The sequence below is a fragment of the Hydra viridissima genome, unplaced genomic scaffold (assembly GCF_058129835.1).
Source record: "Hydra viridissima isolate aposymbiotic clone 2 unplaced genomic scaffold, HvirCarnegie_v1 scaffold_9, whole genome shotgun sequence".
NCBI lineage: Eukaryota > Metazoa > Cnidaria > Hydrozoa > Anthoathecata > Hydridae > Hydra > Hydra viridissima.
In genome coordinates, this window is record NW_028324308.1 from 11,399,732 (window position 1) to 11,471,820 (window position 72,089).

General features: G+C 30.5%; 4 protein-coding genes and 4 pseudogenes across 10 annotated transcripts; 1 reads left to right on the forward strand and 7 right to left on the reverse strand.

Annotated features, from left to right (window-relative positions):
* Positions 1-1,328: 1,328 nt before the first annotated feature.
* On the reverse strand, positions 1,329-9,937 carry LOC145192341 (uncharacterized). Of its 6 annotated transcripts, XR_016455429.1 has the most exons (8): positions 9,761-9,937; positions 9,496-9,679; positions 8,806-9,040; positions 8,409-8,501; positions 8,017-8,190; positions 7,710-7,750; positions 6,028-6,087; positions 3,283-3,345 (listed from the first exon to the last, which is right to left on the reverse strand). XR_016455429.1 is itself a non-coding variant. In XM_090097328.1 (7 exons), exons 2-7 carry the CDS (start codon positions 9,532-9,534, stop codon positions 3,181-3,183), a joined length of 747 nt encoding a protein of 248 aa, XP_089953454.1. In that variant the 5' UTR covers positions 9,535-9,679; positions 9,761-9,937; the 3' UTR covers positions 1,329-3,180. The 6 variants fall into 6 exon arrangements, 4 of the variants coding, with proteins under 4 accessions (XP_089953454.1, XP_089953453.1, XP_089953456.1 ...); XM_090097328.1 differs by lacking the exon at positions 6,028-6,087 and having other exon boundaries at positions 1,329-3,345; XM_090097327.1 differs by lacking the exon at positions 6,028-6,087 and having other exon boundaries at positions 1,329-3,345; positions 7,710-7,789.
* On the reverse strand, positions 3,718-5,652 carry LOC149884031 (uncharacterized; annotated as a pseudogene).
* A 623-nt stretch (positions 9,938-10,560) lies between the features above and the next one.
* LOC149884032 (uncharacterized) lies at positions 10,561-12,037 on the reverse strand (annotated as a pseudogene).
* A 6,950-nt stretch (positions 12,038-18,987) lies between these two features.
* On the reverse strand, positions 18,988-20,510 carry LOC149884033 (uncharacterized; annotated as a pseudogene). Its single transcript, XR_016455432.1, has one exon. The product of XR_016455432.1 is annotated as an uncharacterized LOC149884033 (transcript).
* Positions 20,511-30,414: 9,904 nt separating this feature from the next.
* LOC145195996 (uncharacterized) lies at positions 30,415-32,495 on the reverse strand (annotated as a pseudogene).
* A 9,411-nt stretch (positions 32,496-41,906) lies between these two features.
* Positions 41,907-46,886, reverse strand: LOC149884034 (uncharacterized). Its single transcript, XM_090097336.1, has 2 exons — positions 44,774-46,886; positions 41,907-42,231 (listed from the first exon to the last, which is right to left on the reverse strand). Exon 1 carries the CDS (start codon positions 46,666-46,668, stop codon positions 45,883-45,885), a length of 786 nt encoding a protein of 261 aa, XP_089953462.1. The 5' UTR covers positions 46,669-46,886; the 3' UTR covers positions 41,907-42,231; positions 44,774-45,882.
* A 4,357-nt stretch (positions 46,887-51,243) lies between these two features.
* On the forward strand, positions 51,244-52,696 carry LOC149884035 (uncharacterized). Its single transcript, XM_090098674.1, has 3 exons — positions 51,244-51,603; positions 51,707-52,048; positions 52,616-52,696. Exons 1-3 carry the CDS (start codon positions 51,244-51,246, stop codon positions 52,694-52,696), a joined length of 783 nt encoding a protein of 260 aa, XP_089954800.1.
* Positions 52,697-64,528: 11,832 nt separating this feature from the next.
* Positions 64,529-67,542, reverse strand: LOC149884036 (uncharacterized). The gene is made up of 2 exons (XM_090097276.1): positions 66,964-67,542; positions 64,529-66,774 (listed from the first exon to the last, which is right to left on the reverse strand). The coding sequence occupies exons 1-2, from the start codon at positions 67,305-67,307 to the stop codon at positions 65,136-65,138; spliced, it is 1,983 nt and encodes a 660-aa protein (XP_089953402.1). The 5' UTR covers positions 67,308-67,542; the 3' UTR covers positions 64,529-65,135.
* Positions 67,543-72,089: the final 4,547 nt, after the last annotated feature.

A 72,089-nucleotide genomic window follows, 5' to 3' on the forward strand; every position in this document is an offset into this window, starting at 1 on the left:
ACAAAGAAAAACTTGTCATTTAAATCTAAGTTGTTATCCAATTTCTGTGTGTTCTAGCTCAACTTTTTTTTTGTTTTTACGTTTTGCTGGAGTAATAGTGGGTTTTTTAATAACTATTTCACCACGTAATCTGTTTTCTTGCAAGCGCCTTCTAATGGTCATAACACTTATATGCCTATTTTAACTTTATTTAGCATCTAAATAAAGTTCTAGTGTAGTCACAAATGTTTTAAATTTCAATAGGACATATTCATGTATATTTGTCGAGTAAAATCGTCAATCACAGTCAGTGGATAAAAAATGCGCTATTGTTTTCATTTGAGCAAGACCGAAAAATCTTAGTGAGTATTGATGTGGAAGATTTTATAGCTGCATTAGATAACGTAAGATTAGCTAGTTGCAAAAAACAAGGGACTTTATGTCGATTAGAAAGTACTGATTACAAAGAAATCATTTTCTAACCAAGAAACTTGAAGTATCTTCTTATACCACAACTTGACTTATTTTTTAAATCACTAAGTGATGAATTATAAAATCACCGGTAGCTAAAATGTGGGCTTTTAAAACAGTTGAAAACAAACAAGATGTGAGTTGGTAAGATTTAATACCACATTCAGTGACAATAAAATGCGGTTTAATCTTAGAATTTTAAACTCGTTTCATTTTTGGCCATTTATATGAAATTTAAAACGAGTTTAAATTTAATCAACGTACGTTAAAAACTGTTTAAATAAAACAATAAAGGAAAATTGTTTCAACGTTGTTTTGAACGGATTAAAAATGAAAAATTGAAATAAAAATTTTCTTACAAATAACGAAAAAAAAAAAAAGTTATTATGCTGGATGTAAGACTATAGAAATATTCCTTCGCTTAGTTTGTTTTACTTTTCTTTACTATTTCTTTTAACTACTATTTATCTTAATGCAAGACTTTTACTTTGGAACAAAAAAAAAAACTCTCGTAAAATTTAGTTTAAAATCAATAGTGAATAAATTTAAAACTTATCACTTGATTAAAATACTCGAAAGTTCAACTTTTCAACCACAGGATAACGGCAATAAGCACGATTTATGCAGCCTTGTATTTAGTATTTACACATCTTAACAAAATAGTTTCATTATTAAGGTGGTTAATTGCTTAATAGGGTTTCTGAAACGAAAAAAACCGAATCCGAAAATTCGCGGTTTTCTTCTCATGTATTCGAATTCGATATCCATTAAATAATTTTTTTAAATTTAAAATTTCTCAAGCATTCAAAATTAAAATTTTTAAACCAATATTCATTATACGTAAACGATATTGTAGTTTCACATTAAAAGCGATAACCTTTAATTATGCGTAAACGCCCACATCTCTTTATGAAATTAAACATAATTTATATACAAACAATACTCTCTTGATGTTTACAATTGTCTCTCTCTATATACAATTCTTTACACGTAATGGCTTTACTGGTGCAATAATAAACCACATAAAAACGATTCATCAAATTATGCTAAGTCAAGTCGTGAAGATAATAATGGTGAGTAAGATAGTAATGGTGACCCAGTGGCGAAAAAACATAAAACATTACTTGATTTCATGACATGTTTTAGCCAATAAGAAATTGTGAGTAAACTAGCTGTTATCGATGGAATTTCAATAAGAGCAATTACGAGATCTAATTTTATACGAGAATCAATAGCCAAATCTGCCAAACATCTACCAAAAAATCAATCCGATGTCACGGGACTTATTCGTAAAAGTTATGAAAAAAAAAAAAAAAAAGGCTCAACTAACTACAATATAAATTGAAAAGCTGAAGAGTAATAGATTTTAGAGTAAAAGATAGAGTTAGAGATTTAGAATTACACTAGACGAGTGGAGAAGTAATCGGATGGCTATGCTAATATCAATATACATGATAAATAAAAAGAACCTTTATAATCTTGGATTAGTGAGAATTTTTGGATCTTGCTTTGTATCTGACTTTGTTGATATAGTTAAAACTCATTTAGAAAATTTTCACATTTTTTTGGAGAAAGATATTGTTGCGTAAACTTGTGATGGTGCCCCAATGATGATTAAGTATGATAAAGATAGCTTAGCAATTTACCAGTTATTTTTAACCATGGCTTACATTTAGCTGCTTGCGACATTTTTAAAAGAAAAAACAAATATTTGAACATAAACAAATTGATTTATGCAGTGATGATGATAATAATGCAATATTGAATGAAGATGATATTGAAGAGGAGATTGTTTTAAAGATGAAGCTAACGGTGTTGGTCCGTCAAAAGTTGAGTATAAAAATATATCGAAAATTAAAAAAAAAACATTGAAAACATACGTAAAAGTTTCAGTTTTTTAAAAAATCAATAGTTAAAAATCATATTTTGCAAGATAAGATTAAACTTGGGCGAGGAGAAAGACATTCTTTAGAGCTTAAACTAGAGTTAAAAAATAGATGGAACTCATTGATATGGTTGAGTGTTTTATAAAAGTTCGAGAATATATTACTGAATATCTCTTCTTGAGTGAAATAAAATGGATACGCTTGCAGAAGTAAATTTCAACCTTTTATGTGATTTAGTTAATGCTCTCAAATCAATAAAATTAGCTATAGAATGTCTTAGTAGACAAGATGAAATAAGTAAAACTTTGATGGAAAACTTGCAAAGAAGAATTGCTGAACGCACAAATAAGAATTAAATGAATCTACTGAAATCATTGAATGATTCATCGCAAAACATGAATTACATTTGGCAAACGAAAAATTGCAAAGAATTTTTTCCAATAATATTTACGAAAACAGAAATTAACAATGAAACTGTTTCTGTTGAAGAAAAAAAAATAACTATGGAAGAAGAACTGGAAAAAGTTATACAAAACTCAGCATCAAGAGAATCACAAATCAGGGATAGATAATTCCATATTAAGAATATAAAACAAGAATTTACATGATTTTACAATACTGGAAAACGAACCGAAAATTGGGAAAAACTATTTTATACTATTTGTTCAATCAAGTACTCATCCACCGATTTTGAGCGAGTGTTTTTGCATAATTCAAAAAAAAGAACTTTGTTTCTCCCTCATAAAAACTGAAAAGGGTTATATACAAACCTTTTGCTTTTTCAAGAGCATCGAGCAAATTTAAGTTATTTGCGATGTCTTTCATAATTAATTCTGGTCCGAATTTACCCAATTGAAAACTTGTCAATAAGAGTTGTGTTGGCTAAAACAAGTGTGATTCTTGATCTTGATAACGAGCCACCATATATCAGAGGGGAACCAGTTAATCGTAAGACTTTTATATCATTATCATCCCACAAATAGGTTTTTTGCTGCACACCTTTTATACCCTAAAGATAAAAACTAAGTGTTTTAAAATAGAATTCGGATCTTGCCAACCAAAAATGACCTTCATTTCCAGTTTCTATTTCTTTGAAAATTTCTCAAACATTCATTTCATTTTTATATTTGAATGAACTTTCACATCAATTTTTTTTTATTACATCTAAATTTTAATTTCTAAACATACTTTTGTATCTGCACTACTTTCTTTCAACACATTACTAGAATTATATCTTCGAATACTCCTAAACTTGTCATACATTTGTTTAGGTGAAGCATTGACTGAAGAAAGTTCTGTGATATTAGATTTAATATTAGGTAAAGTTACTGATCCATTTTTAGATTTAAATTGCTTCAGAACACTTATTTTATTTAGACCATTTCTTTTTTGGGGTAGAAAAAGCTGGAAAGAAATATTCTCTTAGAACTTGACCACCAACTATTACTGACTTTTCCTTTTCTCTGGTGTAATAATGCTCCTCTGCAGTTTTACTGTTATGCATCATTGTATCTGCAACTTCCTGTGTACATTACTTTCTCTTACGAGGGTTGAGGCTGTTCTTTGAACATCGTTAAAGTATTATCTTCGTTGAATGTTTTTACCGATTATTCCTGCTTTGCACCAGAAATGATGAAGTCTTGCACTGATATCTCCTAAGGCCATGGGTTTTCCCCTCCAGGACAGGAACAAGTTATCATCTTGTACGACCAACTTACTTCGAGCTGAATTGACAAATATTTTTAGCTGGACCATAAACCTCCACAGTTTTATGGTCCCAAACACTTATTTCCCAAAAGTCTTCTGTAAGTTTTTTTGCTTTTAGATATTCATTCATTTTCATATTGGCAACAACACTTGATCTGTGAGCATTTCCGAATGCTATGACTATATACAAATGATCTCTCATGCAGCAATATGTTGTTTGGGGAATAGGTAAAGTTGAGTTTGAATTTAGCTCTTTAAACAAAGCAATTGCTTTTTTAGCATGTTCGTGACTATGATACAACTCGACTTGGTCAGGTGTTATTAACATTACAAAGTTTGTTTCTTTTGTTTTCTGTTTATGCAGTTTTTCAACTAGAAGATGATTTTTCTCCACGCTTCGACCTTCAATTGCACTCTAACAATTTCTTCACTTTCCACATTTTCAATTTTTATGCTCTCTGCAAAAAGGTATTTACAAAAGTCCATAAAAAGAATACAAGTATTTTCTTGTAGAAATTGCTTTAGTTCTTCGATTGATACAGTAACTCATTAAATAATTGTCACGCAAATACTTTTTCGGATCTTTAAATATGTTTGCAATTGTATAAACTGCCCCAACAGCAACAAAAATACGGCGAACATCTTGCACGACTTTAATGTTTGATCTTGCTTTTCGTCCACGGTCAGGCCAAATCAGATAGTTGTAAAAGTTCATTAGATGCTTTTCAAAAGCTGGTGAACATGTTACTTTTTCTGTTTCTGAAGCTTCTAAACAAAATCTGAGTCAGAGTCAGAGCTAGAGACATTACTTAAGCTGCTAAGATCACTAGAATAATGCTCTGTTTCTTGCATATGATCTAAATGACTAATCTCACTAATTGGTTAGAAACTAATTGGATGTTCATAAGTGTTCTTAATGTTCATTTCTTTGTAAGGTTCAGAAAAAATTGCTGATTGTGAAGTTAAATTTTCAATACTGCTTACTTCAACCTGTTTTTCTAGATTTACAATTTTTTTATCTGGTGAATTTAAAACCTGTGTAGACCTCTTTTTTAGTACTAAACCGAAACTTTTTTTTGGAGATTTTTCAACATAAGTCGGCACCAGAGATTTGTCAAAATGACTTGTTTTTTTCAGTAAAGCATAATACTCACTGTCTTGCTTCATTGAATGTTTTTTTCCTCATAAATGTTCACCAAGATTTTTTGTTACGCTGTGACAATCTGGAAACGGACAGATCTTATGGTAATGAGAACTTTGGCACTCTTTAGGCTCATTTTTTTTCAATAGCTACTTTCTGTTGTTACCCAAGCTGTCCCAAAGCAGCCACAGAGCTTTCCTTTGTCCAGATATGATTTTTTCTGAGATGCATTGGCAGATTAATAAAATTTTCAAAGCATGTAGGATAGCGTTTTTTTCGCGAAAACTTTGTTAAAAAATAAATTATTAATAAGTAATTAAGCAAAAACAAAGTTCTTTAAATGAGTTTGGATATTGTTTAATACAAATTTTACAGAATACCATGGCACTATTTATCAGACAATGAATATAAAAATTTCTATGCTACTATAAAAATCTACATGCTACTAATAGCAAAATTAAAAATACAAAGAAATTCACCTCAACTTTTTTGAAAATGATTGTGTTTCTAATAAGCTAACATTTCTGAAAAAACCAAATATTTTAATTATAAAGAAAATTTTTGACTTTAAAATTTGGTTTTAAAAAGTTTTTCACAACTTATTTAATGATTTAAACCAGAAACATTTTCATTTAAAGTGTTTTCTTTTAAGTATTAAACTTTAAGTATTTAACTGTCTCATGTTAACACAACTCACTAAAAAAACATCAAGGTAAACTCTGACAATGACGATGATAAATAGTACTGAGTACAGTATTTATTTCAACAAATAGTAAACATTAAACATTAAATTTATTAACATTAATTAAACTTATTAAACATCTCAATAAGAATGAAACTTATTCTGAAGATTCTATTTGAGGCACATCTTTAAATAGCAATGGAACATTCACTGTATCACACCTAAAACAATAAGTTTTAAGAAACAAATCACATTTGTTTGTTTAGCATCATCCTTGAGATAAATAGTTTAAATGAATTAAATGCAAAATGCTTGAACGTTTTCAAATTTTTTTATATGTGGAAAGGTTAAGACTCAATGCAATACTAGAGATAAAAGGGAATTATCAAAAAATGGAGTAATTAGATTGGTCGGCTTGTTACCACACTTAAAAAAATTAGCATCATTGTACAATGAAGCATTCATGTTATCTAATTTAGAATCCCACCTAAAATAATGAACATTTTTTTTGTTAGACGAGATCTTGGGAAAAAGGTAAAAGATGCCTTAGACAGAAAACCGGAGATTTCTGTTCGAACATTAGCGAATAAATTTAAGACAAGTGCTTTCACTATACAAAGAGTAAAGAGAAATTGTGGTTATAAATATTAAAAAAAAAAAGTTCCTCGTCGTGAAGAAAAGCAAGAAAATGTCGCAATTCGATGTTCAAAGCTGCTCTATAAAAAATTATGTGCTAAAAAATCTTGTTTGATTATTGACGATGAAACTTATTGTGCTGCATATTTCCGATCTCTTCCAGGACACCAATATTATTCAGCAATTAATCGCAAGAAACTGAATTCCAAAAATTTGCTAAAAAATTCTTAGTTTGGCAAGCATTTTGTGAATGTGGTGAAAGAAGCTCTTGTTTTGTGACTATGGGAACGATTAACACCAAAATATACATAAAAGAATGCCTCAAGAAACGTCTTTTGCCGTTTTTAAGAACACACGCGGGTAACCCGTTATTTTGGCCCGATTTAGCATCATGTCACTACTCTGGGACAACTTTAAACTGGCTTAGAGAACATAAAGTAGATTTCGTTGAAAAACACTGCAATCCACCAAATTGTCCCGAACTACGTCCTATCGAAAGATATTGGGCTCTTGTCAAAAGAAAACTAAGGTTCAATGTAAAAGAGGCCAAAAACATTAAAGACTTCAAAAATAAATGGATGAGAGCTACCAAGAAAGTCCAGCCAAAGACTGTGCAAAAGCTGATGTCGAGTGTAAAACGCAAGTACGTGCGTTCTCACGTACAAAACCTCACAAACTTTCTTAAGTGAAATTTAAAAATATTAATATATGTACTTTCAAAATATACATAACATTCAATATCGAAATACAATAGTTAGATAAATATCCTTTATAATGTCCGCGCAGATTTTTTCTGGTACATGTCTTAAGCATGTTTATCTATTGCTATCATACTAGCATTTGACGAAGAAAAATGTTTTCTCTTTTTTATGTATTTACTTGGCAAAAGTGACAAACTTAATAGATCGGCAATGCAGATGCAAAAGCCGATCTATCTTTGCTTTGCCAATTAATTATTACGCTTTTTGTAACAGGATGCAAAAACTCAAAAGCAAAATTTTTCAACCAGACGTTGGAAAACTACTTTTATATATTCAGTACGGTACTCTTGTGTCGACCTGAATATATAAATGAGTTTTCAACAGTTTTCAAGTTTTAAAAATACATCCTGAACTCTAGTAATGGGAACAATAATAGTTAATAATAATTACAGTAAATAATAATTAAATAATTCAAACTGTTCCAGTACTACAATTCATATGTATACCTCATCAACTTGTTGAACCCCAAAGGCATTCTGCGCAACACCTAATGGAGATAATGAATTTGCAATAAAATGTTGATTCTCTAAAAAGGCATTTATAGGTTTAAAAATTTATTTTTAAAAGTACAGGGAAACAAAATATAACCCTAATAACAAAATAGATTTAGACAAAGCAAAGAAAAATACTTTTTCGATTTTTATGTCCAAACCTGTATTGATTTGGTGGAACTAAAACTTAACTAATATCAATAAGCAAAAAATACTTTCTCAAATTTTTCTTGAATTAAATGAAATAAAAAAAAGTTCTTACTTTGCTGATTTGCTGACGGTTTGTTCAAAGATTTACTCAGGGTTGTTGTATGTGCCGCAAAACTTGTTAATTGGGGTAAAACAATAGGAGAAACACTGTCTAAACACTCTGAACTAGATTGGCTCAGGGCTGATGTCAAGTTTTGTTGCATGAATCCAAACACTTTTGGTAAATCTATGACAACAACAAATAAAAAGTATATACATGTAGCATATTCTGCAAGTAAAATTACATCATTAAATATCTAAATAATTGTAAACTAATCAATAGCACTTTCCATAGTAAAGTTTATCTAAAAAAAATATAAACTTTCTCAAAACTGAGCTAGGCAAACATAAATAAACACATTTTTAAAAATATTTTTATCAAAAGTACAAAGAAGCTAAACTTACCATCATTCAATTTACATAATATTTGTTTCATTCGTTCACATTCTTTTTTAATTTCAGCATGTTCCTCTGCTTGCATAGTCATAGCAGCAATTTCTGTAGAGTATCAACATTCTAATATTTAGATATATTTAACAAATTAGTTATCATATTATTTTATTGGTTGAACAAATTTAAAAGGTTCGAATTGTTGTTTATCAGTTTTATCAAAATGAGGTGTATTATGAATGATTTTTATATATGTTAAATAATTTAAATTAAAAATCTTTTACATTGCCCAATAACTCTTGCTGTTATTGTTATTAATCAAATTAAGAAGCTAATCAATAATAAAACACAAGGAAAAAATAAAACAATTAACAAAAATATGTCAATTAATAATTATAACACCAAAGGTTACCATCGCGATATTTTTGTACAGTGGAAGCTAATTGATGGCACTGCAAACAACCTGAAGTCGTCATTGTTAATCTCAAAGTATTTGCAGGTTTTAAAACAGCTGGGACATTTTGTGACTGTGACAGCAATGGCATTTTATCTAGGTTTTCATTATCCACTTCATTTTCATTGTAGCTATTGTTTGAAAGAGCTGATAAAATCCTTTTGTCAAATGATTTTGTTGCATAATCTTCCCTCTAAGATTATTAATTAGAAAAGACAGTTTAAATTAGTGAATTAATGTTGATATTTCATTTGTTCATAGTATATTCTGTTTATAATCAAGACATTTGACACATAGGCGTACACATACAGAAACTGTTCAACTATTTAAAAATAAATATTTAGAGCCTAATGTTATAAATACTTAAGCCACAATAAAACAAGTTAAGAAAACTTATTTTTAATTTAATCTTATGTTTATGTAATCTTTATGCTTTTAAAATTTAAATATTATCAATAACACAAAATCCATAAAAGTTACAAATGAAATATTAACCTTTTTATTAGAAAAATAAAAAGACAAATAGATATATTGATAACAATTAAACCTTTTTTTTTGGGACATTTCAATACTTTGATCATTAAGCTACTAAAATTAAAAAAAAAAAAGTAATTTATTTGTATAAAATCATATTGCAACTATACTAACCTTCTGCTTCAATTTATTTTCAGAGTTGCAAACTTGCATTTTTAATTTCTTTGGTGCAGATTCTTTATTAAATAACACATGATTACTTTCATTTGATAAAGGAGGAGTCTCACTATGATCTGAATCAAAATTATCCTTTCTGTCCAAAATTTATTTTCTTCCTTGCTCAAATCAATTTGCTTATCTAACAAAAGTATTAGCATTAATTAGATACCAAAAAAATATATAGCAAATTGCCCTTAATACCTGAATCTAGTATTTTTACCACTAATTGAAAGAACACGTCCATCGTGTGAAGACCACCCTTCTGGAGGTATCTTTCTTTTTTCATCCATCCATTTGATCTTACCTATTCTTTTACTGTCAGTAAGCATTCGCTTATCACTAACAGCAATTGAAGGCTCAATTAAAGTTTGCTGTGTGTTAACCCAAAACACTAAAGCGTAACTCATCCTCAAGTCAAGAATTAGTATACTTTTATAACAATAACCATAAAATAAAAAAATTGTTGGAACACTAATTACACATGAAAAAACTAAAACAATTTTTTACAAAACTAACTAGCAATTTACTTAAAACAACCAGTTACATAATGAAACTTTCAATTTTGTGTTAGATTAATTTAAAAAATTTAATAAACTAAAATGATTTAGTTAATTTCATTTAACTTATTTTATAATCTGTTTTATAATTTAACATAATATAATTTAATATAATTTAATTTTAATATAATTTAAATAATTTAATATAATTTAATAAAATTCATTTCATTTATTAGTAATCCAAAAATTGCAGTTGTGAGAAATTCTAAAATTGTGAAATAGGTGTTTTCATTGGTTTCTCAACTTTTCAACACATGGTGTAGGGTTAGGGCCCATAACTAACCAGGGAGTGGCAGATGTTAAATCAACAACTACCTAGCACAGCACTGTGCAAAACAATATACATTATTGAATGCAAATAAATGATACCAATATTACTTATATTTTAATAACTATAACAGATTTAATAATTAAAGAAAATGATTATAGAGAAATTAATACATTATAAACAATACAATAATAATGAAAACAAAAAATTGAAATAGTTTTAACAAACATAGTTATAAATTCAACAAACCTCAAACTTTTAAATAATACTAACAAAAGCTAGAATATGATACATGATGCATAATAAAAACAAACATAATTAAAATTCAAATAAATAAAACAACATATTTATACAACCAGATTAAACCAAATGCAAAGAACTAATTAGTCAATTTCCCATTGATTTGGCAGAAAGCACACATATGATGTTACATGAAAAAATATATTTAAAGGATAAAAATAAACACTTTTGCTGAATTTCATTAGCAAGCATGGCAACAAAAGTATTACTGTTGGAACCAGTAGTTGTCATAATATGTCTAGATATAGCATTATGAGATAGAAATGCACATCTCCCTGTAGCGAGTTTAATCAAGAATACATAACATTCATTGTTAACAATAACAAATGAGCTAACAAGACACAGTATATTATCTCTTACAACTATGCAGTAATTAATTCTACTACAAATCCTAACATACTGCTGACTTAGCACCATTTGGCCATTGACAATTGCTCTTTCGAAAAAAGCTAACTGATCTGGAACTACATTAGACAAAATTGTCTCTAAAGCTCGTTTTTCAGCATTGGTTAGAAATTTATACTTTGGTGCACCAAAGAGTTTTACATTTTCTGTAATGCAAACAGTTTTTACTGGTGTATTTGATCTAGATAAACATTGATTAAAAAACTTCAAAACAGATTCTGGAACAGTATTTAAATGTTTGGCACCTATAATTGGCAAATTTCTGTATAGAGTAAAAGTACGACATATCTGAAGTGGTACACTTTGTGTACCTTTAAAAAGGTGCAATAAAAAACCATTGCTGTTTTCAAATGCCCCATAATGGACCCCACTCACGAACAGTAGAAGAAATATGCTGTAACAAATGAATATTGTAAGTCATATAATCAACGGCATATATAGTGCTAAAATCAGACACAAACATATGCGATTGATTTTCAGCTCGATCTAGGTCTGCATGACTATTACTTTCGCTTAACAATATGTAAATACTTTCCACGAGTAAAGAAAAATGGTTATAATAAACTTGTGGTAAAACACCATGCAAAACAAATAAAGAATAAAATAACAACCAGTTACGCCATTCTGAGGCTTTCCACTGAGCTCTTTCATGAAAAGATCTTGGTGCTCTAGTAATATTACTAGATGGTTTTATTTTTAGCAGCATATCATTCATATTGTTAATTTTATTTCCAATGTACAATGGCTCAATGATCTTTTCAAGCCACAAGACGCTCATATGTCTTGCAACTCCTAGCATAATGCAGTGCATGTAATCCACAACAAACCCATCAATTATATTAAAATAAGGAATCAGTAACAATGGACTGGCACCCTTTAATAATTAAATTCCAAAAGGAAAAAAGTTTCAACTCGCTTAAGAGATCTTTTTCCAATGGCCGCGTGTAACATAAAAACGCGCTCTTTCAAAGTCTTGTAACTCATGACGAAACAACGTTGAACATTAAACATTAAACCTTTCTGTAGGAATTATATTAAGATAATAATAATAATAATAATAATAATAATAATAATAATAATAATAATAATAATAATAATAATAATAATAATAATAATAATAATAATAATAATAATAATAATAATAATAATAATAATAATAATAATAATAATAATAATAATAATAATAATAATAATAATAATAATAATAATAATAATAATAATAATAATAATAATAATAATAATAATAATAATAATAATAATAATAATAATAATAATAATAATAATAATAATAATAATAATAATAATAATAATAATAATAATAATAATAATAATAATAATAATAATAATAATAACAATTATCATAATAGTTATGATAAAATTAACAATAACAATAATATAAATATTATTAACAAAAATAATAAAAAGAGAAATAAATTCAAAAATAAAAGCAATAATTTATTGAAAAAGTTAAAACAGCAATAATAACAATAATAGTTAAAATAATAAATATTATTAAAACTATTAGCAAAAATAATAACAAAAACAATAACAATATTGTTAATAAAGTCAAGGGTTGAAATAAGGCATCGCGAATTGCGATATCTGTGAAAATATCTGGTCTTCAAAGTTTCAGTTTATAGAAAACCACGAAATTTATATAATAGGCGAATGAACTTTAATTTGTTAGTGAAAATGCTATGAAAAACAAAACAAAGCAATAAATTTATGACTACAAAAGTATTAACACTATAGTGATATTACTTTTATAACACTTTTAGTTACATTTATAGTTGTTTGATCAAACAACACATAATCAAAGTATTATAAATAAAAATGATTTAGTTAAGTAATGACATTTACAGTAAATGTCAGCACTACTCTAAGGTGCTTAATACAAAGGAAGGGGTTAAGGAGTTTCATTTAAATTAGTTTTTTTAGTACATTTTATTTGTAAATTTTACTTAAAACTAAAAATGGAGGTTTTCAATTTAATAACTTTTAGTTATAAAGAAGTATATTTAGAAACATTTATCTTTATCTTTACTTTTATTAATATCTAATTGATTAAATAATAAAAAAACCATTTAAGTTTATAGCCCCTCTTCCTTTTAATATAGATTTTCCTATTAAGAAAATTACCAGTGTTTTCATTGGTTGATTTTAAAATTAATGCGCGTTTTATCCGGACTGTTAGTAACAGTTTAGAAATGCTAAACTGTTTATAAGAATACGTATTTGTAAAAGTTTCTGAGGTTTTTTATTATTGTTTAAATATCCATTGTATTTTTTCTAGATGCATCATTACTTTAATTAAAGTTTGGGATTATTTAACTAAATCATTTTTATCTATAATATTTTGATTATGTGTTGTTTGATCAAACAACTATAAATGTAACTTATAAAAGTGTTATAAAAGTAACATCACTATAGTGTTAATGCTTTTGTAGTCATAAATTTATTGCTTTATTTTGTTTTTCATTGCATTTTCACTAAAAAATTAAAGTTTATTTGCCTATTCCGTAAATTTCGTGGTTTTCCATTTTTTAAAAAAATTCAATTAAATCATTTAAAAAAAAATAAAATAAAGTAATAAAGTGTGTTTAAAACGTCCATTGGCAAGACTTATCTGTTGGAATTTTTAATCCACCACAATCCAAAAAAACAAACAAAAAAACAACAACAACAACAACTATATTTAAAGATAGTTATTAATTACAACATTGAATAACAAAAAAGCATTCTAAAACACAATAAAAACAACAAATAACAGCAACACTAATACAAAGAATTTAAAAAGTTTAACAAAAGCAATAAACAATAAAAGTAATAATCAATTACAAAAATGATAAGTGATAAGAGGAATTTAATAACATAACCAAATTAAATCAAAAGTATAAGAAAGATAATAAACAACAACAATAATTTAAAATATTACAAAGTAAAATAGAAAACTTAAGTAACTCTAACAGCAATAGAAGCCCTGCAACAATAAAAAAAAAAAAAAGCATAGTAACTGCATATGTGAAAAAATAAGTAAATAAATCTTAAAAATTGAAACAGATGACAAAAATAATACAGAAGAACAAGTAAAAAAAAGAAACAAAAAACTTAAAGCTTGACATAACTATTAACAACAGTAAGTGATAACTGCTAAAAAAAAAAAAAACTTTAAAATATAACAATAATGATGATAATAAAAAAAAAGTCAGAATGTTGTGGATCTGGCGTCCATAGAATGAAAATAAATGTATCCTTCTGGCCTTTATATCTCCTGATGATGAAAAATATGCAAAATGAGCATATAACTATGATTGATGTATAAATTTTATCTCCAATTATATATATATATATATATTCATTTTCATAATTATTGTGACAAGCATACACACAACAATTTTTCGGCACGATATAAAAAATTAATCTGAAATTAGAATATAATTTTTATTTGCTTTAAATGAATTCTAATAACTCATAAATATATCATAAACAACATTGCATTTTCTTTTTTAAAAACAAGTTTAAAAGGAATAATTATTTACAACCGTAAAAAAATAGGCCTGCACAAAAAATTCCTGTTGCACGACGAATAGGCCTGTAGTAAGAGGGGTGAGGGGGGAGCGAGAGTCAAGAGAGGTGGTTAAATTTTTCCATGATAAACGCCCCCCCTCCCTTTGATCACGTGAATGTCGAAAATTCCTAAGTTTGTGCGGATCCAGCGTCTATAGGACGAAAATCGTACATTCACGTGGTCCGTTTCCTGGTATATTATTGGTTAAGGCAAACAATGAGCTTAGAAGTTCGCCTCTGCCACAAATGCCTATCCTCCCAAAAGAGGTCTGCCATAATAAGCTACTTAAGGGAAATACACATACGTTAGCAGGTTTTGAAAGTAGACATAAAAAGGGCTTCTGTGATACAAGTTTCAAAATCTGCAAATACCAGGAGTAAACTGAGAAGGTTTCAGTTTCGCTTTTCTGAATTTTTGTTTGGCTGTTTTACAGAGTTGCTTTAGTTAGATTGAATGACCGGGGGACAAAATCTGTCTTAGATGTGCTAGCATTTCTTTGCAAAGTTTATGTTGTTTATGGTTTATCAATTTTCTCACGGTATTTGTGTTTTCTTTATGAAAATGATTCAGTAATATTGTGCTACGTATTTAATAAAAGAGAACTTTTAAAAGTAATAAATAAGGATGCCTTCTACAGGTCAACAGCTTTTACCATCTTCCTCCTCGGCTTTTAGTTGATTTTAGTAAGTTTAGTGCACCTTGCGGACGCCGATGCATACAAGAGCTAGATCATCTTTTGAAACGAGACATAATAGCTGTGCGTTAAGTTATTTTTTGTTATGTTTTCTATGTTTCTATGTTGTCTTTCTATTCTGTTCTTCAGGCAGGGTTTTCGTTGTTGTTGCTAATGTTAGTTAAGATTTCAGTTATATTTTACAATATTTTTAATTATTGTTGTTGTTTACTATCTTGTTAGACTTACGTTAATAAGGTTGTATTATTAAGTTCCGTTATCACTTGTCATTTTTGTAATTGATTATTACTTTTATTGTTCATTGCTTTCGTTAAACTTGTTAAATTCTTTGTATTAGTTGTTGTTGTTGTTACTTGTTGTTTTTATAGTGTTTTAGAATACTTTTTTGTTATTCAATGTTGTAATTATTGATTATCTTTAAACATTGTTGTTGTTGCTTTATTGTTTTTTGTTTATTATACGTTTGATTTGTTCTTACTTATTAAAAGTGTTCATGTATTTTTGCAGATGCTGTAAAAATTTCCGTGATTAAAAGAGTTGTTATTACACTTCGAGCATTAGTTAAGCTAAATTATTCACGACTTCAAAAAGATGTTATGAACTGCATTTGAACACATGTTGTAGAGGAGTTTAATACGAATACAGTTTGAAATAGAAGATACTCCTTACATTTTAACCATTTATACTTATATTTTTCAGCCACTTTGTAGGATAGAAACAATATTTCTTTGAACCTTAGGAAATTTTTTGTTGTAATCTTTCAGGCTTAGCACAAAAATGACAAAGACAATCAACAGAGAGGCTGGCAAATGCCAGAATTGGTGACAAAACCCCGTTTTTTTGTCCATTTCCACACAAATCCAACGATTTTTCGGCCAAATGTCACAATTTTGTTTACTTTCACCGAGCTCTTTTGAAAGTTTTGCTTCATTTTTGTTGTAACCTATCATGCTGAGCACAAAAATGACAAAGACAGTCAACAGAAAGGCTGGCAAGCACCGGAATCGGCCACAAAACGCTGTTTTTTGCTCAATTTCCACACGAAACGTCATAGTTTGGGCCAAATGTGGCCAAATTCGAGGATTTCACCGACTCCTCTTGGATGTCTTGTTCATTTTCTGTTGTATCCTATCAGGCTGAGCAAAAAAATGGCCAAGGGCATCAAGCTATCTACTGATAAGTGTCGAAAGTGGCGACAAATGCACAGAAATGCTTAGAATTTGCTCGTAATGTCAATTCTGTGATTATTTCGTCAACCTTGAGCTTTTCACCGAGATTTCTTTGAACCTTTGGAAATTTTTTGTTGTAATCTTTCAGGCTTAGCACAAAATTGACAAAGACAATCAACAGAGAGGCTGGCAAATGCCGGAATTGGCGACAAAACTCCGTTTTTTGTTCCATTTCCACACAATTCCAACGAGTTTGGGCCAAATGTCACGATTTTGGCCACTTTCACCGAGCTCTTTTGAAAGTCTTGCTCCTTTTTTGTTGTAACCTATCAGGCTGAGCACAAAAATGACAAAGACAGTCAACAGAAAGGCTGGCAAGCACCGGAATTGGCCACAAAACGCCGTTTTTGGCTCAATTTCCATAGGAAATGTCAAAACTTGGGCCAAATGTGGCCAAGTTCGAGGCTTTCACCAACTCCTCTTGGATGCCTTGTTCTTTTTCTGTTGTATCCTATCAGGCTGAGCAAAAAAATGGCCAAGGGCATCATGCTATTCACTGATAAGTATCGAAAATGGCGACAAATGCACAGAAACGCTTTAAACTTGCTCGTGATGATAATTTATCCATTTTTCAGGTTCAACATTGTAATTTAAAATATGATGCACTGATACACTTTTCTAGCTTCACTCGTTACTTTTATTTTGTTCATTTTGATAATTATTGTGACAAGCGTACACACAACAGTTTTTTTGGCACGATATATATACTTAATCTGAAATTAAAAATATATATATTTCTTGCTTTAAACAAATTCTAAAACAACACGTTAAAATTATCGAAGTTTATTTACAACATCATACAACAGCAATTCACAATATATTATAAACAACATTTATTTTTAAAAACTTAAAAAATAGGCCTGCACAAAAAATTCCGGTTGCACGACGAATAGGCCTCTAGTAAGAGGGGTTAGGGGGAGCGAGAGGGGTTTAGAGAGAATGAGTTAAATCATAGTCATTGACGTCTTTATATCAGAGCTTTTAATATACGACAGTCACAACTATCTTCTTCCATAGCCGCAATAAACTCACCAAGTAGATTAATTGACGTCACCATAAACAAAAATAAGACTTAAGCATTATTGGATACCGGTGTCACGTTAAATAAGTAGCCCGTTAAAAAAGTAGACAAAATGTGGTATCTGCGCATGCGTTAATTTACGAATACTTATTTAACGTCTATAGGTGTTAAATAAGTATCCCGTTAAAAAAGTAGACAAATATTATATCTTCGCATGCGTTAGCGGATACTTATTTAACGCCATTATAGGCGTTAAATAGGTATCCCGTTATAAAAGTAGACAAAATGAGCAATCTAGACAATATTTTTAACACCAAACGTAATTTTAAACTTAATTTTAAATGTTAAGTTAAGATTAAGTTAAAGTTTTATAAAACCCTTATTGAAATATATATGACTTTAAAAATAGTCTTATAAGAACTTAATATTTGCAAACATATTTAACGTAACAATACGATAAATGAAAATTCCTAAATTAGGAGCGCCACACTTCCATTGATTAACGATCTTATATTGCATTGTGTCTCATGTTTATAGATTGTGATATAAATGTTTGTATTTTGATATCTGGCGCGCACCCCACACGGTGCCTCCTGGATAAGTAATGTTATCTGTTAATGTAATAGTATTTCTAAGAGTTATTTTAATTAAAAATTTTTTTAAAAAAGCAGCTTAATCTATAAATTTTCTGCTGATGAAAATTTTCATATAAGTGTAAAAAGTTTAAAGTCTATTACACTTAATAAACCTAGGAATCTATTTCTGATCTGAAAAACGAGTTTTTCGTAGGTTTTGATCTAAATATGATATCAAACCTTCCATAACGTTACAATTAAAAACCACCATTATCCAAATTAAACCGTCCAAACACACTTACATGGGATAATGTGTAAGCAATTAAAACATGTAGAAGATTACAATTACGTGGAAACAAAATGAGAAATGTAAAAAAAAAGATATTATAACATTAAATTGTTAAAAATTTATTTTCCAAAATAAATTTACATTCAACTTTGTATTGTTTTTAAACTTGCGTCCATTTAAATATACCTCTCCTAGATTGTCGGTTGTTTGCCTTCTCAAATAAACAACAGGGATCGAGGTTTACCTATCAATATACTTTTAACATAAGTGATGGAATCTTTTTCTTTAATTACTCCTAGCCATAAGAGCTTAAGTTGTCGTACCTAAAACTCAAAAAAAAAAAAAAAAAAAAAAAAAAAGAAGAAAGCTTTCATTATAATTATAATCAGAATTATTTACCAGATAATTATAATAAATTGACAGATGAAACAAACAAAAAAGACAATTGTGTTTGAATTTAAAAAAGTACTTGTAAACTGAAATATAACCAGGCAATCTAAAGTGAAATATAAGAAAAATAATATTGGAAAACTTTTTTAACTTTTTTATATTTATAATTTATATTTATTAATTATAACTTTTACTTAATAGTTAGAGTGATGATACAACTAGAATTTAAAATATAGTAACAAATTTTTTAAAAAAAATTAAATTATCATAATAAATCTAATTTAAAAAACTCTACAATAAACTCTAATATAAAATTGAGTAAACTCTAGTCTAGCTCCATCTTTACTACTTATAACTCTAGTTCTAACTCTAACTTATAACTACTACTTGTAACTCTACTTGTTATATCTCTACTACTTATAACTCTAATCTAAAACTGAATCAATCAAAGACACTTAAAATTAGTTTTTGTTTAAAATAAGTTTTTGTTAAGAAAATATTTCTATGCATTTAACAAAAAGATTTCAAGTCATTATACTCACAAAACAAAAATTAATAAATCAAATATCTAACTTTTATCAAGGTTTTAAAAAAAATTATTACTGCAGTGACAGAAATTATCACATTGAAATGATAATGAGCATACTTTTTTACCATATGATATAGAAATGTAAGGAAATATCTCCATTTTTTTTCTCTCAATACACTGCAGGAAATGAGACCTCATACTAATTTTATCCCAGATAATTAAACTTGAATCAAAACTATTGCATAAAGCAGTAGCATTTGCAATAGCATAAACCCCACAATCATTTCCATTGTCTTGCTTTTGACATCTTATGACCTCCACATTCAAAGAAGAAATACATTCATTTATTAACAACAATCGTGCAACTCTGTTTACCAGTAATGGAACAGGGCCTTTATTAAATCTAGTAAACATTTAATCATAATACTGAACAGAATTAGAACCATTTTCAGACGTCAAACTACTTATTAGAACCCAATGCGAATTTCTAACATTAAGTATCTGAACAAACTTTCCGGAAATAGTTTAACCACCAAAGTTTTTTGAATTAAAAATCCAAGAACTTTGAAATCCACCTACTTCAGGAAACTGATATGAAAGAAAGATTTGTGCAATATCAATTAAAGTATCATCAAGCCAACAAGATGGATGTTTTAAAACATCTATGCCCAGCTTGATTGACTGTGCTGATAATGTTGAATAAAAATTGTTATCTAAAGAAATTGCAGGACAAACTAATTTTTTGGATTTAGATACACTTGCATCAGTTAGAAAAGTTGGATGTTTTCTCTTGCTGGATTTTTTTAAAATTATTTTTAAATCATCTTTTTCAATTAATTGTTTAGTCATTTTAAGACAATAATCATGCTCTTTTAAAATAGATTGGGTGGACAATGCTTGTTTTTCTGATAAATAAGACTTTATACATAATACAATTTACCATCTAAAGTATGTAAAAATTTAGATTTAATTCAATGACAACAATTATTTATTCAACAAAGTATAATATAATGTTTACATACCACATAGTTTGAATTTTTTTGCATACTTTAAAAAAGATTTAAGCTCTGATTTGTAATATTTTATCCTTACATCAGAGAGATATTGTTTAACATCTTCAACAGAATAGTTAAGAACAGGCATTTTTCAAATTAAATTTTTGACTTGTAAATTAGAAATTTAAGTCACTTTAAATAAAGCGTGTACACGAAATATAATGTGAAAGTAAAAAAACAACTAAAAAAAAGTACTCCTCAATTTTTATTTCGAACCAAATAATAATTTTAATACAATAATATGAGAAAATCAAACATTAAAAAAAAAAATTAATTATTCCTGTGGGAATCTAATAAAATTACGAGCTTTTGCTTTAGTGGTACCCATAAGCTTGTGCATAGAATATGAATCAAAACTATTTGATGCTTTTTTAAATGATATTTTAATATCTTTAATGTTTCTGCAAAGCTTTTTTGTTTTTTTCATTTTTTTTTTAATAATAGCCCAGTACTTTTCAATAACTCTCAATTCTGGGCAGTTTTGAGGATTTTCTGTTTTAGGCACAAATTTCACATTATTCTTTTTATACCATTCCATAGCTAGTCTACAATAATGAATTGATGCTAAATCAGGCCAGAACACAGGTCTGTTATTTTGTGATTTAATGAGAGGTAAAAGGCATTTTTGTAAACATTCTTTAACATATATTTGACCAGAAAGTGTGGAATGAGAAATATAAGGTGCTGATTTTTTGCCACAACTGCAAATAGCTTGCCAAATCAAAGCTTTTTTAGCGAACTTGCCATGTTTTGTGTATTTAAATTTCTTATCTGCTTTTCCTCTATATTTGGCAATATAATAAACAGCACCAGGAATTTGTTGATGATCGTACTTGATATAAGTTTCATCATCTTCAATAAAACAGAAATTTTTAGAAATAAAATTGTCATACAACTTTCTGCCGCGGGTTCTTGCACTTTTTTGTTGGGTTTCAGAACGGTTAGGCACTTTTGTACTTTGAAAGAATGAAAACCATGTTTGTTTCTAACTTTTGCAACGAAACTATGAAAAACTCCATATATTTTTGCGCGTTCCCTGAGTAAAAGGCTTGGGTTATTCTTAAAACTGTTAACCAGTTTTCTAACTAATTTTATATCTTTAAAACCTTCCTTTCTTCCACCACCAGATTTGCGTTTGATCGATTTTGTTTGAGAAAAACGTTGAATAACACGACTAACGGTATATTGATGTATTTGCAACGATTTTGCTATCGAATTGTAGCTACTATTAGGATTTTGTAAATATTTGTGCATAATTTTTTCTCTTACGTCTTCTTCTTTTGTCATTTTTAAAACTAATTTCAAGTTAAATCCAAAAACTAACATATTTTTTTGTAACCACAACACGTTGTAAACAAAATACAAAACAATTAAAAAGATTTTAATACAACCACTGAAAAAAAATGACGTGCTTATTCTTTCACATTTATTTCGTATACACGCTTTATTTACCTAACGGAACAAGGCTACTTATTTGACGATAGATTTCACATACCTAACGGAAACTTAATATCATATCATGCTTATCGCATGCGCAGAGCTATCTGTCTACTTTTTTAACGGGCTACTTATTTAACGTGACACCGGCTCAGACAAATCATTCATTACTTCCGAACTTCTTATGCAATGGAACCTTGTCTACGACACTCGGTGCACTTCACAGGTTTCACTGGCAGATCATTCCACTCTAAAAGTAAAAGGAATTTTTCGAGGTTCATTACTAATGGTTCGCGAAAAGCTAAAAGCACAGTTTCTTGTCGTTGACAACTTGGTGGCGTCTGTAATTATCGGAATGGACGTTCTGTCACAACATTCTTCCGTAATTATCAGCTTTAAAGGAAATAAAGAACCACTCAAATTTTGTCTTGCTACAAACAGCATGATATGTAACACATATGCATTAATACCTGGAGTAGATATCAATAAAATTAAGGTGGTAACCCTAGAAATAAATGTTGATTTTTGATAAAATTTTCAAAAAAACTATTTCTATTATATTTAATTAAGAAATTTATTACCTTTTCAAAAATGTATAACATGAATAAGTTTTATTAATATGATTGTCAACAAATTGATATAATTGTGAATTGGTTGTTGTTACTTTCCCTAGCAACGCCCTAGCAACATGTAAATGCCCTTAAAAATGCAGCAGAAAACTATCTTTTAAACATTTTTATGGCTATACTTTAAAGCTATATAGTGACTATTAGCTATACTTTTAAACCTAAAACACTTTTTGAAGTTAAAAGGATAGGCATGAAGTGTGTCTGGTGACATGAATTGCTTATCGAATGCTAATTTCTTTTTTGTTTTGAAGTCTATTTATCTAAATTTTTTAATTTTTTAGATTTTAGTTATTAAAAATGATTTCAACAAAACAAAATTTGCAAAGAAAAAAAAAAAAATACCACCAAAGAATCGCCACATGGTTAACACCAAAGAAAAAAATTCGTGGTGTAAGTGGCAACTTGATCAACTAAATGGTACTAAGTTTCATAAAGATAAAATTAATTTACCAATATGGATCTATTTAAAGCTGAAACCAATTTTTCAAGACTTATCTGATGATAAATTGCTAACCAAATGCCTCCATGGACAAACGCAAAATGCAAATGAAGCATTTAACGCAATTATATGGACTCGCTGTCCTAAAAATGTATTCTTATCCAGAAGAACGTTTGAATTGGCAATTAATTCTGCAGTTCTTCATTTCAATGATGGTGGGGAAGGAGTAAGATCTGTTTTGGAAAATTTTGGAATTAAAGGACAAATAACTTCCAAGAAACTAATGGAGGCTTATAATAAACGTGTTAAACACATGAAGCACAAGTCTTCTAATATGGTGTTAAAACAGCGTAAAAAACTAAGAAAAATTAAAAAAGGTACAGTGGATGTTGAGGTTTCAAATGAAAAACAAACTTCATATATATATGGTGGTTTTTAAGCATTATTTTTGAAATACTTTATTAAAAGTCTCATTTCCCAGATTTAATAGTTTTTGAGACATTCCACATTTCAAAACATGGTTTTTTAAAAATGTTATGGATTTATGAACTGAAATTTTCAGGACATTTTTATAAGACATTGATAAATCATTTCTCATAGGATTTTGTAATATAAAGGGCAAATTTCAGATTTATATGAAATTTCGTACTAATTTGAGTGACAAAATAAATAAACTCTGAAATATTTTGTATAACTTTGGAGTTATCGAGGCAAATCAAAAAATCTTATGACAAATGAAAATATTATATATAATAAACATTTCTGCAAAATTTCAAAGCTGTAGAGTTATTATATAGTGAGATGTTATGTTTTCAAATACACCCCATTGTTTGAAGTTTAACTAATTTATTTTTGGATAATCAAGGCAAAAAAATTTTTGAATGATTTTTTTTTTTTAATTTTTTGAAATAGAATCAAGTTTTACTAAAAAATATCAATAAATAGCTTAAACTCAAAAAATAAATTATTTCTAGGGTTACCACCTTAAGCCTATCTCAACGAAATCACGACGGAGCAAAAATATCCCATTTTTAACTGAAGAAATCAACCGCATGCTCAAACAAAATATCATTCAAGTAAGCCGCAGCCCTTGGCGTGCTCAATGCTTTGTGGTATCTTCAGGGCACAAAAATCGCTTAGTTATCGATTATTCAAATACAATCAACTTACACACGCCACTAGATTCATACCCAATACAAGAATTAACGACATGTTACTTAAAATAGCAGCCAAAAAAGTTTTTAGTACTATTGACCTCAAATCCGCATACCATCAGGTAAAAATACGACCAGAAGACTATAAACTAACTGCATTTGAAGCTAATGGTAGACTTTACGAGTTCAAAAGATTACCTTTTGTTTGCACTAATGCTGTGCCAATCTTTCAACGAGTAATGGACGAATTTATCCAGACCAAAGAGCTGGAAAACACCTATGCTTACCTTGACGATTTGATTATTGGTGGAAAAGATGACCATGACATAAACCTAAAGAGGTTCCTAAACGCGGCTAAAGATGTCAATATAGAGATAAGCATGGAAAAGAGTAATTTCAAAAAAACTCAAATAGAATTTTTAGGCCATGTTATTGAGAACGGTACCATAAAACCCGACCCTAAGAGATACGAAGCCTTAATGAATATGCCAGATCCACGAACTTTACGAGAACTAAATAGAATGATTAGATTTTTTGCATATTACGCCAAATGGATTCAACTATCACAGACGCTTCCGACAAAGCCTTTGGAGGAACATTACTACCCCTAGGCAGGCCAGTGGCTTTCTTTTCAAGGACACTAACAAATGCCGAAAAGAAACATGCGATTGTTGAGAAAGAAGCTGCAGCTATAGTGGAATGCTGCAGAAGATGGAAACATCTAATCAACTCGGTTCCAAAGATCAATATCACTTATTTTTAACAAACAGGGGTCAAAAACAGTAAACTTACTCGCTGGCGCTTAGAATTGGCAGACGTCAACTATACAATCTCATATAGACCGGGCCACGAAAATACTGCTGCTGACGCCCTCTCCCGATGTTGTTCATTACAAAGTACCTCAAGAACATTACATTATATCCACTCCCAACTATGTCACCCGGGAGTTAAAAGAATGCTACATTATTGCAAAAGCCGAAACTTACCTTATTCGACCACAGAAATTAAGCAACTAGCAAAGTACTGTACCACGTGCAACGAAATTAAACCACGTTTCTACAAGCCTCCAACAGGTCGTCTTGTTCAGTCAACTAGACCGTGGGAACATTTATCCATGGACTTTGTTGGTCCCCTACAATCCACTACAGCAAATAAATACATCCTTGTGATAGTTGACGAATATTCACGATACCCATTTGCGTTTCCGTGTAACGATATAACTGCAGATACTGTTATACGTCATCTCCTCAGCCTATTCTCATTATTTGGTTCACCATCTTCAATACACACAGATCGGGGGACACAATTTGAAAGCGTAAAACTTCAAAAATTCTTTGAAAGAAATGGTGTCATCAAAACCAGAACTACTCCCTATCACCCACAAGGCAATGGGCAATGTGAAAGGACAAACGGTACCATATTAAAAGCAATTAGTCTAGCCCTAAAAATATTAAGTCTGGGAAAAGAAAAGTGGGAAGTAGTCTTACAAATGATTCTATCTTCAGTTAGAGGACTACTTTGTACTGGCACCAATGAAACACCACATCAAAGGATGATGAACTTCCAACGTTCATCCATTGTAGGTACCGTACTACCGGATTTTCTAGCTGAGCAGGATTCTGTAATTCTTTACAGACGGCAAATCAGACAGAAGGGAGATCCACTCGTTGACAAAGTCCAGCTGATAGAAACAATATCTCCCTATTTTACACGCGTCAGATTTAAAAATGGTAAGATTGACACAGTATCGATCAGAGATCTTGCTCCACTTCAGGAGAATGACTCATCGGCAGAATCTAGTAGTTATGCAGAGCCGATCCAACAACAATCCGTTGAATTATGTAAAGACCAAATATCTATTGATACTGATACCTACAATCAGGAAAATCAAGGGCGGCATGCATCAACCGAAACCAGTGAAATAGTTTTAACCCCACATAATGATCTTGAGAACTCTTTAATGGATGGCACCACAAATATCAATGCACCAGAAATAGGCACACCCGGCCAGTTTGTTTCTCAAAGCCCTGCTACCGTAGAAACACAGAACAGAACATTTTCAAGATCCGGACGAAATATTAAAAAACCAAAATACCTAAACGATTACATCACTCATTAATTCAAAATTCTTATTAAAAAAAAAAAAAAAAATGGCGGAGAAGACTGTCGTATATTAAAAGCTCTGATCTGAAGATGTCATTTCCCTTTCTTTATGGTTTAACGCTTCAGCGAACCGTATTTATTAAATATGTTTATTCCTTGCGTTTTTAACTTACTTTGTTGTCGTTATTGTAGTGACTATATATTCGATTAAAGCCTAATATTTAATATTGTATCTTGTTGCGGGCTCATAACACCGTTCTCAATAACATGAGCGAACCGTACTTATTAATTATGTTTATTCCTTGCGTTTTTAACTTACTTTGTTGTCGTTATTGTAGTGACTTTATATATTCGATTAAAGCCTAATATTTAATATTGTATCTTGTTGCGGGCTCATCACAGTCATAATAACAGATGGTCTGGCCAGTTTAGCCGTTTTCACAAGATTCTATTGTTTTCAAACAATAGAAGTTAAAATTTTGAATTTATGTGGAAAATAGTAAATTTATCGTGCCCAGTCTACTAACTAGTGCACAAAAATCTGAAAAATGGCAAACTTTGTAGAGGAACAGTCCATTGATTCTCTTATATTTGATCTAGAATCAGACGTTTTTTTTTGAAAAAAGTGAGTTTCTTAATGATGTCGATGCTTTTCTTACAGAAATTGAGAATGGAAGCGTTTCAAACAACTTTAACTGCCAGCAGTGTGTGAAAAAATGCAAATCAGAGAAAGGACTCAAACGCCACATAACAACACATCACTCTAAGATTGACTCTTCAACACTGCAAACAATTGCAAAAACTGTTATTAACCGTGTACTGCAGACGAGTTCATAACTTTCATTAAAAAAAGCATTAAATTTGTGCAAAACGATCTTTGCTACCCTCCATATATCAGAGATGAGCTTTCATGGTACAGTTTCTCTGAAGATGATGCAAAGCATTCATTTGATTTAATAAAGGAAGTTATTGACAATTTTAATGGTGATGCGGAAGTTTTTTATCCAAAATTTTACAAAGTTGCTGGTCAGAAAGGTTTTATGAAAAATCTCACAGATAAAACCTCAACTCTTGTAGGATATTACCTTGCAAATCACATTTTGGCTCGCTTGACTAAGTCTAAAAATGCCACCTCAGTTTTAGTTATTGATAATGAAATTATGTTTACAGATAAAGAAAAAAATTTAGTTGAATATTTGGGTGGGTATGTATTTAGTACTTTTTATCGAAGGATACGTTATTCAAAAAGTTGGCAAACCAGATTTTGTCAAGAAACACTCTCAATTCTGTTGGCTGGAAAAGTTTTAGAAAATGATTCTAATTCTTTTGATGAGTATAATCATGATACTAATAAAAAATTTACTAGTTTAAAAAATCGAGGTGGTCTTTGGTCTATATCTTCTGATGCTTTGTCACTACTTCAAGATGTTGGGGTTTTATCTCACTTCTCAAAAATTTGCAATGTTCCTTCTAACAAAGTATCTAAAGAAATGTCTCTTAATCTTCTAGACCATCTTTTAACTCTTTACATTCGTGTTTGTTCATTTTCCTATTCAAAGGACCTTGTAAACTTGCATAAATTCAAGTCTAAGAACAAAAGAACAAATTCATTAAGAAAAGAAATCAAGAAAGGAACTTTGAACTCCACTGAATAGTTTAGATAAAAAATAGAAATTAGAAAAGGTTATTTTCATAGCCACAAATGTCATTAAAAACATATTCTTGCATAGGAACTATATTGCAGCATGATGGAGAGATGCAATGATTAATAAAGTGAAAACCAAATGAAATTAAGTAAGTTTTTATTTTAAGTATCAAATGTTATTTAATTAAAACTAGTTTAATATTTATTTGTTTTTACTATTTTATTAAAATTATTTCATCAAAGTTATTTTGAAATAAATAATTTTAAGAATTTTATTTCACCCTCTTCTTTCTTTGTAGCACAACTTCAACTTAAGAGGTCACTTTTCAGCCTCCTAGAGAATTTTAGAGATTAACAATGTACCTTTTGGTGCCCCAATTACCACTTATGCACATTGTAAGACATAGTGGAAACAAGAAGTTAAGTCAAAAAATCTTTTCATCTCCATATTTGCAAGAAGGGTTCCCAAGTCTTGAATATTAAAAAATAGTATTCAAGAGTTGGGAACCCTTCTTGCAAATACTAAGGACAAATGTGTTATATATAAATAAATATACACACACACACACACACACGCACACACACACGCACGCGCGCGCAATTGTTTTATACAAGTAATGCTTTTATAAGGTTTGTGGCTATGAAAATAGCTGTTTTTAATTTCCTTCTTTTGATGAGTTCATTTTTTGTTCCAAATTCGGCATGGTAATTTCTCTTTGGCAAAGGTCTTTGGTTCAGGATTATTATCAAGACTATTAGTTCCTACAATTGGTTTGAAAGTGCATTGGTTTTTTATTGTTTTGTCATTATAGCCAATATCATGTAAAGATGGATTATCCTTTCTTCTTCCAATGGCTTGTTGTTGGCCAAAATAATTTTCTAATGAATCTTGACAATGCCGTTCAGTTAAATCATATTGGACACCCATATTTAAAAGGTGTTTAATTAAATAAATAACTGAGTGAACAGTGATATTGATCCCTTCATATGTTTGCCAAGATAAAAACATATTCCCCCAATCAGCCTTAGTGAAATTTCCAGGTCTTTGATCTATAGACAATTTCCAATCTTCAAAATATTTTAAAAAGACTTCAGTCAACCATATTAGCCTTTCATCATTCATCAAATAAAATGGCTTGGAAAATCGATTTTGATTTCTAGTGCAATCTGTAATATTTTTCACATTTACACAATCAAAAAAATCATTTAACATCTGACAATATTCAGCAGTTCTAAAGGCTTCAGCTGGACCAAATGCCTTTAAAGCAGTGCTAACGGATGAACTAAGTACTTGAGCTGCTAATCTTACATTCATTTTGGAAAATGGGCTTAACCTAATGTGTTCTAAGGAGAGATTTGTCAAATAAAAGAGTCATAAACTGTTCTTGCTCAGAAAAATCCTTTACCTTTAAATTTAATTCATTGACAAATTCATGGTTAAATCCTCTTCGTGGTCAGATATAGTTTTTGTAGTCTCTTAAACGCCTTTGACTTGGTAAAATTACAAATCCAGAATCTGTTTTTTCATTTAAACGAATTTCCTCATAAGCTGCAGGAGACTTTGCAACAAGACCTAAACAATAGCGAATAATCATTGGGTGATAACGAACTCCCTGTTTTGAAGTATTTAAGTATTTTTGCTGCTCATCCCAAAATAGCTTCATAAATGGAGTGTGTCCTATAAGTTTTTGATATGATTGATACCAAGTCTTTGTGTAGGTCATCACTGACAAGATGAGAGGATTTACTTATTTCCTTTTGAATTTCTTTTATGTTCTCTTTTAGCAATTTATTTTCTAAACGATAATTTTGTAGGGTTAATTTTACACGTTCTGGTGCAGTTTTAGAAATTGGAGCTCTAAGTTCAGCTGGAATAAGTAATTTATCACTATTTTTTTGAAAAGATATTTTTTCTTGAGACTGAAGACATTGGCATTAGGTATGTTACATGAAATTTTTTAATTGATCAAATATTAGATTGTTATATATCATTGGAAAGAGCTTTATTACAGTATTTAAAAAATGAAAAAATTATCAAAATCCAACAATTTGACAAAAAGTTATAACGTTTTAAACACCGATTTTTTGATATATGGATTTGTTGAAGAAACTGTGGTCAAAAAAATACTTTTCTTAACTAAAATTAATATAAGTTTGTCAATTATTTTTTAAACGCCTATAACTTGTTATCAAAAGTTAGGTATAAGAGTAGGCTACAAATTTATGTTGGTTTCTAGCCACCGGGCGTATATGGGAGGCTAGAGGGGACACCAAACCAACACCTACACCGCCAAAAAATGCAAATTTTATTTATAAAAAAATTTTTTTTTGGTAAAATAGTTGATTTTCATATTATTTTTTAGAAGTAGTTATTATTTGCTTCCAGACCACTGCCAAATATGAGACTTAGGGTGGATGTAAGGGTGTCAGTGGGTGTAAAGGTGTTAACACACCCTTTGCTGTACTTTTTTTTGCAAGTCACAACACTTGCTGTACTTTTCTTGCAAGTCACATCACTTGCTGTAATTAATTTTTATATATTTTTTATATATTATTTTCTTTTATATATATATTTATAATACTTAAATCACATAAGTAATATTAATATTGGTTTCTACTATTACATAAATAACATTAAACCACATAATAAAACAGCAAAATTATGAAAAAATCAACTCTCCTGCAATAACATCAGCAGCAAGCTGGATTTTTTTATGAGATGGTCAACAGCTTCTGAATCAGATTCATCAGTAAGAAATGGTATAAATTCTGTCTTCTTTTCTTTTACTTACTTTTTCTACTCACCCATCATACATGACAGATTTGTTATAATCTGTATCAAACCATTCATGACAGAGTTCTCTCCCAACAATTCTTTCATACATTACATCATACAAGTCATCAAGTTGTTTAACAGATAAGTGCTTATGTAAATTTTTCATGTCATTAAAAGATAGAACACGCAGCTCTTGCTCCAGCTTTCTTTTTTCTTTTTCATCCATTTTTTGTCTTTTGCATGTGTCTTTTTGAGATTTCTGCTCGTAATGCAGTGTGTTTCAGTCGATTGTTTATTATTTTTTTACGAGCTACTTGGATTGACCACTTAACTATATTTTCCCTAGATATTTGGTCAAGACTATCTAGGTAATCTATAGTTCTATTCTTTTTTGATCTTATTTTGGAAGATATATAACAAACTGTTGCATTTGGAGATCTTCCTTTAGCTTCACTAAACTTACCCATTTACTCTTCTCTATCTATGTTGTGAAGCCTTGCACTAGCTGTCTCTTTTTTAAGTGTCTCTGTAATAGAAAGTGAGAAATATTGCTCATATTGATGGTTCAAAACATCTTCCACAGCAATAAGACGAGCCAAAATCATGCTGATGACCTGCTCATTGATGGAGCATAAATTTTTAACAGGTTCTAAAACATTTGATTTAAGGGGATTTTCGAAAAAATCCTTTTTACTGTTTATCAGTGCACCTGGATTAGAGTTGCAATTTTTAATTGTTTGCAAAACATTTTTAACTACTTGGATACCTGCAATATGATCAAAACTTGCTTTTTCAGCTGATACATAAAATTTTTTTATCCAGGGTCCAGTAAGAAGTTTTCCAAATATTGCTAGCACACACATTTGTTTTATGGCAGTTGTATTACAAAATGCTGATCGCAGAACTGTTTGTAAAGTGCCACACTTTACTGTTCCAATCGTCAGAAATTGCTTAAAAGCATTGTAGTGTTTCATAAAGATGAAATAAGTACGGAAGAGTATATGAAGACGATTGCCACGATATCTTGGAATTGTACCTCATGGCAATTTGTTATTGTCTAAAAAATTTACGAATCCTGCCGGATCACCATTGCCATCTTTAAATCTCATTTTGTTCATTGCCAAAACAATTTTAACTGCCATACAGTCATATCCAAATAATAGGCAACTTTCCTTTTCCAAAGACTGTAATGCTGATCGACATGAGATAGCTATTGTATTAAGCGGGTGCAAATGACAGTTCAGCTCATTTAAATTCTTACCCCAGGTTGCACAAACTTTGGTAATGGTAAGATGATTTGCTGCAACTCTGTCTGTCATTGTGTTTGATATATTTGAAATAATAGACTTACGACATTCATCAAAGGAAAGTGAGAAATAATCTGAATAAACTCAAGCCATATGATCCACTGCATTACATACGTGATTTTAGTAATCATCAGATGTACCTCCAGGTAATTGGTCAAGGGTAATGACTTGACATTTATTCTTTGAAGTCATGTGGATGCTGTTGATATGGACACCCTCTTACGTTGCTGCATCAGATTATTATTATATAGTTTACGAGCCATTTGCTCAACTGTAATACGCTGAGGAATATGTAAAAATTTAACACCTAAATATTGTGCAATTTTCTGCAATAAGAATGGAATATTACATGTTGGGACATTAGACAACAACATGCTGTAAATTATCATTCTTGTTTGTAATGCATAAGCCTTATTGTCTTCTGATGTATCTGAAAGTGCAATATTGTCCTCCTCCATCTGGATCATATCATTTTCTAATTTAGATACAACCAATGCTAAGTACAATGCTAATTTTTTCAATTTCACTAAAACCAATTTTAATCTTATTAACTGCATATTAAAAAAAAAGTTAAACAAAAATTGGTTAAAGAACTATTTAAAATTACAAATTAACTGTTTTAATTGAAAAATTATAAATTAATAGCAAATTAAAAAATAAATGAAAATATATAATGAAAAAAAAAATTCTTTTTAAATGCAATTATGAAGAAATGAATCAAATAAACTTTTCAAGTTTGAATAAATGAAATCAAAGTCATAACTGAATAAAATATAAACATTGTAACTTTTTGTGACCTTTTTAGCAGTGCCTTCTGTCATATTTTTGTAGTAATATTAACTTTTATTAAGTTAAAAAAACCTTGTGCAAATAATAAAGTTAATTATACTTCTTTGTTAATTTAATTGAAGATAAAAATTTTAAGAACTTTATCTACAGTTGAACTGTAATTAAAAATATTAGAGTTTTATAATTGAACTGTCTCAATACTTAGCATAAAAACTTATAAAAATGGAAACTAGCTAAATCATTTATTTGAATCATATTCAACAAAAAGTAGTGGTAATATCATTTATCAAAATGATTTTAATAATTGATTTAGGAGAACTTTTAATTGCAATAAGAGGATTATTGAGGAGAACTTTTGATTACCACAAAAATTTTTATTTTTTCATTTTTATTCATTTTTCTTTTTAGTTAAATCTGAACCAATTATTATAAATTTAAAAGCAGATTGAAGTTCCGCTTCATCCGCCCCTCCCCCTTCCCATGTCTCAAAATAAAAGCAGAAAATCAAAATTTAAGTACCAAAAGTGCTGCACAAAATAGAGTATGTGCTGCATGAAATAAATCAATAAAATTTGGCAGGTGCAAAGAAATTGTGTAAACTTAACATCGAGAATAGCATTGCAAAAAAAACAAGCATATCTTCAACATTTACTGAATGCACAAAGTATAACTAAGTTTTTGTCATTTAAAAATCTACTTAAAAAAGTTTTTATTGTAATCAAAAGGTACAGATTTATAAAGTTTAATTACTCTAGTTTTTAAAAAATATCTATACTAATATATAACTCTAAATAAAAAACCTCAAAATACGTTTCTCCCTTCAATAGCGAAAAGCAAACTACAAAAAACGTGGCACAGAATTTTAGCACAAATATCGGTTCCGTAAAACGCGTAATTTACGTACCTAATGTAATGTTACATAAACACACACACACACACACGTATACATACATACATACATACATACATACATACATACATACATACATACATACATACATACATACATACATACATACATACATACATACATACATACATACATACATACATACATACATACATACATACATACATACATACATACATACATACATACATACATACATACATACATACATACATACATACATACATACATACATACATACATACATACATACATACATACATACATACATACATACATACACACATACATACATACATACATACATACAGTGGCGGCCGGTGACATTAAACTTTGGTGGGGCCAGCAAATATTAACCAAAAAATATCGCAAATTTTTGAACTTAGCGATGTTTTTAAGGTTCTTTTCTTCAAGGGCCAGTTCAATGAGGCCCTGCGGTGCGTTTTTTCGTCCCATCTGAAAGCACTACAAATTCTGCGCGCGCATCAAAAATAATATTACTACAAACAAAATAAATAGGGCCAGTAAAAATCGGCCCAGCCGTTATTGCCAATGAATTAAAATAACGCTACAATACTTTGAATAAATTGCAAATAAACATATTACTTATAAAGTAATATAGTTTAAAATTAGAACTAACTTAGAACTATTTATTTTTATAAAACCTGTCTGCAAATAGTTTAGGCTAATAGTTGCATGTTTAGATATATATAAATACATAATTACATTACCAAATACTTTATCTTAAATAAATATAAGTGGGGCCGGGCCCCTATGGCCCCTATTGACGAGCCGCCACTGTATATATATATATATATATATATATATATATATATTAGGTTATGAATTTTTAAACTTTTGTCACAGTTTTAATTGGCCATAATTTTAAAACCTGAGAAATTGATAGTTAGTATCAAAATTTCATAGTAATATTGAATATAGTTAAAAAATGTCCCCCACCCACCCACAATTAAGTTATGCTATACAAATATTGTTGCTTTTATGACTATTATGGAAGTATTTGATTTTTAAATTCGCTATAAAGCATAAAATACACCTAAGTAAAAACTATATGTGCTTGTGTAATATGTTGGTCTGAACTGAAATATTACACAAATACAGAAAATAGTTGATACTAATGCGTTTTATGTTTTACTCATTTCTTTTGTCTTTACCCATTTCAATGTCTTTTTTAATTAATTTTATATTTATACAGTAAATTTTTAAAGAAAAGTATTTTTATTAAAGTAATATTAAAACATAGAACATTACAAACATATGTTATCCATGCATTTTAGATTTTTCTAATATGTCAAATAAATATAGCAAAACTGTTGTTGACAAATATTCAAGAGCATGGACAAAAAATTTAGTTTCGTTTGAAAAACCATTGGATTCATTTAATAGAATGCTAAAAAAAAAACTTTTATTATTGGACATTACAACTACCTGGCATCAATTGAAAAAAGCAGAAAAGAAAGAGTAAAGTTAATTGCTGTCAAAATAATTAAATTATGGAACAAACTCAATTTTCCAAGTATTTCTAAAAAATCAGTTGAAAGAAAAATTGAAAAGGTTATAGAAAAACATGACAAGTATCTTAAAAAGCCTAGCAAAAAGGAAGAATGCTCTTTTTGGAGATCTTTTTGATATCACCAATATTAAGGGCATATGGCTTAGTCTGGATGATAAAAAATTTTATAACATACAATTATTAAGTTCAGGAGAAGTTAATACTAAGTTACTACTAAGTACTAACACACAATTACATCCTTCAAAAGTCAGATTTTGTAATGCAAAAGATACAACTTCTACAAGCAAATCAAATATTTGTCCAGTTAGCAGTTCAACTGCATCAGAAGAAAGTGGTTCAGATTTAGATTCACAAGACAATTATGAACCAGGGGAATTAAAAAAATCAAGAAAGAGAGTATATAATAGAACAAAGTTAGCATCTAATCTTGTGATAACTGAATCTTTAAGTACAAATAAATCAGCTAGAATCTGTAAAAAGTTATTTAAAAAAGGTATTGAAATAGAAACTCCAAGTCAGACAGGAATATGGAGATCAACTATAAGGCAAGGGGAAAGCATGAAGAAAATTGTTGCTAAAATGGTACAAGAAGAACAATTCTGCCTACATTTTGATGGAAAGAAAATAAACAAGACTGAATACCAAGTTGTGATACTTCAAAATGAGAAAAAGAAAATTAACTTAAGAATTGTTAAATGTGAAAGTGGAAAATCCAATGATATTTTTGAAGCTTTTAAAAAATTGCTAAATGATTTTGATGCATGGAAATGTATTTCAATGATTATGTGACACAACAGCCGTAAACACAGGAAGATTAATTGGTGTAGTTGTAAAAATACATAATGAAATGGAAACCAGAGGCTTTACTAAACCACAATATTTTGGATGTCAGCATCATATACTGGATCTCCTTTTAAAACACGTTTTGGATCATTTTGTAAATTGTAAATCAACAAGTCCGGGTTTTGATTATAACATAAACTTGGGATGGCGAGATAACTTCAAATTCCTTTATGAGTTATGTGAAGCTTTTAGTTACTTCAAGAATCATAAAAAATTACCAAAAATTAAGTGGCACAAGCTTCCTCCATTGCACAGTGCCAGATGGAACTCTAGAGCATCATATGTTATATAATATATACATATATATATATATATATATATATATATATATATATATATATATATATATATATATATATATATATATATATATATATATATATATATATATATATATACAGTGGCGTACCTAGGGTAAATAGCGCCCTGGGCAAACACCGATCTCGCGCCCCTCCTCCCCCACATAAACTTCATCTTTTTAATAAATGATGACACAAACTTTTAATAAAACTTCATTATTCATTATAAAAAAACAATTTCTTTATGTAACATATATTACAACTTTTTTTTTCTAGCTTTAATTGCTGCAAATTTCTTAATAACACTGTCAAAATCAATTTCTTCGGTATATTCTCACTTTATGCTTAGCCTCTTTTGCGCCCCTTTTAGGTTGGCGCCCATGGCACGTGCCCTGCCTGCCCTACCCTAGATACGCCACTGTATATATATATATATATATATATATATATATATATATATATATATATAATACTATATAGATATATTATTTATGTCAACGAAACTCGTTTAATAAAAATCCAGCGTGGTAGTTTTTCATTTTAAACGCATGCGTACGAGCATTTAAAAACATTCTAGGTCTGCGTTTTTTTAAAAATTCAAAATGTTATTTTGAATCATCCGAAAGAACGTTAACGGAAGTTTGTTTGTTTGTTTTTTTTACTTTTGCTATCATCATTATGTTTATAGCACTGAAATGAACGAAAGAGCAAGAGTATACAGTAAAAAGTATAGGAGAATCCAGTCCGAGATTACCAAGATGCTAACTTCGACTGAACCTTCTAGTGGTGATGTTATAGTACCAGACAAACTTGATCTTCACGTTGAAGACGTTTTAGCTTACAACGAAATTGTTAGCGATGTTAGCAGTGCTGATCGATCGAAGACATCACCTCTAAACATAGAATTAGCTAGGTGGGCAGTTAAGCACAATGTATCCCGTGAGTTCTCCAACGATCTGCTTTCAGTTCTCAATAGACATGGTTATGAGCATTTACAAATGGATGCTAGAACGTTGTTAAAGACTCCCAGACGAATCTGTACTCAAGAAATCTGCGGTGGCTCCTATGCTTACTTTGGAATTCAGGAAGGTTTGATTCAATGTTTAAAAGAAATGGATGTGATTAATGTTACTGAGATTAAGTTAAATGTCAGCATAGACAGTTCGCCTTTGTTTAAATCATCACTTGTACAAATGTGGCCTATTTTGGGCATGTTTCACAAACTCTTCTATGCTCTTTTGAGCATAGAAGAGTTTGTGAAACATGCACAAAATAGGCCACATTTGTACAGCAGAAGAGCAACTGAAGGATGAAAACTACAGAAAAAATTTGGTAATTTCACCACTGTTGTTTTTTTAACAGTTATTGGACAGAAAATCTTTTTTTTTTTTAAAGATAATTCCTAATTTGCTGTGAAAGATGCTGTGAAAATAACATTTCCTGGTATGAAAGAGTCCAGTATGAGAGAACGTGTAATGGTTAAGCTAAAGAATGTGCCAGGTTGAAAAAATGGTACAAAAAAACCAATAAAAGGTTTACTTCGATCAACAGTCTGATGTTGGGAGAATTGTAATTGGTAATTATACTTTTATTTTAGACTAAGAAACAACTGAAATGATAGCTAATGCAATGCATAGTTTGTAATGTTTTTACTAAAGAAATAAAGAACTGAATTATTTGTTCTTTTAAAATTATTTTTAATTTGTTATTTTTATTATTGGATTTTTTTTTTAATTGTTTATCATTTTTACTGTTTATTTTTAAACTCTTTTTTGTATTTATAATTGAAATGCTGCCTGCACAAACTGCATTAGTCACACTCTTTTGATTTTGAGATGTAACCATTTTAAGATTACTTGTAATAAACTAAAACACTGCTTTGTTTATTTTTTAAACTTTCTTGTCAAGAGATTCATAAATCCATTTCGTTTTTCTAAAGATAGTAAAAAAGATATAAAAAGAGAAGATAACACAAATTTTATTGTTTAAGTATATAAAATAAATGGTTGATGAATTTAATAACTATAAAATCAATCATGCATTCTTCAATATGCAGAATTTCAATGCAAGAACCAATAGTATCGATTGTTTATTTTAAAAAATAAATTATTAAACAAATACTTTTGTTCAAAAAACAAGAAAGGATAAGCACAAAAATATTATTTCTATATTTTAAGTATTAAAACTTTCAAAATGTTGAATTAAAAAGAAAAATCTCACAGTTTATTTTTAAAAAACAAAACAAAGATAACTTTGCATGGATTCTTTTTGTTAAAAGATTTCATTATATTAACCCCATTCATATGGTTTGCTTATTTCTCCAATTTTTTCTTTTTTTTTCAATTCTTGCAAAGCATCAGTTAATAAGCGTTATGAAATAGGGTAATTAATCACTATTTCTTTGAAAAGCTCCATTGCACAAAGGTTAACCAAACAATACAAAAGATATATTTTGTTTTGACTGTAGCACTTGTAGGCAAACAGAGTTATCTTCTCTTTTCTATCATTCTTGTTTTCTTTAATATAATCATCTAAAAATGTTATCACTTCATTGGGTCCTTAATCTGCAGCATTTTCTACATTACAATAGAAGGTTGTTTTTTAAGGAACAAGGTTAATGATACCAAAATTGTGTACCCATGTGTCTTGTAATATACTCCACTAACATTAGTTGTTTACTTGTAGTTAGTTACTTTTTGATAATCCATACATAATACAAGACTGTCCTCTTGTTTGTCTAACTCATATTTTTTTGTTTTATCATAGAAAACCTGTGCTTTTTAGATATGCATATCATGTTGGAATGTGAAGTTTTTTGCTAGAAGTATACCTCCTTTCAAAAATTAGCATTAAAAAGAGTAATATAAATATAAATTTGAAAAATTTATCATTAATTTATAACAAATTTGCTATTAACTTATACATTAAAAAGAATTTAAAATGCAAGTTTATTACAACTTAGAGACTAAATTTTAAAAGCTAGACTAAATTGAAACATTATTAATTAATGATTTCTTTAAGGTAACTTAAAATATAACTTTAGTTTTATAATCATTACATGTAAACATACATTTAATAATTTTTTAATTGAAAATATGTCCTTAAAAATAGAGGAACAAACTTAATTCCTAAATTGAAATTTTATTATATATCTATGAACTATTATATTTTACTTATTTACTTAAGTTAAAGTCATTTATAATGTATCTATAAGTAAATTAAACAGTAAATAGTATTTTCTATGATAAAATGTTAATCTTTTTTCAAACATGAAGAAAGGGATGAAATAATTTGCAATTTAATAAAATAAATAATAATACAATGAAATATCATATAGTTATAATGACCGCTAATGGTAGTTACAACTACAACGAAACAAATGTATAGGCATTACAAACACTAAAGATTAATAATGAAAGATTAATCAATAGCATGCTACAATTATCACAAGTGTTGATCCTTTGTTTAAACAAATTAATACAGTAGTATTGTTCTTTTTACCAATTAAGAGTTTCCATTATGATAACTGTTAATCATTATAATTATAGAACAGTTTTTCTTCACATTTTTTTAAATCTTTTTATTTGTATTTCTGCACCAGTTTTCTTCAACTCTTTTTTTTCTTTTGGATGTCATGATAGCTTGTTTGTATTCGACAAAAATATTAGATCTATTTTTCACTTGTAAAATCCCTTATTGAAATTGATCCCATTTTTTATGCAGCTTAGATATTTTTTTTGTTCAAAATAGCTGGTTTATTAGTTCATTATTGAAGTGACATAGTTATCTCTGTTTTTTGTTTTTTGTTTTTGTTTTTTTAATGGACTTAAGCCGTTTTTGCTGGCAGCACTTCATTTGCTATTGTTTATTATTTTAATTGTTTATTGCTTTTGTTGCAATTTTATTTTCTTGTGTAGTTGTTGTTGTTATTTATTATCTGTACTCTCAAAGAAGTTAAGTTTTGTTTATAATTGTTATTGTTTGGTATTTTTATCACATTTTAAAATTAACTAGTTTATATTTTTAAGTTCTTTTTCTTACTTATTATTGCTTGTTAATTTCATTTTTTATTGCTTTTGATATAATTTTAAAATCTTTGTATTAATGTTTTTGTTTTTAATCATTATTGTTAAGTTTTAAAGTTTTTTTTAACTACTTCTTTATTAATTATTGCTGTTGTTCTTTTAATTATATTTCTATGTTTTTTAATATTTATTGCTTATTGTATTTACTCTTAAATAACACTACTAGGAACTGGGAGTTCTGGGACAAAAATCATTTTTCGTATAAAAACCAAAAAAAAATTTCAAAAAAAAAATTTCAAAAAATAATTTCAAAAAATTTCAAAAAATTTCAAAAAAAATTTAAATAAATTTAAAAAAATTTTATGATTTTTAAAATTTATTTTTTCTTTGCTCTCGTTTTTGATTTTGTCTTTCTATAAAATCTTGGTATTTTTTATTTTCTTCGCGTGTATATTTTATTAGTTCCTTGATTTTCCAATCGAATTGTGGCGAACGAGGTTTTTGACTTTGTGTGTGATGAAGAAGACGTGAGTGACATCTGCTCCAAAATCGGGATCAAATTTTTCAATGGAAAATGTTTCTCCGACGACGGCGTAACGACTCATTTTTTTTTAATGTGCTAAGAAATTCTTTAAGTCAAAATTTTCACAAAATTAAATTTAAAAAGGGGACGCTTGAGAAAAGGGAGTTTGGTCCGAGAAGCAATCCGGAGCCGATAGATTCGTATCCTTTTCCGCTTTTTACATAAAATCCATCTCTGACTGAGCTACCTTTCACCCACGGAGTTAAAAACAGTCCGTTACCTCTGTGAGTTCCCATTTTAAATACGTTTCCATTTCTTTTGACGTATATAACACCTTTTCCTGAAATTTTTTCGATTAGAGTGTACCCAAGCAAAGAGGCAGCTCCGCCCAATAGACCAGTGGCAACCACAGGAGCTGCTCGCGCTGCAAGCATGCCTAGTAAAGGCAAAAGAGCTCAAATAAACCCTCCTTTCACTTTTGAGTTGTACTAAACCTGTGTTTTGCTCATTTTAATGGGTACTCCCTCTCCTCGACCTAGAGCGTCCACAATTTTTTGATGTTGACTCTCCGTCACAAGCAAAACGTCATTTCCGTTAAAATCTTCTTTTGAAATCCTGATGCTCACCAAGGCCTGTCGACTCTTTCGTTTTTACATACTTAAGAGTGTAATCGTACGCGCAAAGCATTATGGGATGTCCTGGTAGTATAGAAGTTAAACAACAACAAACTTAGTTGAAACTGTTTTCTGTATTATCTTTGGTTTTTCTACAATAGATAATTATCTTCATTATTCAGAAATGCCTTCATATTGCGCAGCGATAAACTGCACAAATACTAGTGGAATAGCTGACAAGAGTGTTTCATTTTTTCGTTTTCCAAAAGACAAAGATAGGTACGTACTAAGTAGTCAATTGGAGTGCCTAATTGAATATTTTATTCCTTAATAAATAATTCTCTGTATTTTTTTTTTTTGTAATCTTATCAGTTTTGTTTTGAACGTTGCACAATTTTAAATTGAACATTGTACAACGAAATTTTTATAGGGAGTAATACAATAAAAGTTTGACGATAGACGTTAAAATGATTAACTCATTACACAAATATATTAGGCAACAAAAATTACATATTATTGATATTACTTTTATTCTACAGGTGCAAGAAATGGGTTATAAATTGTAGAAGAGCAGATTTAGATGGAAAACCTGTCGAAACTTTGAACAAAGATTATCGTTTGTGTAGTAATCATTTTGAAAGTTCGATGTACTATTTAACAAACAACGAGGGAAAACGTCTTCTCTATAATGCCATTCCTACTATATTTAATGTTTCAAATCCACCACAATCTATAGGGGGAAAAAGAAAACCACCTCCTAAAAGAAGTCCTTTGCCTTCTAAAACTAAAAAAATACAAATTGAAAAAAATATTAGAATATTTGAAAATCCCAACATTCAAAACAATCAAGAAAGTGTTGACATTACTAAGTATAAAAAAGTGCAAAATTCATTGCGTACATGTCGTGTTACAATAAGCAGGCTTACAAAAAAAATAAAACTATTGGAAAAAAAAAAGCAAAAAAAATGTAATGTCTCAATTAATCATATCTTAGATTTATCTAGAAACTTTCTTTCCGATGATCAGCAAAAGTTTTTTGCAAGTCAATTAAAAATGAGTTCCCGACATAAAAAAGGTAGACGTTGGACAATATCGGACAAACTACAAGGACTACGACTTTTTTTTCATAGCCCACAAACTTACAGAATTTTAAGTTCTATTTTTTCTTTACCGAGTAGCACCACTTTGAAATTATTTCTTTCAAGAGCTTATGGAGATATGCAAACTGGATTCTCACAAAAGTTGTTCACTTTACTAAAACTACGTGTTGATAATATGAATCAACATGATCGTAATTGCAGTTTAGTATTGGATGAGATGGCAATCAAACAACACTTAGATTATGATAAGAGTGCAGATGTTGTTTTTGGAATAAAAAATAAGAAACCACTGAATCAGGCTCTAGTTTTTATTATCAGAGGTATTGCCACTAAATGGAAGCAACCAATTGCTTATTTCTTTAGTAATTCAACTGTTTCAACAGTTAACCTTGCTAAGTTTATTCAAGAAGCTATATTAAGAGTTCAGGACTGTGGATTGTTAGTCAGGTGTATTGTGTGTGATCAAGGATCAACTAATATTGGAGCACTTAAAATCCTTGGTTTTTCAAAAATGAAATCTTGTATTCACTATCCATCTTTCAAAAATACAGTTCATATTATCTTTGATCCCCCTCACCTAATTAAAAGTGTACGTAATAATCTTATGCGACATAACATTGATATTGGTGGTAATATAGTCTCATGGCATCACATTCGTATGCTGTATGAGGTAGACAAATGCAACCCTATCCGTCTTGCACCAAAATTGACTGATAGACATCTTGATGCTGGAGCATTTCTAAAAATGAAAGTTAATCTAGCCACACAAGTGTTTAGTCATCAGGTTGCTACAGCATTGTCTTTGTGTGTCACAGCAAATGTTTTACCACCAACTGTATTACAGACTGCCCAATTTGTTGATAAAATTGATACTCTTTTTGACCTGATGAATTCAAGTAAGCTTCATGCAGATAAACCTGGTCGTTGTGCTATAACAGCAAAGGGAAATAATATTTTACTGTTAAGGGAACTACAAACATGGATTAAGAAATGGAAGTTTTGTGATGTAAAATCCCAATCCCAGATAGCTAGTCATTGGGGGTTAGATGTTACAATAAACACTATACTGAAACTTTGTCAGGAGCTTCTCTCAGAAGGATTTCATTGCGTTAGCACTTCTCGCTTTAATCAAGATTGTTTAGAAAGTTTTTTTGGAACTATTCGAAGCAAAGGAGGCTGGAATGACAGACCAACAGTTAGACAATTTCGAGCAGCTTACCAGAATTCTTTATTGTTATTGTCAGTAGAAACTAGCAAATCTAATAGCAACTGTCTGACAGAAACAGATTTTAGTGTGGTATTAGATATTAATTCTTTATTTGAAAATGTACAAAAAAAAACAACTAAAGAAGAATGTTTATTTTTTGCTGACAAAAAAAAAATTAATCTTTTGAACAGATTTCCTGTTACAATTCTTATGAAAAAAAATATTGCACAAGCACATACGGATTTTGCTAACTTGTTAATAAAAAGAGTTTGCTTGTGCCAACAGTGTGAGGTAGTACTTTGTCATGAATTAGTAGATATTACGATAGCTAGTAAACATGGTTTGGAAGTCAATAAACAAACATACAGTCAAAATTGTTCACCAAATTTGTTATTAGTATCATTGATTTGTCATATGGAAGCAGTATTCATGGAATTTATTGAAAAGTGGCTTGATACTGAAGACTTAATAAAAGAAGTGATAAAAAGAAGTGATAAAAAGATGAAACGTTTGCTACACAAATAATTTCTATTTTAAAATATTGTATGAAAAATTGTAAAAATTATATGAAGTTGTATAGTTAAGTTCTTTGGTTTTAAAGTTCTTCGGTTTTAAAGTTCTAATGGTTTTAAAAATCTTTGGTTTTAAAGTTCTAACGGTTTTAAAGTTCTAACGGTTTTAAAGTTCTACGGTTTTAAAGTTCTAACGTTTTTAAAGTTCTAACGTTTTTAAAGTTCTTCAATATTTTTTAATTTTAACAATCAGTTAACTCCTTTTCATTATATATAATTGTGATTTATTTTGTTTTATTGATGTTGTGTTTGATTATGTCAGTTTGAATCTGGTAACTTTTTTTTTAAATACATATTTTGATTTAAATTTACTGAATGATAAAATATATATTGTCAAAAAAGATAATTCAGACCGATTACTCATTAGTAAGCCAATTTGATGATCCTCAAATTAAGTTTCAAGAAATATTTAATACTACTGTTATTATTATAAACAATGGTACTTACAGTTTTAATAGGGAATTTCCTTATAAGTCGAACCGAAAATCTATTTCATAAATTTTACGTACAAAAATTTGAAAGTAATCGATCACTTAGAACATTCAAAACAAAAAGCATCTTTAATCAAAAAATTGTTTGTTATTTGTTTATGATTTGTTATTCTACCCGGGCATCCCACAATCCTCGGCAAAAAAATTACATGTTTTTACGCGAGTCGACAGGCCTTGATGCTCACTGGCTTGCCTTCCATCATTGATTTTTTTATTTTGTCGGCTTGTCCCTGAGACATTTAGTTTGACACTGATATATCTGCTCATTTTTTTAACGTTGGAAAAATTATTTCACTTCTCGAATGTGATATCGTATCGTGATGTCTTCCCCTCGAAAGTCGATTAAATTTCCATTTTGATCGATGATGCGAGTGATCATTCGGGCACTTTGACAGGTATATACACCAAATGAGTGGGTCTTTCGATGATTTTAAAACCTGGACCCACATCTGGGTAAAAGGAGTAAATGCAATTTAATTGGGAACCATTGATGTATGCCGACCCGATGACGTTGTTGACGATTCTGATTGTGTTGACGCTTGAAATTCTAACAATGTCGTCGGACTCGTATTCAGAATTGGAATCCAACTGTGTTTTTGTGAATCCCAAAACTGACGCGATGCTGTTTTCCACGTTCAAGTCCATCAAATAATTCAAACCAAGTTTAATGGTTGATTTTAAAGTGTTGGAATTGGATCCGATTTTGATGTTTTCAGGGGAGTAGCTGATTTATTTGAAGTGACGTAACTTGCACTTTGAGATGCGTAACTTTTTATTGTGTTTGAGACGGACTTTTGCAAGTAATTGTTAAAGTTGATGATGTCGTAACTCCCTTCTGGAATGGCGATGTTTTCCCAATTGGCTCCGTTGTTCATGTTGTACCTGAAAGAGTTGTTTTTGCTGGTGATGTTTGGAAAGCTGTTGTACGTTTCTAGACCGAGAAAAGCCATTTCGTGACTTTTTCCTTTTTCAAAAAAGATTTTGTCCAAAAATTTGTTATGATTACGTTGTCATTTCCATCCACGTCGTTGATTATGCTTGAGATTTTTAAAACGCGCCTTTTTTTTAAATTGTCTCTTTTGGAAAATAAAAATTATCAAATCCGCTTCGATATTTTCCATTGTACTTTTTTGATGACAAATCAATAACCACAAATCCGTGAGGCTCAGACCAGCAAAGTCTGCAAAACTTTTTAAGCTCTTCTTTTCCCATGTCGCTCGAAACGTGGTCTAGATAAATGTGGTCTACATTTTTTGAATCTTGAGGAAATAGACAAATAAAATTGGTGTTTTCTCTGATGGTTTGTCTGTGGAGCATGAAATAATTTTGAGCCATGTAAAAGCAGTCCACGTTGGAATGTCTTCCTTGGATGTAATATTTTTCGCACTTGTTTTGTTTGGTTAATTGCAAATCGTCAAAGATCATCAAGTTGTTTTTGGTTGAACCGAGATCTTCAGGTTCAGGCACATCGTCAGCTGTTTCGAAAAACTGACACTCCATGTTCTCTTTGTTATTATAATTTTTTGAAAGGTCATTAATAAGACATTCAGGGTTTAAATTCAATTTTTTGATATCGTTTTGTACCTTGAACAAATCGAGAATAACCTCTTTTGGTAAATTCCTCACGAACGAACTTTTTAGTATTTTGTACTCTGGTTGGAAAAGAGATTTTCCAAAAACTTGTAAATGGTTGTAATCCAACCATCCAGGTCTTAACAGCAAATTCAGAAGCAAAGTTGTTTTTCCACAACCTGACTTTCCGACGATTATTCCTCGAATGCTTCTCGACAGAAGCTTGTTTTTGTTTCTTTTGCTCTTTCCAATATTCCATGACAAATCAGAAACTTCCATTTTTATTTTAAAAAAATTTTTTAAATAAAAAATGTACTGCGTGAAATGTAAAGAGAAAACAGAAACGATCCATTTAAGAAACAAAGTCTCAAAAAACAACAGAAATATGATCAAAGGAACTTGTGACGCTTGCGGAACGACAAAAAGCAAGTTTGTTCCTTCGCATGAATCATTTCAAAAAGGGGGAGACTTGGTTGAATCGATCAACAAATTTTCAAAAAAAATTAAACTCCCTTGGGCAAAATTCCCAGGAGAAATTTTGCAGGGCCTAGCACAAACTTAGAGAAAAGGCTAACTTCTACCGACATGTATCAGGAGTGGAGCAAACCTGTGGACAGAGTGGACAACGCAGCATACCATCACGATTTGGCTTATAAATATTTCAACGACATACAAAACAGAAATTTGGCAGATCAAATGATGCTTGAAGAAATGAACTCCATTCCAAACCCCACTCAAAAAGAAATTAACGAAAGAAAACTCATTACTCCTATCATCAAAGCCAAAGCCAAATTCGGACTGGGTATCGCGAAAAAAAAAAATTCCCGAGAGTCGTCTGAAATGGACGGATCAGCTTGCAGAGGAGCTTCACAAACCAGTGATTCATCATTTCAAAAAATGAAAAGTGTTTGTGAATGACGTCGATGAAATATGGGCTGCAGATTTGGTCGACATGCGCTCTTTTTCAAAATTCAACAACGGAGTAAAATATTTGCTCATGGTCATTGACATTTTTTCAAAGGATGGATGGATCGTTCCTTTAAAAAGCAAAACGGTTCTTGATGTGTCTGAAGCTTTCAGTAAAATCTTTAAAAAAAGAAAGTGCATCAAAATGTGGGCGGACAAAGGAAAAGATTTTTATAACAAACACGTGAAAGCGTTGGGCATGCAATTGTATTCCACTGAAAACGAAGAAAAAAGTTGCGTCGTTGAACGATGGAACAGAACGATGAAAGAGAAAATGTTTAAATACTTTTCAGCTAACAACACTAATAAATTCATTGACGTTTTAGATGAAATGGTGAAAAATTACAGCAATACAAAGCACTCTTCTATCAAAATGACTCCAGTTGAAGCCAGCGATGAAAAGAATAAAAATAAGGTCTGGATGAACCTGAATGGAAAGGTGCAAACAGAAAGACCAAAACCGAAATTTTCAATGGGTGACAAAGTGAGGATCACAAAAAAGAAGCCCAATTTTGAAAAAGGGTACACGCCGAGATGGACTGAGGAGATTTTCACAGTGTCAAAAATTCAGTACACGGATCAGCCCACGTACAAAGTCACCGACGCCAACGGTGAAGAAATTAAAGGCACTTTTTACAAGCAGGAAATGCAAAAGACAAATCAAGAGATATTTAGAATTGAAAAAATAATTCGAAAAACAAAGAGCAAATCATTAGTTAAATGGCAAGGATATCCAGACTCGTTCAACTCCTGGGTGGATCATAAAGTATTGATACGTTTGAAAAAATGATATAAATAATTTTCTTTTCTTTATAAAAAGATGAATTTTGTTACGATTGGAAATTTTGATGAGAGTAAATTATCGATTGGTGAAATTTATTCAGCAACCAAACTAATTCAGTACCAAAAGATTCCGCTGTTTTATGATTACCCCTATGGAAAAGGTCCTGTTGTTTTGAGAACTCCAGTTTTGTTTTTTCTAGGTGTGTTTGAAAGTTGCAGTTTTGAAACGAAAGAACTGAATGGTTATTCCATGTCCTTTCTTGCTTTTAACGAAAAAAATGGAATGAACGAAGAAAAGAAAGAAAGTTCATCGAGGTGAATGAAAAAATATCAAAATTTCTTCGAAAACAAGTCAAGGAAATGATGCCCACTTTGAAAAAAGGAGGAAGAGCAAAAAAAATCATGACGGAAGATTTGTCCATTTTGAAAAACAAATCTGAAAATCCAAACGCAGCTCCCTTTTTTTTTTGGAAAGTTGTTAACAAAGAAAAACGAAAAAAACATTGAAGTGACTTCTTTGTTTTTCAAAAAGAAAGCAAAAGAAGAAAAGTGCGTTAATGAAAATAAAATGCTCGTGAAAGAAAATCGCCTCTTTGAAAATTGAAGGTGCTTTTATCGGAGTACAGATCGAGTCCATTCAGGTTAAACTTTCAGAAGTTGTAATCATAAAAAATGTGCCTTCTTTTCAAAGCATCATGGGTGATGATTTGGATTTGGGAGAAGTGGAATCTGATGATGAGTTGTGAAATCACGTAAAATTCATGAAAATAAAATGATTTAAAAAGTTTTCTTTTCATATAAAAAAATGCACGCCCCTCATAAGTTGTATAAAAACATTGACTCAGTAGAAGACCAAAGTTTGAAATTGCATTTGGATTATTTGGAGGAAAGAATTAAAGAGTTGGAACGAAAAAATCCGAAAAACATTATTGTGACCAATAAAAAATTAAGTCATCCAACCTATTTTAACATCAACGGGCAGCATGAGATTTTTGCTCAACAAGACATTAAAATTGGTTATTTATCACACACACAAATATCGTTGTCTATCGGTCTAAAATTAGAAAGTGGTATTGCTGTTGTCACTTTGATGAACAAAATAAATGATCAGTTGGATTATTACAAAAACGATGTTATTTTTTCAGAGTCTGTGGATGAAATCACCATGACCATACACAATTACAGTTCACGTGACGTAACCTTTAAAAAAGGAGAAAAACTTTGTAAAATTAATCACATCGATTCGAATTAAAAAAATAGTTAGTTTGTTAAAAAGATGGAAATAATAAAAAACAAAAATAAAATTTATCCAACTCTTCCAACAGCACCATCTGATGAAGGATACATTTATCGGCTTCAAATAATAAGCGAAATCCAAAAAGAAATGGAGGATGAAAAGACAGAGAGAATGGATCTCAGCAAAAAGTACCATCGAGCTGGAAAGATTATTCGTTTTACAGATGATGGATTAGAAACGGTGTGAATTGCTTTGGGAATTACAGGAATTGCACTTTTGTCAACCATCGTAGCCGCTCCAGTATCGATTGCGTGTGAGGGTGTTGCTATTGGAATGGGGCTTTTATCTATTTTCGGAAATCAACAGAACAAAAAACTAATGCTGAAAGCTGAAAAGCATAAAAAATTAAAAGTTCTTTCAGAGTCAAAATTGAACACCATTAGCGATCACATTTCAAAAGCGCTCATGGATGGCTTTGTTAGCGATTCTGAGTACGAATTAATTCTTAGCGAGCTTCAAAAATTTAAGACCATGACAGAGGAGATACGAACAAAGGCAAAAAGCAGCATTGACGAATTGACCAAAGAGTCGCTAATCCAAAAAGGAAGAGAAGACGCCATTCAAGCGTTTAATAACATGTTTAAAAAGAGAAAATAAACAAAAACTCAGACTCGTTCGTGTTTTTGTTTAAGTTTTTTTTCTACGTATTTTAAAAATGTCTTTTTTTAAAATACAAGACCCGAAAAAGAGAGTCGAGATTGTTAAAAATTATATGGCTAACAGAGAAAAGCTTTACAATGAGAGCATTAACAACAACATTTCAGATACAAATTATCAGACTGATTTGAGCAAGTTTTTTAAGCCTCTGATAGAGAGCAATGAAAAGGTGAAAAACGAGCTGAAGAGCATTTCTTACAGAGTGGTTGACAACAATCCACTGGCTTTAACTTATCCAGAAACCGAGACGTCTTTTAAATGTTTAGAGACTCCTAAAATAATGAATGCTGAAAAGCCCCCTGAAAGAATGATTGTTGGAAATACTGCTTTGGAGTATTTATCCAAATACGCATCCAAACAATTTGCTTCAGACAGAGTGTTTGGAATTCACGCAGGAGAAGGTGGTAAAATGTACATTGGAAAAGAACAAATTGTCATCGATAAAAACGATGTCATTGTTGGTGGAGAAAAGTATACGGGAACAAAAGGTCTTTGGGAGCTTATTTCAAGATCCAAACCTGATAAAAACATATACACAAAAGAGGACTTAGAAAATTATGAAAAAATTCTTATTAGCACTCAGGCGATTGAATCTGATACAAATCCGAACAGACCAAAAGCTTCGAGAAGTGAAAAATATGTTACAATCATTGCACCCATTTGGGATAGAAATAAAATTAAAATGAGAGGAAAAAAAGGTCACTGAGTTATCATACTTTCATGCGATCCAAATGCGTTTGTGCAAAGACTCAACTTGAGCATCGCCGCAGGTCATGCTGGAAATGTCGCATCGAGAAACGAGGCTGTGGCGATTTGCGATGAGTTGTTGAGACAAGGGGAAATTAATAATGAAGAATACAAGTCGATCCAAACCAATAGGTCAGTACGATTGTGAACGAAACGGCAAAGGTAGACCAGTATGCTTCTATTAATCCGATGGAGGACCTGCATAAAAAATTGTTTGGTTTGTCCATTCAAGTAAAAAGGAAAATGACGAAAAAGAATGCAGCCAGAATTCAAGATCTCGTTAAAATGGGGAGTGGACTTTTGATTGCGTGAATTTTTCAAGGATCAAAATGATATAAATTTTTTTTCCGTATTTAAAAAAATGATAAACACCGACAGATTAAGAGTTGACGAAATGCCAGATTATGACACCAAATCTCGATTTAAATATTTCAGGATCGATCACTTTTGAGATTGATTGCCAGTCTGTGCAGACACTTCCGTCAGAGGCTTACATCCTCGTTGAAGGAGTTCTGAAAAAAGCTGAAGAAACTGCTTACACAGCAACAGACAACATTGCCTTGGTGAACAACGCCATAATATATTTGTTCAACGACGTCACTTATGACTTATCAGGACAACAAGTGGAAAGAGTCATGTATCCAGGTCAAGGAACAACCATGCTTGGATTGTTAAAATACCCTTATGGTTTTCAGCTTGCAGATGGTTTGAAGCAAATGTGGTACAAAGATACTTCAAACGCAACTGGAACCACAGGATTCAACGTCAGACGAGACCACATGTTCGCAGACACCACATCCATTGGATCTTTTTCGTTCAGGATACCTTTAAAATACATTTTTGATTTTTGTGAAACTTATGACAAAGTTGTTTATGGATTCAGACATACCATCACCTTTAGAATATGACGATGCCATTTATAGAGTTGAAACTATTGCTGCTGGAATGATCGACCTTAAAAAATTCAGACTTTTTATGCCGAGATTTGAATTAGATATTTTGAAGAAAGCCGAATTTATGTATTTCATGGCGAAGAAAATTTCTGTTCCAGTGGCATATAAGGCAAACAAAGTAGAAAGACAAATCATTCCAGCTGGTTTTACAGAATTTACATGGATTCTCGGAAGAATCACAGACAAAAGCGTTCCTAGATATATAGTATTCGGACTTCAGACAAACAGACCTTCCAGTCAAACCGCAAATCCATCCGTATTCGTTTATTATGATGTCAACAATTTTTACGTGACCGTTAATGGAATAAAGTATCCAAATTACAATTAAGACTTGAATTTTGGAGAAAAAAAATATTTTCATGGCTCATTCTGATTTTCATGGCTCATTCTGTTCTCTTTTGATGAAAAATATTACGGCACAAACGAACTTGTTTGTCAATCTGGTTTGTCTCTGCTTGAATATAAAAATTTGTATCCATTGTTCTTTGTCGATATCAGCAAGCAAAAAGAAAGAGTTGTTTCTGAAACGGCCGAATTGGTTGTAAACCTTAAATTTGGAACAGCAACGCCAAATAACACCTCTATATTTGCAGTGATCATTTCCGACAAAATGATTAAATTTGTTTCAGACGGAAAAAACATGAATGCTGTTTATTAGATTCTTTAAGAAAAAATCTTGACAAAAATGAAATAAACAAAATTTTTTTCTTTTTAAAATAAAAACATGAGATTCACAAAAAGTTATTTGAAAAAATTGCTGAGAGAAAATGGAGTCACAAAAACTTCAAACAATTTGTTGACTTTGATGATGATTGCTGTTGAGAATAATCTGATCAGCAAAGATTTGCTTTTGGAAGGTGCAAAAGAAGACAGACCTGTAGGTCGACCAAAAAAAGAAGTGTAAACGGAAAAAGTGAAAACGGAAATAGTAAAACAAGAAAAGCTGAAAAAACCGATCGACCCAAAATACGAGAGACTTGGTTTAATTCGAAAAAAACCTGTGACTGTGAAAACAACCAACATTGACACTGGGGAGGTTGTTGAATACGAATCCCTTTACAAAGCGATGAAAAAGACGGGGCACGGATGGATATATTTGGAGCGACGAGATGGAAAAGTGGACAATGGAATCAAGATTGAAATTTTAAATTCTGAAAAACTGGAAAACCGCAAAAACGACAAAGTCCAAAAAACTTGAAAAAAATGGCAAAGTCCGAAAATTTTTTTAACATGAAAAATTTAAAAACATTTCTTGATATAATAAAATGAAAAAAATTGATTTTGAGTTAAATAATTTTCTTGGCATAATAAAAATGGTAAACGAAACGTTAAAAAAATTGCGAGAAATCACCGAAGTCCAAAAAATAAAAAATTATTCAAAGATGCAAAAGGCTGATCTTGTGAAAGAATTAAAAGCCTCATCATCTCAAAGGAGCATACTTTCATGGGTCGTTCATAAACCGGTTCCTGCAACGCGCCCTGTCATCGCGCCGCGTCAAATTGTTCAAAAACCTGTCATCGCTCCGAAACCGTCAACAATTCCACCTAGACCTGTCATCGCATCAAGTCAATCTATTGTGTGGAAACCAGCTCTTGCTCCTAAACCAACCCATTTGCAAAAGCCTGTCATCACGACGAGATCTGTTCCAGAGCCATCGCGTCACCTCATTGACGCTCCTGTTCCAGATTCGTCTCCTGCGTTAACTCCTGAACTGTTTTCAAGATTGACGACGGTGTAAGAAATGCTGTTGCAAACGGCTTTAACAGCATGCTTGAGTCTATTGATCCGTACGTTCCAGATGTCGTGAAAAAAAGATTAAAAAATACAAAAAGAGAATTAAAAAAAAGAATATTGTCTCAAATCGCTCGTGTTCGGTAAACCGCAAATTCATTTTCAATTGACCGATCACGCGTTAAGACATGTTGCCAAACAATTTTCGCATCAAGTCGAAGCATGGACCTATAAGAGATGGACGTGCAACCTATTGTTATTTTTGCGAGCCATGCTCTTTGCGTATTGTTACAAATCTTTTGTTTTAAACAATAGAAATTAAATTATATTAAAGTCTGTCGGATTCGTCAAAAATTTTTGGTCTCGTCTAACCAGTCACATCAACTTCCTTTTACTTAATAAAGATAACAGCAATAGAATCAGGTTTTAAGCTTAATTTTATATAGCTAGATATTCTCAATGATAATATAGAAATTGAGATCAATTACTTAACTACTTTAGTACATGTATAACTAGAGATATAATAAATAATACAAAATATCAATAAGTTTTGTAGCTACCTAGAGCACAATGGTTTCATGTCCAGGGAACTACTCCATATACTATATTGCTGTAGACTTCTAGTTTATGAATATTATAGAATTTTCTATATTTATGTTTAACAACAGAAATATATACAGCTAAGGATAAATAACTTATACATAAAATGAAAGTAAATACATTTAAGAAAAAAATAATTTGTCAGTTTTAAAAAATTTAGCAAAGCCAATTTATGGCAAACCGCAAGAATAACTAAGTATTTAATATTAACATTATATGATTTACCAGCTATATATAAACAAAGTTTTATTTGACAAAAGTTAATGGGTTATGATGTGCTTTTTATGATAAATGAAATAATATATGAAATGTGAAAAAAGAAAACATGAAATATCTGGCCGCATTTTGCGAGATAATTATAAATTTTAACTACTTTTTAAAAGGTTTGGGTTTATCAAATGAATTATAAAAAAGCCTATTAGATAATACACATTTAAAAAAATAATGCATTGTGGAATATATATTATGGAGCTCATAGAGTAGTAGAGGCAAAAAATGGCGACATATCAGAAAAAATACTAAAAAAAAACACAAAATTAAGCCTGGTGAATGAAGCACCAAGGAGTTGAATGAAACCAGACCTTGACAAAAAATTTTATTTAAGCATTTTTATATTTTGCTATACTTTTTTTAGCCATTTTAAAATTATCCTTACAGTTCTATTTTATTATTGACGGAACTTTGTTTACACGAAAAAAGTTCCCAAATTTACAAATGTTTATCTTAAAAAAATGATGAAAATCTGTTCGTGCCGACAACTTTTTTCCTTTACCTTGGTATAATTTGTTTAGTAATTTGTCAACGCGTGAAGTAGATACTTTATCCTGAGCAGTCTTATTAAACAAATGTTATAAAAGTTTAAACTTATAACACGTGATCAGAGTTTCTGTTTTAAAACTGTGGGCAGCCATTCTTGTAGTTTTTTTTGTTGACGGGTGAAAATTTAGAGTTTGTCGGAAACTCGCATGGCTCGCTGATTTTTGCGGCCTCTTTGATGTAAAACAATAGGCTGCACGTCCATCTCTTATAGGTCCTTGGTCGAAGGAAATCATCATGACATTTCTGCCTTTTTAGACTCGGCAAAAGACGGTGCGATAAAAATTCTTCAAGAAAAAAATAATAAAAAAGCGAACATTGTTTTAATTTGCGAGATGACGAGTGTGAGCATTATGACTGGAGAGGAAGTGTCTCGAACTGTCCCTTTTTCGTCAAAATCTGGAATTATTTTGGAGTCGACGGATTTGGGAGAATTTTACGAAACAGCGAAAGATGAAATTTTGGAAAATATGACCAATTACAACAAAATGGGCTCGAATTGCAGAGTGTCTGACATCTTGAAAATGGACATTAACTTGATTGATTACAATCCAATCAGTGCTAGGTCATACATTCCTCTTAATGATTTTCTAGCGAGCAAAAAAGCAATCATCAACATGGTCAACGAAGACATGTTGATGATTACTTTTTTGCTCGCTAATGTTTTAAATGGTGCGTCTCAAGGTTTTTGAACATGAAGGAAAAACACGGTGAAAGAATTGACAAAGACTTGATTAAAAAATCGAAAGAGTTGAATTGGAAGGGATTGAATTTCCAGTCAAACTCGATCAAATCAAAAAATTTGAAAAAGACAATCCAGAAATCAGCGTGAATGTTTTCGGTTACGAAAGTAAATCCATTTACCCTTTGAAAATATCCAAATGTTTAAACAGAAAACATGAAATAGATTTGCTGCTCATTTCAGACGAAAAAAAAAATCATTATTGTTTGATCAAAAATCTAAGTCGATTGATATCATCGCAGTAATCCTCACATCACAGTAAAAAATATTTTTGCAGATTGTTTGCAAGGGATGAACAGTGAGGAAGATCTTTCCAAACATTCAACTTATTGCAAAGAGAACAGGTCGGTAAGAATCGAACTTTCCGAAAAAAATTCTTTCATGAAAATTGAACAAAAAGAAAGGTCGATGAGAGTTCCTTTTGTCGTTTACGCAAACTTTGAAAGTTTCATCACACCAATCAACATATTCGTCCCCGACCCAAAACAGTCTTACACAAAACAGTACCAAAAACACACTCCGAGTTCGTTCTGCTATTTCATTAAATGCTTCGACGAAACCGTTTACAAAGGAAATCCGGTGACGTTTACCGTGACGAGCGAAACGGACGACGTTGTTTAAATATTTGTGGAGATGCTCGAAAAAGACATCAAGGAAATTTGCGAAATGACAAAATTCAAAAAAGAGATGATCATCACCTTCGAAGATAAAAATAATTTCAATTCTTCAAAAGTGTGTCACATTTGCGAGGAAAGTCTTGGAGATGACAAAGTTCGCGATCACTGCCATTTGACTGGAAAGTGCCGAGGAGCTGCGCACAACACTTACAACACAAAAAACAAAATTCCAAAATTTTTCCCTGTCGTGTTTCACAACTTGTCAGGTTACGACAGCCACTTGTTTATCAAAAAATTGTCAGGTGGAAAATTAAGCTGCTTTCCAAACAACGAAGAAAAGTACATTAGCTTTTCAAAAGAAATAAAAGTGGGGGAATTTGAAAAAGAGGAAAAAAATTACCACCAAAGGAGTCATTCTTCTCTAAACTCAACGATGAAGGAATAAGTGCTAGCGACTTTGCGCAAGCACAAACAGTATGGAATGAGTTTAACTGCAAAACGTTTAGGGATTATCATGATTTATACAATGTGTCTGATGTGTTGATGCTAGCAGATGTGTTTGAGAATTTCAGAGATGTTTGCTTAAAAAATTAAAAACTCGACCCTGCTTGGTATACGTCTCCAGGATTGGCTTGGAACGCTTGTTTGAAAATGACAAAAATAAAATTGGAGTTGTTAAGCGATCCTGACATGCTGCTTATGGTTCAATAAGGAATCCGTGGAGGAATCAGCATGATTTCGAACCGACTTGGAAAATCAAACAACAAATACATGGGGGATTCGTTTGATACCAGCAAAGAGTCAACATTCATTCAATACTTGGACGTAAACAATTTGTACGGATGGGCTACGGTTTTGAATGGATGACTGAAGACGAACTTTTAAATTGGAAATCAATGCCTTGCATTTTGGAATTCGATTTGGATTGTCCAGAAAGTCTTCACGACGAACACAACGATTACCCTTTGGCTCCGGAAAGAATGACCATTGAAAAAGTGGAAAAACTCATTCCAAATTTGAACGACAAAAAGAATTACGTCCTTCACCGCGAAAACCTTAAATTGTATGAACGATTGGGAATGAAAATTTCAAAGGTACACAGAGGAATAAAATTTAAGGAGCGGGATTGGTTAAAAAAATAGATTGATCTCAACACCAATTTAAGAACAAAAGCCACAAACGATTTTGAGAAGGATTTTTTCAAGCTGATGAACAATTCGGTGTTTGGAAAAACCATGGAAAACATTGAAAAGCGAGTGGACGTGAGACTGGTGACAAAAAGGGAGGAAGCCTCGAAATTGTCGTCCAAACCAAATTACGTCCGACACACGATTTTTGATGAAAACTTAATCGCCGTTCACATGAAAAGAATAAAGTTGTTTTACAACAAACCGATTTATTTGGGAATGTCCATTTTGGATTTGAGTAAAACTTTAATGTTTGAATTTCATTATGATTACATCAGAAAAATGTATTTAGATCGGGCAAAATTGTTGATGACAGACACGGACTCGTTGATTTATGAAATAAAAACGGACGATTTTTACAAAGACATTGCTAAGGATGTGGAAAGCAGATTCTACACAAGCGATTTTGATAAAAAACATCCAGCCATTCAAAGTGTTGGGTTTAAGGTTGGCGCAAACAAAAAAGTCATTGGGATGTTCAAAGACGAAACCGGAGGAAAGCAAATTGAAGAATTTGTCGGTCTGCGGTCAAAACTGTACTCTTACAAAATCCATAAAAAAAGCACAAAAAATGCAAAGGGGTGAAAAAAAATGTGGTTAAAAAATACATCACCCACGACGATTACAAAGACTGTCTCAAAACTAAAAAAGGAAAGGTAAATAAAATGAGCGTGATCAGATCCCATTTACACGAAATTTACAAGGAAGAAATTAACAAAGTCTCTCTCAGCGCCGCCGACGACAAAAGAATCATTTTGGAAGATGTAATTCACACGTTGGTTTATGGTCATTACAAAAACAGATTTAACTTGATCAACTACTGGAAGTTTTTCGGTCCAGAAGACACAGATCCACAAACGGATTTAAAAACTTTACAAGAACAAACCCTAGAGGCATAGCAAACCCCAGAGCCAGAGACAGAGCCAGAGCCAGAGACAGAGGCAGAGCCAGAGACAAAAAGGTTGATCGCAGAGTGCAGAAAGTTATTCGCAGAGAACAAAGAAATTTCAAAGAAGTCAAAAAGGCTGTTCATGGAGTGCAGAGAGATAATCGCAGAGTCAAACAACAAACAACAACAAAAGGATAAATGTGGAGGGAATTGTTTTGCCAAACGAGGCTTTAACAAATTTTCAATTGATAAAGGCAGCAAAAAAACTGAAATTAAAAAACTTTTGAGGAGTTTTTGTCAGAGACAAATTGCCAAAAAAGACAATGAAAAAAGAATGCGGGATTGTCAAGACGGGGGATTCAAGCACAGAAGGATTTCATTGGGTGTGCTGGTACAAAGACGGGGATGAAAAGTTCAGCTTTGACTCTTACGCCCAACCCCCTCTCGTCGAGCTCGTCGACTATTTAAAAAGTTCCGTCTTTTACAACAGCGAAAGTGTTCAATTTGGAAACACGTCTTACTGTAGTCATTTGTGTCTTTACGTCTTGAAAAAATGTGAAGAGGGAAACAGCTTTCAAGACGTCGTCAACACCCTTTGTAGATTGCAATCGAATTTAAAAAATTTTGTCCTTTTCAAAATGATTGATAAATTCAACAGAAGCGAATTCAGCGTTTCTTTCGACAATATTTCAACAGACTCAGTAAGCAACTTTTTTATTAAAATGGACGGTTCCAGCACCATCACTGCAGACATTGATTTTAATTCTCAAAAAATCATTAATTTGGCAGAACCAACCAACTCACACGACGCCGCCACGAAATATTATGTGGACACGCATTCTTCGGGAGGAACTGGCACGATTGGAGCTGCGGACTTGGATTTAAATTCCCATAAATTAATCAATGTGCTTAATCCGTAAAACGCGCAAGACGCTGCGACAAAAAGTTACGCAGACGTTTGTCACAAAAATCCAACTTTTTAGGACTTGTTCCAAATTCAAACATTTCATCCTTGGGGTTAAAGTCGCAAACTGTGGCAGGATCAACCACCGCACCAGTCTTTAGCTACATAGACAGTCCTGGAGTTCTGAGAAGGTTATGGCTGGCCATAAGTGGGACCGGAACAGTAGTTCCTGGACGTGTCTTTATTCGAATATTGGCAGATGGAGAGATTGTAGTTGGAAATACTTCAACAACAGCGGAAGGAATAGGAGTGGACACCACTGCCCTTGCTTGCGACTTGCTCTTTTCCCCTCTCGGCGGACCGGCTTACGCCATCTCTTTGCAAGGTTGCAACGTTTACAACACCACTTCCTTGGGAGGATATTTTACATTCGACTTACCGTTTACAACAAACTTGACCATCCAATTGGTTAATAATAATAATGCTGCGGCAATCACTTACTGGATTCAACCTTTTATTTCCACATTCACAACCATCCCTCCTCTCCTTTCCTCCGTTAAATTGTACTCGAGGACGTTCAGATATCTCAACACAACTTACGGAAACGAATATGTGCTTCTTAACACCATAGGAAAAGGAAATGGCGTTTTTCTGAAATACATAAGGATGCACGTCATCGGTTCCTCTGGAAGCTGGTGGGAGTCCAGAGTCAGAATGTATGACGGTAATTTATCTCCTGGCGACGAAACTGTCCTCAGTCCATGCACTCCTTACAATGCAAACAAATACAACACTTTCCCTGGGTATGACGGCGACAGCAAATGCATTTTTTCCTCGTCTGGACTGGAAGACTTTTACTTGTCTTCGTGGAACGGATCAAACTTAATCTCGTTCAACAACAAATCAACAGGACTGCTATACCAATCCACCGCCTCTCTCGGCTCCACCACCACCATTTCGTTTTACAGACATTTTGTAGAAGCAGACTCCATGCCAAGCATCGCAGCTGGCAGAAGGCTCGTCGTCACACTCAACTCTGGCGACACGAAAGTCGGTCAATCCGGAGGTTTTTACCTTCTTCTCGGACAAGCGTATTATCACGCCTAATTCTAAACCTTTTTAAATTTAATTTTGTGAAAATTTTGACTTAAAGAATTTCTTGGCACATTAAAAATAATGAATCGTTGCACCGTCTCAAAAAATACTATTTCCATTAAAAAATTCGATCCCGATATTGGAGCAGATGTCACTCACGTCTTCTTCATCACACCCAAAGTCAAAAAACCTCGTTCGCCACAATTCGATTGGAAAATCAAGGAACTAATAAAATATACACGCGAAGAAAATAAAAAATACCAAGATTTTATAGAAAGACAAAATCAAAAACGAGAGCAAAGAAAAAATAAATTTTAAAAATAATAAAAATTTTTTTAATTTATTTACATTTTTTTTTGAAATTTTTTTTGAAATTTTTTTGAAATTTTTTGAAATTATTTTTTGAAATTTTTTTTTTTGAAATTTTTTTTTGGTTTTTATACGAAAAATGATTTTTGTCCCAGAACTCCCAGTTCCTAGTAGTAATAACTCTTATTGAATTTAAAAGTAAATTTTGGTTACTTTATATTGCTAATATTTGAGATTTTTTTGTTTGTAAAAACCTTTCTTGCTGTTTATTGTCATTGTTTATCATTTTTATGATGCTTTTTTTGTATTAATTATTATTGTTGTTTATTACTTTTATCACATTTTAAACCTCTTGCTATTATTTATAGTTGCTGTTGTTTGTTTGTTTAATTATATTTATATAGTTTTGATTTATATTTATAAACTACACCTGACTGTTCTGTTATTTTGTTAATACATAGAGCTGCTGCAATTTTTTTATTTTTGTAGCAACAAAGCGTTGTTTTCAACTTCTTATTCAAATCAACAATCCCTCTCATCCAGATTACCCTCTCTCCTCCTCTTCTGCCTCCTTGCCACAAATGAGGCCAGAATGATACATTTATTTTTCTCCTCTGGAACAAGATCCTCAACATTCTGACACTTTTTTAATATCTTAATTATTGTTTTATCGTAAAGTTTTTTTGTTTTTTTGTTATCTTTTATTACTTCTCATTACTTCTCATTGTTAATGTTTCTATCAAGCTTAAATTTTTTTTTTTTTTTCATGTATTTTAGTTGTTCTTCTATATTATTTTCATCATCTGTTTAAGTTTTTAAAGTGTCATTTTTTAAAAATTTCTGTTCCGTTATTCACATAGGCAACTGCTATGCTTTTTTTTTTTTTTTTTCTTTTTCAACAACCTAGATGCTAGTCTCAACTCCTAATTCAAATCAATAATCCCTCTCATCCAGGTTATTCCCTCTCCTCCATCTCTACCTTCATGTAAGGCTGGAAAGATACATTTATTTTCGTTCTATGGACACGAGATCCACAACATTCTGACATTTTTTTGTTATCATTATTGTTTTAATTTTTTTTTTACCATATATCTATTATTATTGTTAACAATTTCATTAAGCTTTAAATTTTTCTCTATAATTTTTAGTTTTTCCTCTGTATTATTTTCATAATCTGTTTCATTTTTTTTTTTTTTTCTTTTATGTTTTTTTTTTCAGGTAGGATTTTTGTTGTAGTTGTTGTTGTTGTTGTGGTTGTTGTTGTTGTTGTGGTTGTTGCTGTTGTGTTGATGATGTTAGTTAAGATTTCTATTATATTTTGGAACAATTTTAACTATTGTTGTTGTTTATTATCTTTGTTATACTTTTAAGTTAATGTTGTTATATTAAAAAGTTCCTTTTATCCCTTATCATTTTTGTAATTGATTATTACTTTTATTGTTTATTGCTTTTGTTAAACCTTTTAAATTCTTTGTATTAGTGTTGTTGTTGTTGGTTGTTTTTATTGTGTTTAAGAATGTTTTTTATTATTCAATCTTGTAACTATTAACTATCTTTAAATATAGTTGTTTTGTTTTTTTTTATTTTTGAATTGTTTGAATTGTTCTTACTTACTAAAAATGTTTACGTATTTTTGCAGATGCTGTAAAAATTTCCATTATTAAAAAAATCGTTATTGCACGTTCGAGCATTAGTTAAGCTAAAGAATTTACCAATTCAAAAAGATGTTATGAACTGCATTTGAACGCATTACTTTGAGGAGTTTAATACGAATGTGGTTCGAACAAGTAGAAACTCCTAAAATTTTAACAATTCGTACTTATATTTTTCAGCCACTGTATTTGAAGGATAAAAGTAATATTTCTTGTTCATGTTTTAAATAAGTATGCTTGATATTTATACTTTTGCATTTCCATTTAAAAGTTTTATTTAAGAAACTCTATAATCTAACTGATATAAGAAAAAATAAAGTTCCGTGTTAGTCCTATTTTTCTACTAATAATGAATAGTTAAAATAACACATTTCTCTTTGAATTTTAATATGTATTACGGATGTAAACTATTTGTATTTTACAAAAAAAAATATATGACATGAATAAATATGTGTATTACTATTATTTTCCAAATAGATGATAACATTCACAAAGAATGTATTTTATGAAATATTCCTATGCATTGACTATTAATAACTTGATATTATTGAAGGACAATTAATAATAAAGCTTATTATTAAACTCCTTTCCTTAATATTGAGTTAATAATAGTTATAATAAAAGATCATAAAGAAAAAGGTTACAGGCAAGCTAAGAAAAAGAGCTCTAAAAGACGCAATGTAAAGACTTCTTAAATAAAACTTTCAGTAGGCGTCTTATCGTCTCACGTTTTAGACGTCTATGGAGACACCTTCGAAACCAAATAAAATGCCTATAAAAGACATCTTTTAACGACTTTGTGCCGGCTGGGCAGTGAATAGCTTGATGCCCTTGGCCATTTTTTTGCTCAGCCTGATAGGATACAACAAAAAATGAGCAAGGCATCCAAGAGGAGAAAGCCTCGAATTTGGCCACATTTGGCCCAAATTTTGACGTTTTGTATGGAAATTGACCAAAAAACGGCGTTTTTTGTCTTTCTCGTTACATTGCCGCTAACTTTTTATTTCGAATGGGTTAGAAGTATTCTTATTCATTGTTTAGCGTTGTTTTTTATCTCGCCTTTTTCTTATCATAGTTCGTTTTGTTTGTACTTTAAGAATTAGGTTATTTTATTTTTTGTTTTTTATATATCCCTGACAGCAGACTTTTGTGCTTTAATTCTCTATGATAGTTTTTTAGCTTTGAAAACGTCTCCGTTGGGTTGTAAAACGTAATAATCAATTGCAAAAATGATAAATGATAAAGGAACTTAATAATACAACCTTATTAACTTAAGTCTAACAAGATAGTAAACAACAACAATAATTAAAAATATTGCAAAATATAATTGAAATCTTAACTAACATTAACAACAACAACAACGAAAACCCTGCCTGAAGAACAGAATAGAAAGACAACATAGAAACATAGAAAACATAACAAAAAATAACTTTACGCACAGCTATTATGTCTTGTTTCAAAAGATGATCTAGCTCTTGTATGCATCGGCGTCCGCAAGGTACACTAAACTTATTAAAATCAACTAAAAGCCGAGGAGGAAGATGGTAAAAGCTGTTGACCTGTAGAAGGCATCCTTATTTATTACTTTTAAAAGTTCTCTTTTATTAAATACGTAGCACAATATTACTGAATCATTTTCATAAAGAAAACACAAATGCCGTGAGAAAATTGATAAACCATAAACAACATAAACTTTGCAAAGAAATACTAGCACATCTAAGACAGATTTTGTCCCCCGGTCATTCGATCTAGCTAAAGCCACTCTGTAAAACAGCCAAACAAAAATTCAGAAAAGCGAAACCGAAACCTTCTCAGTTTACTCCTGGTATTTGCAGATTTTGAAACTTGTATCACAGAAGCCCTTTTTATGTCCATTTTCAAAACCTGCTAACGTATGTGTATTTCCCCTAAGTAGCTTATTATGGCAGACCTCTTTTGGGAGGATAGGCATTTGTGGCAGAGGCGAACTTCTAAGCTCATTGTTTGCCTTAACCAATAATATACCAGGAAACGGCCCACATGAATGTACGACTTTCGTTCTAAAGACGCTGCACTATGAATCCAAATCTCAAAAATGTGGCCAAAAGTCGTTTTTTAAAAGTATTCCAATATATAAATATTTTTTATAATTTAGAAAGAATATTTACCCAATAGCTGAAAAAAATATTTTGCAGAATTTTTAATACGTCCTTTATATGTTTTGGGAGTGATTTATTGCGCTTAAAAAATAAAATAAAAATTTCCAAAATAATTCACGAATTTTTGTATTTTTTTAAATAAGACAATTTTTATATTATTATACAACATTTGTAAACTTTTTTAAAATTTCATTTTCATATATTATTGTTAATATGGTTTTAATCAAAAAAGAAGTAATAACTCGATTTTTTAGCTTTAGATTTTGGGTTTTTGAAGAAAGGAGTAAAATTTTTAAAATATGTATTTCCCCGGTTGCAAAAAGTGATAAAGCTTAAAATGTCCACTTTTCACTCCTCCTAAATTTCTATCACATTATTATGAACGTATTGGGTATAAAACAAATAATTTTTTAGCTGCTCGAATTTGCTCCATTTTGGTTTTATGTCAATTGTTTCAAAAAAAGACATTAGAAAAAGCCCGGGGGGGGAGGGGTGAGAACAGCAAATGCAAGACTTCATTTCAGCATTTTTATAACTTGAGATCTTTTAAAGTTTATATATATACCTTAAAAGATCTCAAATATATATACACACATACACACATGTATAAACCAATATTTGCAACATTTAGTAATATAGTAAAAATTATTTTTAAAAAATATTTATTGTTCATCAAGCAAAAGGTTTAAAACTTCAGAATCTAAGTTAACAGCACTAATAGATTTAGTTTTTTTGAAGATGAATGATGATACTATTGGATCACTACGTAACAGCAGATAATGATATTGGTTTTCCATTGCATTTTTTCTAGAAATTTTACATGTATGGTTTAGTCTTGCATTTCGAATGTATTTGTTTTGTGCTTCCTGTGCCTCTTCTGAGTAAATACCTATTGGGAGTTCAAAGCAATCAGAAATTTGATAACCATGCTCTAATAGCTTGTGCACTGTAGGTGGCATTATGTACCAGTTATATTTTTTAATTATTATTTCAGAAGTAGCTAAACAATATTTTTTGAAGGCCCCCAAATCAAGGTGGTATCCACTGCACACAGCCTTCATTATATTTCTCAATCTAACAATTATTTTAACATCAACTCCTGTAATGTCTGCAAAAGTATCTGCATTGTCAAATGCTCTTCTGGCTGTGTTACCTGTGTTTGAGGAACCATAGCCATGCTTTGGCATATCGACAACAAGGCTGAGCTCGCTTCTAAACCTATTCTGAATTTCATTTTTTTGCTCAATAACAGAAAGCTTATGTTCTTTTGATCTAGCCTGATACTTTTTAATTTTCATTTTATATCCTAAGTGTAGCACATACTCAAAAAGTCTAATCCAACAATGTAAAGTAGATAGTCCCATAGTAAGAGATTTTTTATTTGGAGTAAACATTCTGATTTTTACTAGATTGTTCATCTCACTCGGTTTTGCAAAACAAATATTGCACGATTGTGATGAATTCGAAAACATGATAGCATTTACTGACTTGCCATCCAACATAGTCAAGTCAACAACAATTTTAATTTTTATGGAACAGTGCTTTTTACTACTGAGAAGATCTAGATCTAAAATATAGTCTTGCAGATTTTCGATTTGTTTTCTAAGATTTATTTCTTCTGCTGCAATGAGTTCATTTGTTTCCTTTAGGTATTGTAGTTCAAGAGGTCTACAAAAATGAGGGCTGGATGGTTTAGGATTATTCCAGATGTTTGAACCCCCAATTTTTAATTTCAAAGGAACTATTGCAGTTTGAAATACTGACTGTTCATTCTGCACTCCAGTAGTAAGATCAGTATCATCAAACCTTTGATTATAAATACTTTGTGAAGATGCACCATCCATGCCACATTTCAAATTGAATACTCCATGTGTAACTGTTTCATCTAAATTTTGAAGCTGCTCAGAATTTAGTTTCAAAATTCGAAGCAAGGTATGGTTAACCATGTTCTGAAAACTACACTTCGCAGACGTTTCTGTAATATGCAAACCCTCTGGATAACAATCTGCTTTTGATTTTAGGATTGCTTTTAATGGGGGATAAATGTCAGCATTTTGCATCAGAGATGAGTTTCGAATAATCTGGTATTGTAAATCACTCAAATCACATTGAATTTTAAGTGATAAAGCTTGATCAGCAGACATCATAATTGGATGATAATTATCAGATTGGTAAGTTTGGCCTAGTAGATCTTTAGAAAACATTTTAACATTTTTTCCCAAATCAGATTTTCCAGGACTTGATTTTGCACGTACAACAGCAGCTTCTGCTAATTCTTCAGTTGTATGAGTTTTAGCCAAACTAAAATAAAAATAAACAACATCATTATTTGATAAACTATTTCCATTATGATAATTTCAAAAATTGATACTATGGAAAACTGCCTTAACCACACAAGTGTGGAACTGTGGGTGTATATTTTTATTAAAAATTATGTATTTAATCAGTGACTTTTAAAAACAAAAATAGCAATTCTAAACTAGAAACTACCTTGAAACTTTCCTTCTTTTTGTTCTTAATGAACACTCTATCCATTCTTTTTCTGGTCGTCCAGTTTTTAAAGTTGAATCAAGTTTAGTATTTTGATTCTCAAACAACTCACCCTCTAACCAGGCCACTTCTTGTTTAACTAATCTTTTAAAATTACGATTATGCTTTGCATATTTAACCCGAAATTTATAAATAAAAAGTCTAATTTTTTCTGAGAGTTCTGCATCAGACAGTTCTTCATTGGTTAGCAATTTATTTTTTGCTTCAGTTTCTAAAACGGCTTGCAAATTCGCATGATTAACACCAACTTCTTGAATTACGCTTATAAGTTCTAATCTTTTCATATTTAATCAACAACAAAGAAAAAACACCTGTATAATCTTCTAGATGCACTCTTTGCAATTAATATTTTATGAAAACAAAGCTATAAATTTTCTTTACAGAAAACGACTCTATATTGAGTTTAAATACAGTTTACATCTGTTTAAAGTAAAAAGATTGCACAAAGTTCACTTTCTGTTAAAAAAAAATCGGAAAAAAGTTTTGGCCACTTTTTCGCAATTTGGACTCATTGTGCGCTGGATCCGCACAAACTTAGGAATTTTCGACATTCACGTGACCAAAAGGAGGGGGGGGGGCGTTTATCATGGAAAAATTTAACCACCTCTCTCGCTCCCCCTTACCCCTCTTACTACAGGCCTATTCGTCGTGCATCCGGAATGTTTTGTGCAGGCCTATCTTTTTACGGTTTTAAAGAATTTAAGCATTGGAATTTCGGCCTTCGAAATCGACGAAATTAAACGAAATTCGTGTTTCAATTTCGTATCGAAATTTATATTGAATTTCGAAAGACGAAATTTTTAAACATTACAAATTCACGAATTTCGAAATTAAAACTTATGTTTAATTTCGTGTCAATTTCGTTACTTTCAATGACCCAAAATTATACGAAATTTTTTCGCGAAATTAAACAATCCAAAAAATCGAAATTTCGTTCTCAATTTCGATCCGAAATTGAAACACGAATTTCGTTTAATTTCGTCGATTTCGAAGGCCGAAATTCCCATGCTTAAAAGAATTATTCCGTTTAGACTTGTTTTTAAAAGAGAAAATGCTATGTTGTTTATGATATATTGTGAACTATTCTTACATAATGTAATAAAAACAAACTTGTATAATTTAAACGTGGAGTTTTAGAATTCATTTAAAGCAAATAATAAATATTTTTTAATTTTAGATTAAGTTTTTACATCGTGCCAAAAAAATGTTGTGTGTATGCTTGTCACAATAATTATGAAAATGAATGTGTGTGTATATATATATATATATATATATATATATATATATATATAGCTAGTAAAGTATCAGTGTATCAATTTCCAAGTGATAATGTGAAGCGTGAAAGATGGATAAAAGCCATTTTAATCTTTAATTTAGTTGTTACCAATAATACTGCTATCTGTGAGTTACTCTGGCCTCCATGTTTTGAAACATTTACAGTACGTGGAGGAAAACGTTGATCTAAAAATTTCTCCATCTGTTTGGCTGGGAGTACCCCTATCTCAAATTCCAACTTCTGGTCAAACTCAAAAAACTGCCATAATATCTTTAAGTGGCGTTAGAAATACATTATATGATGAGTTTAACAAAATCTTAGCTTTGAAACATTTCATAATGGAGTTAAGCGTAATGTTTCTATTTTAACAATCAATCTAATAATAACTGTTGACACCTGGTCTAAGTTTGATAAGATGCTTGACCTTTAAGTTCCTTGAAAATGGACAATAAAAAAGAAGTAAATATGCAACATATTTCAGTTATGGGACAAAAAAATAATTAGAGATAAAATTTATACATCAAACATAGTTACATGCTCATTTTGCATATTTTTCATCATTAAGAGATATAAGGCCAGAAGGATACATTTATTTTAATTCTATGAATGCCAGATCCACAATATTCTGACATTTTTTTATTATCATCATTATTGTTATATTTTAAAGTTTTTTTTTTTAAGTAGTTATCACTTACTGTTGTTAATGTTGTTACTAAATGTTGTTAATAGTCTTATCAAGCTTTAAGTTTTTTTTTTTTTTTTTACTTGTTCTTCTGTATTATTTTTGTCATCTGTTTCAGTTTTTAAAATTTATTTATTTATTTTTTCACATATACAGTTACTATACTTTTTTTAATGTTGCAGGGCTTTTATTGCTGTTAGAGTTACTTAAGTTTTCTATTTTACTTTGTAAAATTTTAAATTATTGTTGTTGTTTATTATCTTTCTTATACTTTTGATTTAATTTGGTTATGTTATTAAATTCCTCTTATCACTTATCATTTTTGTAATTGATTATTACTTTTATTGTTTATTGCTTTTGTTAAACTTTTTAAATTCTTTGTATTAGTGTTGCTGTTATTTGTTGTTTTTATTGTGTTTTAGAATGCTTTTTTGTTATTCAATGTTGTAATTAATAATTATCTTTAAATATAGTTGTTGTTGTTGTTTTTTTGTTGTTATTTTTTTTGAATTGTGGTGGATTAAAAATTCAAACAGATAAGTCTTGCCAATGGACGTTTTAAAGTTACTTTGTTAAGATTTTTAAGTTGAGCTTTTTTTTTTCTTTTTTTTATTCAAGTTTGGTTATTTTTCATTATAATTCTAACTATCATAATAAAATCTATTTTATTGTTATTGCTTAGCATTCTTTAATAACACCATAGGCGCCGAGTTCACGGGGGCAACAGGGACAGTGGCCCCCCTGGAAATCTATACTAATGATATATTATCACAGATTATCATGAGGGCGAGAGTATCTATTTGCTCCCGTAATAATCTGTGATTTTATATTATTAGTATAAATTTCTGGGGGGGGCCACTGCCCCTGTTGCCCCCGTGAACTCGGCGCCTATGAATAACACTATATTATTTTAATAATAATATGCTATCATTTAATAGTTTAATTCTATATTTTAATTTATTAATAATTTATTAGAAAAAATTTTGAGTAAAAAATTATTATGAGTAAATGAGGTATCAGAAACCATTATTTTTTAAACCATTATTTTAACCAAAAATTTATTATGAGTAAATGAGATATTTCTACCAAAACGTGAAAGCATAGAGAATATGTGATGGTGTTAAGGGAAAATGTTAATTTAAGTGCAAGATTTAAACATCTCAATGAGACTATTGCTCACAAAGACAAGATAATAAAAAGTTTGAGGAATAAATAAAAACTCCAACGTTTAAAGTTACTTGTAAAAAGACAGTATGCTGACAATTATTTTTCTTATTCTTATTGTTGTTAATGTTTTTGTATTTCCTTGTTATTAAAATATTATTATCATTTTTATAACTTTTGTTATACTTGTTTCACTTTTTTTTTTATCATTGTTACTTTTTTATGTGATGTATATTTTTATTATTTTTTTTTTTTTTTGTTATTATTATTTGTCATTATTATTATTATTATTATTATTATTATTATTATTATTATTATTATTATTATTATTATTATATTTTTTAAATTCTTCTCATTATTCTTTGTCATAATTATTTTTCTTTTAATTTATTTTATTATTTATATTTATATTTTCAATTAAACTATTCCTGTTTTTATAATTATTTTTCTTCTTACCATTTTTGTTAATATTCATGTTTTTATAGTTAACCATGTAATTTTTATTCTTTTTATTATTGTATTGTTATTTGTAATACTATTCCTTTTTTTATTATTGTTACTTTTAATAATAGTGATTTTATATAGTCTTTATTCTTCATTTTTTTAAAATTATTATTATAATTAAATTTTCTTTTTATTTCTGTTATTATTGCAATTATAGTTATTACTTTTATTGTTGCTATTATTTTCATTATATCATTTTTTTTTTTTTTTAAATTAAGTTTGCTCTTCGCATTGTTCTTCTTATTATTGTTGTTCTTCTTATTATTGTTGTTCTTCTTCTTATTCTCATTATTGTTATTATACTTAATATTATTATTCTTCCTAATTTTTTTGTCATATTTTGGTAACTGTTATATTTTCTTTTTGTTGTTATTATGATTATTATTGTTATGATTGTTTCTTTTTTGTTACAATTATTTCTCATTTTATTTTATTTTTATTAAATATGTTGTAATTGTTGTAGTTGCGTCATTGTGTAATTCATTGTGCACAATGAATATGTAGTTCAATGACTATATCACTGTTATCATGAAATCCAATATTGCCAACCTAGCTGACCCAAGAATGCCACTTATATGGGGTGATAGTGTACAAATCCCAGGGTCACCTGGTGCAATTTTTGAAATCTTTTAGGTACGTCTGCGGGAAAAAAGTGACTTTGAAGTTACAAAAATGGAAAAAATTTACCTTCTTTTTTGACATAGCAAAACCGCTATAAAATCCATACTATTAATCATAGACCAATAACATTTGGTGGCAATGTAGCCTATGCCAATACTAAGATTTGGGTAAAAGTTTGTCCCAATCCCTGCAGTATAACAAAAGCTATGGTAGTTTTAGTGTTGATTTTTTCACTTCCAGTGCAAAACGTTACTAATTACTGCCTATTACAAGCCCCCAGGCCATTATGTGGGTAACCCATGTGCTCTAGTTGAATATACCAACAATATTGTAAAATAAGGATTTTCATGTTCTTACCAAAATTTTTGGTTTCGGGGGTCAAAACTGTTGTTCTTGAATGAGCCCTATTTACACCATATGGACCTTTTTCTATATAAAACCTTATATGACAGTACTATTAGTGCCCCATAAGCTTTCTTTTAACTAAACTACTACCTTAGAAGTTAGTTGAGACATTTTAACAGATTTTTTGATGAAAATTATAAAAAATCTTGACATTTTTTATTCTAGTAAAATGGCGATTATTCTACACATAGATTTAGCCCTGAGGATTTGTGAGCTAAGCAAAGAAATGTGTTGAAAACCTTTTGCATGTGATTTTTAACTGGTCAACATGTATTGTGTGTTGAAAAACCCATTTCATACATAAAATCAGCTAAAAATGCCTAGAATTTCCTTTGTGTTTTGTTTTCAAAATCATTATCAAATGTACAAATTGTAAAGTTCAATAAATTTACACTAACAGTGAATTAATTTCTA

Coding starts and splice junctions, on each gene's coding strand:
- LOC149884035 (XM_090098674.1), top strand. CDS start 51,244: ATGACACCAAATCTCGATTTAAATATTTCAGGATCGATCACTTTTGAG. Junction 51,604..51,706: donor CTGGAACCACAGGATTCAAC/GTCAGACGAGAC, acceptor CTTATGACAAAG/TTGTTTATGGATTCAGACAT. Junction 52,049..52,615: donor GTCAAACCGCAAATCCATCC/GTATTCGTTTAT, acceptor ATTGCTGTTGAG/AATAATCTGATCAGCAAAGA.
- LOC149884036 (XM_090097276.1), bottom strand. CDS start 67,307: ATGAAAAGATTAGAACTTATAAGCGTAATTCAAGAAGTTGGTGTTAAT. Junction 66,775..66,963: donor AAAAGAAGGAAAGTTTCAAG/GTAGTTTCTAGT, acceptor TTTTTATTTTAG/TTTGGCTAAAACTCATACAA.
- LOC145192341 (XM_090097327.1), bottom strand. CDS start 9,534: ATGCAAGTTTGCAACTCTGAAAATAAATTGAAGCAGAAG. Junction 8,502..8,805: donor TGTACAAAAATATCGCGATG/GTAACCTTTGGT, acceptor GATACTCTACAG/AAATTGCTGCTATGACTATG. Junction 8,191..8,408: donor ATTATGTAAATTGAATGATG/GTAAGTTTAGCT, acceptor TTGTTGTCATAG/ATTTACCAAAAGTGTTTGGA.
- LOC149884034 (XM_090097336.1), bottom strand. CDS start 46,668: ATGGAAGTTTCTGATTTGTCATGGAATATTGGAAAGAGCAAAAGAAAC.